The 72,089-nt window shown below is 40.2% G+C and overlaps 2 protein-coding genes across 3 annotated transcripts; both read left to right on the top strand.

The window, feature by feature from the left end:
* Positions 1 to 9,678: 9,678 nt before the first annotated feature.
* Positions 9,679 to 12,579, top strand: LOC145798845 (26S proteasome non-ATPase regulatory subunit 4 homolog). Of its 2 annotated transcripts, XR_014340610.1 has the most exons (4): positions 9,679 to 10,423; positions 10,869 to 10,983; positions 11,085 to 11,140; positions 12,162 to 12,579. XR_014340610.1 is itself a non-coding variant. In XM_082887998.1 (3 exons), the coding sequence occupies exons 1-3, from the start codon at positions 10,805 to 10,807 to the stop codon at positions 12,224 to 12,226; spliced, it is 300 nt and encodes a 99-aa protein (XP_082744124.1). In that variant the 5' UTR covers positions 10,649 to 10,804; the 3' UTR covers positions 12,227 to 12,579. The 2 variants fall into 2 exon arrangements, 1 of the variants encoding a protein (XP_082744124.1); XM_082887998.1 differs by lacking the exon at positions 9,679 to 10,423 and having other exon boundaries at positions 10,649 to 10,983.
* Positions 12,580 to 18,300: 5,721 nt separating this feature from the next.
* LOC145798844 (G-type lectin S-receptor-like serine/threonine-protein kinase RKS1) lies at positions 18,301 to 25,194 on the top strand. The gene is made up of 7 exons (XM_082887997.1): positions 18,301 to 19,694; positions 23,167 to 23,295; positions 23,447 to 23,646; positions 23,737 to 23,947; positions 24,060 to 24,297; positions 24,388 to 24,535; positions 24,659 to 25,194. The coding sequence occupies exons 1-7, from the start codon at positions 18,404 to 18,406 to the stop codon at positions 24,959 to 24,961; spliced, it is 2,520 nt and encodes an 839-aa protein (XP_082744123.1). The 5' UTR covers positions 18,301 to 18,403; the 3' UTR covers positions 24,962 to 25,194.
* Positions 25,195 to 72,089: the final 46,895 nt, after the last annotated feature.

Raw genomic sequence — 72,089 nt, forward strand, 5'->3', positions numbered from 1 at the left:
TATGCATGACTACTCTTCAGGGAGTATAGTCCTCGATCCTCGTGCCACCAATCACGCATCTCGATGCATGATGGCCGAGGAGTCAAATTGCACGACTCAATGTGAAATGAATGCACATAAAAACACAACAAGACCTAAACTCCATCATGGGTAATCCGGAGTGTCGGTGACAGGGAATTGAGACACGTTCCGTCACTCGAAGTACGAAACGTCCCTCGTTTCCCGTGCTCGAGCTAACTCCTATCCCAAACACAATGCAAATGAGATGGCATACACAATGCGACTAACATACAACCTAGCATACGCAATGCTATGAAATGGCATACACAATGCTCGATGTAACATGGCATACACAAAGCTCTAACAGGCAACCTAGCATACGCAATGCTATGAATTGAAAAGGCATACACAATGCATAATGGACTTACACCAACATGAGTGGACCTCAGTCACACTCGCATCAGTAGCCATTAGATGAAAATGAGACAACCGAAATGCGCGCACACATGCACGCAAACCGAGGACCGAACCTAAGGCATTGAATGCCACTCTACCAAAACATGGCAAGGATGAAGCATGGCTTTCAAGCATGTAATTTTCAACACTGAAACATAATGCTAAATAGTCCCGAAACATGGAAATATGACACCCAATGCATAGAATAAGCCCCGAAACCCGAAACTAGTCCAATGCATTGAACCACAAGTATACAAAGGAAGCATTATTTGATCATGAAGTCTAAAGACAGAGCCAAGGTAGTCCCAAAACATGCACATTTCTAGTTTAGAGTATGGCCAAAAGATGCTAACATGATGGACTAAAATAGCATGCAACATTGGCTAGTAAGCATGGTTTACATGGCACGTATATGAAGCAAATGAGAACTCATCAAACCAGCCAAAAACAGTGAATAAAACATGTTAAAATATACCCAAATAATCACTGAAATGCAGCCAATGCATGCAAAAAGGAGGGGCTTCTTTGGAAGGCCATTCAAGGGGTTGTTAAGCACATATAAGATAAACACTTAGCATGACCAAACCAACTCTGGAAATGAGTTATGACAACCCTAAAACTCACAAAATAAGCCCTAAAATCAGTCTAGGAAACATGCAAAGAAAGGCCCCCTCAAAAGGCCTTGAATGGAATTGTTCTACACATGCATTGTAGGTATAAAATATGGCCAAAAGGGCCTTGGACAGAGCCAAGGCAGACCCCAAGACTCACAGAATGAGGCCTGAAATAAGACCTCGATGCATGAAAAATAGGGTCCCTTTGGAAGGCCCAAAAGACCCCCAAACAAGACAAGGAGAGAGGGGGTCACCCCCCTCTAATTTTGGCCTTCAAAAATGCATCAAAATCACTGAAAATCCATTGGATTTCAGTGACTAAGAGGCCAAACCATGGCCAATGCAAGTGCTCTAATGCATAGCCTTAATCATGAAAAGATGAAGCATGCATAGGGGGAAGATGACCCCAAACAGAAATGGGACCTTAACAAAATTTGAAGACGATGTCAAAACAAGACTTTTTCCAGTTTATAGCAAATCTCAAAAATGCTCACAAGTAAGGCTAAAATAGGATGCAAAAATAGCCCTAAAAGAGAGATAGAGGATAAGGGGAAGTAAATGACTTCAAACAGCAAAGTGCCCTTAAACAAAGTTGAAGAGGGGATCAAAATAAGACACTTTCTAGTTTGGGTCAAAGCCCAGAAATGCTTGCAAATAAGGCTAACCAATCATGCAAAAAAATGCAATATTAAGGGAAATGGACAGTTACCCTTGAAGAGCCGACCTCCAGCAGCTTTTAGACCAAGTTGGTGAGCTTTCAACCTCTGCAAATGACTTCCAAGGTGCTGGAATGGATGATGGAGGTGTGGTGCTAAGGGTTGTAGTGCAAATGGACCAAGAAAGTTAGGGTTTTGGAGCTTTGGGTGGTGACAATGGAGGAGGGAGGTAATTTTCCTTAAGCAAAAATGTCTAACCCTTCAACAAGAAGCCAAGCCTCTCCTTTATAGAGGAGAAGCTTCAAAATATCTTCAAGAGACCCCAAGTATCCTCCATACACGTGTATGGAGGATGCACCAAATGGCCTCCAGCTGGCACAGCTGGATTACACTTAGAAAAAGCAAAAGCAAGAAGCAGGCCGGCCAGTTCAAGTGGCCGGCCGGCCACTCCCCCTGGTCGGCCGACCAGGGGTCAAAAGGTTCAAGCAAAATTGATGGTCGGCCTACCCAGAAAGGTGGCCTTCCAGATGAGTAGAATACAACTGTGTAGAGAAGAGCCAGAAAATATGACCTAGGGGAGAGAAAAGCTAGCTTTTAAGCAAGGTTCAAAAGGGTCAAGATGAAATTCTGGCCGGCCTATCCATATTGGTGGCCTCCCAGATGAGCACAACACAATGGTGGTATGAAAAGCCAGAAAATGTGGCTCAAAAGTAAGAAAAACCAGCTTTCTGTTAGAAAAACCGGCTTTTGGAGAGAGAAAATGAGAAAACTGGCTTTTCAGGGGAATAGGTGGCCGGCCGCCATCCTACCACCTCTCTACCAAAAATGGACCAAAACGGATGCAAAACGAAGGTTCGGGGGCCAAAACGCGCGGTTCGGAGCCCTAAAAATAGGCTGTTAGGCACCGAAAGTGGCGTATGACCATGAAGGTGGTCTCTTGGGCCACAGTGTCCCTCTAAAGGGAGAAAATAAGGTGTGTGCCAAAAACCGAAGCAATCGGAGGTAGTTAAGCGGTCCCGAACCGAGGCACACGGCTGACGGATTCGAAAATCGGAAACCGGGCTCCAAACGGACAAAATGGCCTACTACCACGAAACGTAGCCTACGGCCACTGAGAGATGGTCTATGAGACCTCTCCCTCCCTTCGGGAAGAGAAAACGGAGAAAACAGGACCCGGTTTGCAAACCGATGCAAGGCACAAAAAGAGCTCCGAAGTCTAGAGGCAAGGCTCGCAGCCGAGACTCCGCAACCTCAGAACGAGCACAATATCCAACATCACCGAGCGCTCAACTGGTGACGTCTGAGTCTTAAGGTCGGTTAAAAATGGGGTGTCTACACATAGTACACAGGATAGATCCACATTACCCCTCAACACCCCTATTCTACTTAGGAATGAAGATGAGATCTGTTTCCAGTTCAATTTGTTGTTTATTTGACCCTAGATGCGCAAGGCAAGGTTTGTTTGAACTTGGTTAGTTGTTTGTTTCCCTAAAGATAGCAAGACAAGAAATGATATTAAAATGGGCTAGACATATATTGTTGATGAATGGTGTTACGATAGCTAGATATATATTTTCGCACCAATTTTCTAATAGCTTAAGCTTTTGTGACAATTGATAATCTAGCACTTTACTTTGAATAGAAAAATAACAAGGGTTTGTGTATATTCCTTTACTAACTTCTTTATGTTGATTGATATAGGAGGAGCAATTAAAAAGTGAATGTTTCAGTTATGTCCCTTTTTGCCCCCTCTAGATTTAGTGTAATAAAGGTAATTTACCATGCCTTTTTTTTTCCCCCTATACTTTAAATACCAAATTCCCTTGTAAAACTTATGCATCAAGGTATTGTCGAATTCAATGCCATTGTGGACACAAATATTACCGTGTTTCAAGTTTGTTTGTTTCCTGATCTTCTTGTCTGTTGTGATCGATAGGTTCACGGCCAAACATTCCATTCAAAGATTATGAAAACATAGACTTACCCATTTTCAATAGTCACAATTGCAAACGCTACAAACAATTTTTCTAGTTTTAATAAGATTGGAGAAGGTGGGTTCTGACCAGTTTGCATGGCAATTTCTATTTGTACTTACTATACCCATTTTCAATAGTCACAATTGCAAATGCTACAAACAAATTTTCTATTTCTAAGAAGATTAGAGAAGGTGGGTTCGGACCAGTTTACAAGGTAATTTCAACTGGACTAACTAAAGTCATATAAATTTCCGTGTTATGCATTTGTGAGTGTGCCTCAAAAGAGTGTAAATTCAAATCTTTGGCATGAAGATTAAAACAATCTTGTTTTTCTTGTTTCTTACATTGCTTTTCTATACAATGTTGATTTGCCTTAGGTGGCCCCATGTCTAGGTGGCTTTCACCTTGGACGTTTTGTTTGGCTAATGCCCGTCTGTGATGTTTTTATTTTCAATCTTTATTTGCTTTCTTAGTTTCCAAAAACAAAAAACAAAAAAAAAATCCTGTGTATTTCCATAGGGTTAGTTATCAACTGGACAAGAGATAGCAGTAAAGAGGCTCTCGAAGAATTCTAAACAAGGGCTTGGTGAATTTAAAAATGAGGCTATCTTGATTGCCAAGCTTCAGTGCCGAAATGTTGTTAGGCTTTTGGGATGTTGCAATCAAGGAGAAGAGAGGTTGTTGATCAACGAGTATTTGCCCAACGGCAGCGTGAGCTCCTTTATTTTTGGTTTGATCTTTCAACCTTTCTTCTAACTTCTTCAATTGAATGTCGAAAACAAACTACACACTACTTGAAGTTGTATATCATTAAGTCAATTATTGAACCCAAAACTAATATTCTATACAAATGCCTCTCTTGATCTATGTCATAGATACTACAAAAAGCAACTATCTTGAATGGCGGAAATGGTTTGATATTATTGTGGGGATTGCTCAAGGGCTTTTCTACCTTCATCGAGATTCAAGACTGAGAATTATTCACAGGGATCTCAAAGCTAGCAATGTGCTACTAGACAATGAGATGAATTCCAAAATTTCAGACTTTGGCATTGCTAGAGCTTTTGAAGGAGATCAAATATCAAAGAAAACAAGAAGGGTGATTGGAACTTAGTAAGTACCCAAAAGATTTATTGCATGTACTTACCCAACTTCAAGTTTCACCAGCTTATTTCTTGATTTATTAATTGGATTATGGCGTACAGTGGTTATATGTCCTAAGAGTATATATTATGTGGGCTCTTTTCAATGAAAATGTCTTTAGTTTCGCAATACTTGTTTTAGATAGTTCTGACATCCTAACTATACTCACAACCTTCTTGGACATGTAAGTTTTTACTTGGGTTTGTTCTCTTTCATTTTTGGAATTTTCTTCCATTATTGATCTCTAATATAAATGAGCTCTCTTAGGCATGGAATTTATGGATTGAAGGGAATGCCACCGAGCTAGTTGAAGAAAAGTTGGAAACTTCAACAATGCTGATGTCAGAAGTAATAAAATGTATACAAATCTATTGTGTGTGCAACAATGCCTTGAAGACAGGCCAATAATGTCATCTGTGGTGTCAATGTCGGATAATAAGGGTGTTGTAAATACTCCATTTTGATGGATCCTAGACTTGGGCACTTTCTTTTGATTACTTGATGATGAAAACAAGAATATGCTATTTCACAAAATTCTCAATGGAAATATGGAATTTAAATTTTAATCTCAACCTTTATCCATTTTGGCCAAATTGTTTTAAATCAGTTTTAGCCTAAATTTTACATATTTGGCTCGCTAAAATTTATTTTATTCATTTATTTTATATTAAAATTTAAATATTTTTGTGTATTTTTATATATTTTTTTGGGCATTTGTGCGTATATTGATGCTATATATTATTATATTGTAAAGTGCACAGTCACCCTTTGACAAACCTCCCTCTTCCACTTTTTTTTTTTTTTTTCCTCTAGGCTTGTTTTGGCCAAATTATGTTATATATTCAGCCTGTTAAAATATATTTTATTAGTCTATTTATTTTTATTATTTTATAATTTTACATGTTTTGATGTGTTTTTATAATATTTTGAGTATTTGTACATATATTAATGTAATTAATGTATTTTAGATATTCTAAATATTATTATATTATAAAGTTACTATCCCCCCTTTGAAAACTCTCACCCAACCGCGTTGATTGCATATCAATTTTACAGTGCATTAATTGAATTCAGCTATCGAATTTGTTTTTGTTTTTTTCCTCTTTTCTTTTTTCTATAAATACTGCCATATGGAGGGAGAGGTGGGGAGAGAAAATTGAAAGAGAGTTGAGGGGATGAAATTTTTTTTCTTTGAACCAAAATTTTCAATTGATCTTTCTTTTCATTCTTTTTATTGCCTTTTCATCAATACACCATCCAAAAACCAACTATTAAAGCTAAAATTTTGAATTTTGGATTGAGAATTAAGAACACATTCCACAATTTTGAGGGTGTTCAAAAGAGAATTTGGAAATAAGAAAATTCACCACTTTCCTAAAAGGTGCATTTTTGTAAACTTTTACTTAATAAAATGTGATATAAACTGTGATAAACCATTTTATTTCTTTGAATGATCGGTGTTTCACCACGTACATAAACTGTTGTAATCAACTTTACATAAAACTATTGTAATTTATCATTTTTAAATGGTTGGTGTTTCATCACCTACATAAACTGTTAGAATTTACTACTTATATATAAATTGATGAAATTTACCGCTTTAAATGATCGGCCGAAATCACCTAATTTGTTAAAAATGTGACCCCGTCGGTGAATAGTAACCTTCGACGGTGAATAGTAACTCCGATAGTAAATAGTACCTCCGGTGATGACTAGTAACCGCAGACGAAAAATATTCGGCAAGATAAAGAATGGCCAAGGAGGGTGAATAGTAACTGCCGCGGTGACTAGTACTGCCGGTGGTGAATAGTGCCCTCGGATGAATAGTACTCCCGCAAAAATGAGTTTTTCCAAGCAAAATAGAGCAATCTTCTAGCAACAAACATAATCATTTTTGGCGGTCGATCTCCGAGGCCTCTTTCCATTTTCTTTCATTTAGAGAGAGTTGTGAGATTTTTATTTTGTTGTAATATTTTTCTTTTCCTCCTCCCTTATTCGGATATGTAATTATTTAAGTGATGAAATAATTTCCCGCCCCACTTGTTTCTATCCCGTTCCCTTATTTACTTTCCATAATCTGTAAATATGCATATTATATAATGCTTGTCATCATATCCATACCTTGCTTCCATGTTTTATGCCTTAAGATCCGACTAAATTTTCACCTGTGAGTTTAATTGATTATTATGTGGTTTTGTGCGCGACCTCATATTTTGAGATGATTCACATGTCATTTACTAAAAGTCGGATTTGCAATTGCATTTCATGAGTGAATCACATTAGGATCTTGTATATAGGATCATGTATATATTTTAATAACTTTGTTTTGTACCTGTTTGCGGGACGTCGGTAAATATGTAAGCTTTTATGTTTTAGCATCCCGCTTGTGTGTGTTTTCCTACTATGTTTAGCATTCTATCATGTGGCTATTTGCTATTTGATAAAACTCTATGCATACCAGTGGGTGAAGGTTGTATTGTTTAATTTTGAATGAAATTGATTTTCATGATTGCACTATTCAAAATATTTTCAAGATAATGAAATCAAGTTATTCCAAAATAGATGATACAGTCTATATTTGTTTGCTTCACGTAGTAAATTTTAGGATTTATTATTAATAATCAGAATATGAACACATAATGGAAATAAAAATCATATCATGGTATGTAAAGGCCAATCTTTTGATCGGGTGAGTGAGGGTGCTCAATTAATGACCTTCCCCCTTCATACTTTAGGTTCTGAGACAAGTATCCTTGGTTACGGCGAACAGTGGCCTTGACACGAATCATGGGTTTTCTAATTTTTCTAAAATATTAGATGGCGACTTTGAGATCTGATGATACAGACCATTTCTGGCAAATGTTTTAGCAATAAAATAAATTTTCTATTAAGTCGCCAAATCTAGACTTTAATTTACGTTTCACATTATACTCGTGAGACTAGATTGAAGAAAATCGAGTGTCCGAACTGTTTAATACGCACAGGTAACTCCCGAGCAGTGTTATAGGTGCAATGTTGCCTCATCCTAAACAACCCGGATTCTATATGGAAGGGAGGTGAGGAGACAGAACTTGCATTGATTGCGGAATAAAATGTTCCACAAATACTACGACTCTTACAATTCTAATGGGTCGACTCTTCCAATTGAAGCACATTGGCTAATGATTATTATTATAATAAGAGAGTTGATACCATATTTGATAACAGCCTTACTGATTATTGATGATAGATGATAGATGAGCTTCCTTGTTTGATAGCGAGCGAGCTAGAATGGATGGTCTTTTGTTGGCCAAAGACTCTCCGATACAAGTCAGTAAACTTGCGAGAGTTATGCAATCAAGGTGAGAATGTGTAAGAGAGTTGCATACTTGCTTTGGCGTTTGGTGGGATGGATTTTGGATTGTGATCCTTTTTCTTCTTACTGTGATGTTAATGTCAATTACTCTGTTGTCAAATTTTTTTTCAAGATTTATAATCGTTCTTTGGAATCTAAAATGAATGAAGGGTTTTTCATGGTTTACTTCTATGATTTGAGCAATTAATTATTTTGTGGAGTATGTGAAAAATCAAGTTGATTGGATATCGATATTCGATAGTTATATAATCGGATCATATTATCTTATTTTTTTGGGCAAATTATTTTAATGGTCCTTATATTTTATTTCTTATGTCATTTTAGTCCCTACACTTTCAATTGACTCAATTTTGACCTTTAATTTTGGATTTTGTTTCAATTTGGTCTAATTAATAATATCGTGAGTGTTTTTTAAGAAAAATTATCACTAAGTTGGTTGAGATTAACTAATTGAGTTGAGTAAGTCTATAATTTTGCCCTTAAAAATATGACATGTAACACTTTTGTGTGAAATTTACATGAAAAAAAAAAAATAGAGTTATAATCAATTGAACCAAATTGAGACAAAATCATAAATTTAAGCAAATTGAAAGTGTATAAACTAAAATGCCATAAAGGATAAAATACGAGGACTATCGTCGTATTTTGTCCTAATTTTTTTTCCCCAACATGTTACGAATATCCAACCAATTTGAAACAATAAGTCTAATTACCATGATATGTTAACCATAAATTTACCTAAAAATTGATGGATAGGGTGTAGATTTAACGTTAGTACGTTGTGGTTCATATGTACAATGAATCTTATTTACATATTCATTCAAGGGTGATTATTTGGTAGTATAGGAGTATAGTCATGTGGTGCCACTACAAGAAAACACATTTTTGGCGACCATTTTTGGCTACCAAAACAAATTTAGTCGCCAAAAGTGTGGGAATTGGCTACCAAAATTAATTTTAGTTGGCAAAAGTCAACTTTTTAGCTACTAATTTTTTTTGTAGGGGAATGTTCATTATTGGGGACTAAAAAAATTTAGTAGCTAAAAATATTACAATTGGCGACTAAAAAAAATTTTAGTAGCTAAAAATATCACAACTGGCGACTAAAAGAAATTTAGTCGGCAAAAATGCCAGAAATTGGCGACAAAAAATAATTTTAGTCGCCGTAGGTATAGATTTGGCTACTAAAACCTTTAGTCGGCATATGTAAAATAAAAAATTAATTTTTGTCTTTGACGACTAAAAAGTTGATTTTCAGCGACCAAAAATACTTTCAGTCGCCGTAGGTATAGATTTGGCTACTAAAACCTTTAGTCAGAAAATGTAAAATAAAAAACTTAATTTTTATTAATTTTTCTCCTTTTCCTTACATTTGCCCTAGCCCTTTACAGATGTTCTCTCTCTCTCTCTCTCTCTCTCTCTCTCTCTCTCTCTCTCTCTCTCGCGGTTTGAATCTCTCAATCCCTTCTCCTACATGTTCTTCTCAATCCCAATCTGGTGATTCCGGCAAACTTTGCAAATGGAGTCTCACGGCGCCGGACTACAGCATGTTTTGGTGCTCGCCTTTTGCGTCGCCGGCATTTGGTCAGGTTGTATTTGCCAAGGGGTCCTTCAAGAGACCGTGTAAGTCCTCTCTCTCTCAACTCTAATTTGATCTCTGGTATCTCTCTCTTTCGATGTGGTTGAGAATCTGCATCAGGTGCGTAGATATTTGTGGGGTAGGAGAGTGTATCATTGATCTGGTCTGTCTTTGGGTTGGGTTTTGCTGCAGTGGGCTCCTGTTGTATGCTGATATGGGATTGGGGCAGTTGGCTGGTTTAATCTAGTCTGTCTTTGGGTAGGAGAGTGTATCATTGATCTGGTTTTGCTGCAGTGGGCTCCTGGTAAATCCGGGTGGTCTAGCTTAGGATAGCAGTTTAGCTCTGCTTTTGCTCTTGGTAATCAATCAAACTTAACTTAACTAAAAAGTAGTGAAAGTTTATTGAGTCACCTAAGTTGATTTTTATTTTTTGTTTTTTGATTTCCTCTTCTGATGAATCTAAGATGATACATTTAATCATATTAGTTCTATTATTTCATATTTGAAATGTTTGCTTCAAAGACCATGACAACTGGATCTCTGGGTTTAATTACAATACTTGTTTGTTCCCTGCAGAGTTCGAAGATAATCCTCACCTTTATGTATTGAAGCCAATAAAATATGTAGGCATTGAAGTTTGGCAAGTAAGACTCTTGACTCTCTATTATTAAAGTATTGTTATTTCTTCTAATTAGGTCTATAATCTTGCACTTTCTGATCCAAGTTGAGTCTGTGAACCTCTGTTGTTATGAAGTAAAAAGGTTGCAATGCTTCATTATCAGTTTCAGGACTTTGGCCAATTTTATTGATTTTTTTGTTTTTTTTGAAAAAGTTGTTCTTGTCATCGGTCTGAAACCCTTTTTTTTTTTTCTTTTTTTCCAAAAAGGAAGAAGAAAATGCTGACCCTATTTGTTTTGAACTTTTCTAATCTCGATTGTGTTAATCTTTACCCATTATGTTGTTGTGAAATGTATCAATGCAACATTTTTGCATAATTTAGCAAAGCAACATTTTTCCATTTTTGCATGATTGGAAGGAAGTTAAAAAAGAACAGTGCAGCCCTTGATATTGTTAATTTTGGTGAAGAAGATGAGGGGAAAGCAGAAAAGCTCGAAGCCCTTCTTGCTGTTGTAAACAATAATGACAGCAGTCACATTGTTCATGTTCCTGTTGGTCCAAATGCTCTCTCTGATGTTCTGATAAGGTTGCTTGTCACTCTTTCATCTATGTTTGCTTGCATTGATATCAAACTTAATTAACATGAGTTGCTTCTTTTCTTTTCTTTTCTTTTCTTTTTTTTGGCAGTACTCCTATCTTTACCCAGCTTCTCATCAATGGACAATTCGTGGATTCAGCATCAGGTGTGTTATCATCCTTTGATTCAAAAAACTAAGTAGATATTTCGGTTATGATACCTTTTACAATATATTGTAGGCCTTCAAGTTTGTATCTTGATGTTTCTTCAATTCAAGAATGTGTAGTGAAACTGAATTTTTTATTACTTAACTTGATGTTCCTTCAATTCAATTCAAGAATGTGGAGAGGAGGGTTGGCAGGGGCCATTCCCCCAAAGATCATGAGAGTTCCTCTGTATAATTGTTGATAAACAACTGCAGTTGTTGGTACATAACACTGGCCCCTAGCTGATTATTAGTTGGCTTTAGGCACTTGCTTATACCATGATTCTCAAGCCACTGTTCATATGCTTCAAAATTGTGTGTTACAATTGATTTTAAGTAATTATTTTATTGATTAACTCTTGTAGAAAAAGAAAGGAAAAAAAGAGAGTAAAGAATAATTTACTGTAATCTCAAATGAAAAAAAATGGACAATAGAATGCATTCATGTTTACACATGTGCACAAGGTTGCTTTCTATAGAAGTGAAGCAATACCAACCCTTTATGATGAAGCATTGCAAGCCAAAGCGATGAAATGTCAAGAAAATGATTGGATGACAATATCAATCTCAACTGGAAAAATATGACAATCATGGAAATAACATTATCAATACTGCATTGCATTTCTCCAGTTTCAAAATTAACATATTTATATTTTGCACATACTTTTCAATTAGTTTGAAAATTTCAATGTATAATACAAGGTGTTAACAGAATACAGTATACAATGCAACACATGTTTTGAGATATAAAGTCTGCTCAAACACAATACATGATTGGATGACAACCGATGCTTACAGACCAGTCACGTGACTATGAGATGCATGTGGACTTTTTTTAAGCTGTTGTTCCTAACTTTACTGGCTATGTTAGTAACTCCTTATGGTCAAACAAGATTATTATATTGCCCTTATTTATTTATTTATTGTTATTGTTCAATTATTTATTTATTTATTAATAGTTAGTTCCAATTTTGTGTGGCAGGAAGCCAGTTTGCTCGCACTAAAAGATTTGAGAGAGAATTGCAAGACAGAGTTGGAGATGGTTAATGGGATGCCTTTGGAGAAACAATAATTGCTTCTGATGCTTGTAAGATTGGACGAGGTGGGATTGTGGTGGTTTGTTGATCTCATGCTCAGCGGTAAGGGTATGCTGGACAGTATGAACAAGGGCAAAGAAAATGGGTTCTTGGGTTTCAGGAACTCGAAATCTTCGTTCGTTTATTTACTAATTTTAGGATTGATTATCAGGTTGATATTTTGTATTACATATGTCGAATGGAGGGAATATATTTTGTATTACTAATTTTGTATTACTAAATTATTGAGGTTGGAATATACTTGGGTCGTATGGAATTTGTATTACATATGTCGAATGGAATGGAATTGGATGTCGAATGGAATTTTTGGCATGCACATTGTTGAATGGTTGATAATATATATTTAGTATTGATGGATTTAATTGTTTATACATTGTATAGGTTGTACTAATAATGGATATAGGTGGTTCAGAAATTTTTTAAAAAAAAAAAATTCTAATATAGTATTTGGCTATTAACTATTTTGGTAACCAAAAACTATTTTCAAATGTTTTGGCCACTAATAATGTAGTAGCAAAATGAATAAAAGTTGGCATCATTTGGCGACTAAATTCCATGGTCGGGAAATAGTTCAATTAGCGACTAAAAGTTTAGTCTCTAAATAGTTCAAATTAGTTTTGTTATACCTTTCGGCGACTAATATTTTGGTCGCCAAAAATATCACTTTTGCCGACTAACCCAACTTTAGTAGCCAAATGTTGACGTTTGGTGACCAATAATTTAGTAGCTAAAAATTACCTTTTCGGCGACTATTTTTTTAGTCGCCAAAAGGTAACATTTGCCGACTAAAAAAATTAGTAGCCAAATATTGCATTTTCAACGACTAAACACGCGTTTAGTCACTAAAACATTCGCCGACAGGGTTTAGGCGACTAAGTTGGCGACAAAAAAAATTAGTCGCTAATTGGTTTTGGCGACTAAAAAAGTGACCTTTGGCGACTAATTTTTTGGTCGGTGAAACTATCTTTTCTTGTAGTGTGCTCTATGGTAGTATGATTGGCAAAGAATGAAGAGTAATAATTATTTGTGTTGGGTAATTGAAAAATATAAGGAGACATAATGAATGGTGATTGGTGAGAGAGTATAACCATGTGATACTTTGCGACTATAGTATAATTTTCCTTCATTCAAAATAAATTTTGAGTAATTTTTGTAGTTATGTTGGTAAAGTTCTAATTAATTTTTCATTTTCTTTTCATGATTCCATCACCTTTTCCGCAACCTTATAAATGAATAATAAAATGTTAGGCAACAAATATATTGATATATGTATGAAGTATATAAAAATGTTTGTAAATTATATTAAGATTTATGAAAAATACAATAAGTCTCTTACTTTTGAGATAATTACATTAATCTTCCTTTTTGTAAAGAAAAAGAGTCTATGATTGATACAGATGATATGAAACATGAGAATTAAGATAAAATACATATTTCAGTATAAAGAATATAATAACATCATCTTCTATTCATATGACTAACAAATTTAATGATGAAAATGATGTCAAAATGTTATGTGAATTAAAATTTATGAAAAATTAATATAATTATGTTAAACTTGTAGGATTTATTGTATATATTTTTTAAACTCAAGAAAAATCAATAGAATTTACTAAAAAAATATATATATCATATGCATCAAAATTGTAAATTTTTTAAACATTATTTGAATATTATACAACGTTTTTTTAACAGTACTTAGACTAACGAGTAATGGTATACAAAAAAAAAAGTATACAAAATTTTATGCACAATGATATAATTTAATGTGCACCTTTAATTTTAAAACAAAATAACCATAAAAATAGTTTATTTGAAACAATAACATTTTCACATTATTCTTTATAAAGTTTTTTTTGTATGACTTCTATGTATGAATAGAGCTTCCTTTTTTTTTTAAAACATTATTCAACAATCTTCAGACATGGTTTGGTAATTAGTTTAGGGGAATTATGATTAATGGAAGAGTTGAGACTCATAATTTTGTGTCAAGATATAAAAAATAAGAAAAATATATTATTTGATAATTGATGAATGACAGGACCACCTAATATCAAGGATGCTGAGTTTTATGGAGAGCAGGCTGGATGGTTGATTCTCAGCCAATTTTTTCACAAACAAAGCAGCCCATTTATTGGAACTTTGATTTTTCATATCTACACCTACTTATTCGGCAAGTCTTTAGATGATGGACCCTTAAAATTATGAAAAATGATATATAAATTTATTTTTTAAGTTTATTTTTAAATTTAATAATGTGTAAATGAAATAATTGATTAATGATTAAAGAAAATATGAAAAAAATAAAATTGCCAGTACATATTCCTAATAGACTGTCACATCACTAAACTTAAAAAATAGATTTAATTTTTAAATTAGAGTGTCACTACTCCAAAATTATATGCTACAATGAGAGCAACACTTCATGTGTCCACTTGAAGATGTTGATTGAAAAGTTAAGAGTGACTAAATTATGACATATGGACCTGGGATGCTGAAAATTTTAAAAAGTCTTATATATGAGATGGTAGATTAGTTGACAATATGTCTAAATTATATAAGTTCATCACGAACTTTTTGAAAAATTTGAGACTCATCCCCTCTAAGATATTTTCATATCTGTAGTTGAAAATTCAAAGTTGCTTATATGAAGAAAATTATTTAGAGTGAATATTTGATAGACAGAAGACTGGTGAAACTACACTATCAACTTGAATTCAATTCAAATCTCATTTTCAAGTTATAATTTTCATACTCCAACTCTACACGTATTTATTCTCTCTCTTTCAAAGTTGCTTATATGAAGAAAATTATTTAGAGCGAATATTTGACAAACAGAAGACTAGTGAAACTACTCTATCAACTTGAATTCAATTCAAATCTCATTTTCAAGTTTTAATTTTCATACTCCAACTCTACACATATTTATTCTCTCTCTCTCTCTCTCTCCTATTTTTCTTATTTCTAAGCGTTCTTCAGTCTTTTCTTATCTCCTTTTATTTGACTTTTTCTTTTTTTGATGTTGTTTTGATTGTCTCTTCATTTTTTTCTTTAAAAATTTCTTTTTCATCTTTTCAACATTACAGTGTAGAGTTTAAAGTTTAGGCACAAAGATAGAACACATTTTTATGTATTTTTATTAGCAAAATGGTTGTTAGTGTTAGAGCTCTACAAGAAATGACACTTTTAGCAAAATGTCCACTCGAGTTACTCTTGAAATTGTGAAAAACAGTACCCTAGAGCCAAGATTTCTATTTATGAAGGACTATTACTGCCACATCTATAACCAGTTACCCAAATCTCAGGTTACCTTAACCAAATCAATCAATGGTATTATGTAGTACGAAAACAATAAATATTTCCAACATTGGCAACCAACTTGTTTGCCTTTCCAATACTTCCATATTTTATACCTACTCACACATGGATCTCTCGTTTATAAATATGAAAGGGCTATAGATTTTCTTTGGTCCATTATGTACATTAAATGTTGTTGTCTAAGTTCAAGTCTGTTGCGCTCATCATAATTTTTTTTTTCTTTCCATAATTCGATTCATATATTTGTCATTCAATTTTGAAAAATAAATATGTAAAATTATGTTGTTATGATTATTAAATTAATTTTTTTGTAAAAAAAAAAATTTGATTTACCCATAAGAACATAAAACTAAATGAATTCAATGTTATCTCATTTGGGAATATACTATTTTACTAACATTTTAATTTTTTACGAAAAAATATGTAGAAAAATAGAGAGAATGATGTAACAATTTTTTATTTTTTTTTTTTGATCGGCAAAGAAAAAAATTTCATTAAAAACATGAAATTTAAAGGTACAAGGAAAAAAAACGCTATGAGAGAGATTCGAAGAGTAAAAACTCACTCTCCTATTACTGCTACTCACGTCTTTACAACCAACCCCTTAGCCTCACGGTTTTATATTTTAAAAAACAAATAAAAACAACACTACAAACTCTTGAGCCCCACACAACACTGAAGCACAACCACCGAAACACTGCACGCCCAATGCCGAACCCTGATACACAAACTCTTGAGCCCCACGCCGGACCTAAGCACCCTGCATGCCAAACACCCTGCACGCCTGACCCAAACACCCTGCACCAAAGCCGGACACTCAGGCTTCATTGCTGCAGAGAACCACCTGTGGCTTCAACCTCCGTCGGGACTGCTACAGGTGCCTCCTCTATTGCTGCTGCCGCCTCCTCCTTAGGGTCTTCTTCAACAAGCACTGTCTCTGCCTCCGGGAATGAAGCTACTGGTGCTGTCACCACGCTTTACCCCTGAAAACCCAGTTTTCCAACTTAACCTTCTCCCATGGTTTCCCTCTCCCAAACAACTCCCTCAGTTGATTCTCACCACCAACGCTAAGCAATCCCCTCTTTGTAGACCCGGCGCCATTCTCCTCTTAACCGAACACAAACACCGACCACCAAGGTTTGAACGGAATACACCCCTCAAAACTCCCACTCGCACGAAGCGCTCGAATGAAGATCCTAAACAACTCTGAATCCTCCACCCCTCAAACTCCCACTCGTAGAGAAATGCCCGAATGAAGTTCCTGAACCAACCCACCCAAGAACAACGCAAACCACCCTAAACCGAAACCTATGGCCGAAGCACCACTTCCACCGGACCTCTTCATTCGAGAAAGAACCCACCAAAACCACCTATCAAAGCACCACTGCCGCCTGAACCAACCCCCTAAGCTTTCAGACTGCCGGAAAAGATAGATCTGAAACCACCCAAAGAATGCTCAGCCAGAAACCCCAAAGAAAACCTGTGAAAACACGCAATCTAACAAAAAACGAAAGGACTTAAACATCATCCTAAGCAAATCTAGAGATTAGATCTGAAAAGGAGAAAAACGGAAAGCAAATGGGGGCTCAAGATTATTAGGAGAAAAAAACAACGAAACAAGAAAAGCTAGGCCAGCCAACCGCCATGGCCAAAGGCGGCGGCCGGCTGGCCAGCGGTGAGGCCCGAGCTGGAGGTTTTAGAGAGAGAGTTTTTTTTTTTTTAAATACTCAAGACGTAAACAGTAAAATATTAATTTACGCTTTCAGGCTAATGTTTGGTGTTTGTGTGTTTTTGCGTTTTTTTCGATGTAACAATTTATAATGACTTTTTTACTTTTTAGCTAAAATTGAAAGTTGTCAAATGATAATTTGTTACATCCATTCTATATAAAGTCAATACTGAAATTGGTATGAAGATAATTTTTTAAGTTTTCTCAAAACAACCCTAAGACATTATAACTACTTAGATCTAAATCTATGTATTGCTTCAATTTTTTATTTATTTTTTTTATTTTTCAATTTAAACCTGTGTCATACTTTTAAATTTTGAATTCAAATAAGACTTCTCAAAATCCTATCTGGCACACACTACTTCTAGTATAAGGTAATGTTGTGGTACACACCGTTCAAAATGTGTGTATTATATGCATTCTTATTATACATTGTTGTGACCAAGTATTTTTTAGAGGTGACAAACCCAACCCAAATCCATAAATCCGCCCAATTATACTTATTTAAATTCCATATTAACTAGCATAAATTAATAAATAGGCTTAAATGAGTTACTCATTATCAATCCAATTAAAATTGGGTTTACATGGGTTGGACATTAATACTCATTTAAACTCGTCTAAATAGGCACCAATTCTATCATAAATTCTAAAATTTTTTAAATAATTTTTTTTAAAAATTAAATAAAAAAATAAGAAATTTTTATATAAAAAAAAAGAAGATGAAGTAAATGGGTTGATTGGGTTCATTTGTCTAATCTGTATCTAATTCAACACCATCTGTTTAAGTCCATTTATTAAATGGGTGGATTTGAATTAAATTGTTTTAAATGTATAATCCATTTTAAGATGCCTATTTGCCATCTCTAATATTTTTCTTAGTAAAATTATCATAATTTATAATTTAAAAATAAAATTACGTCATTTGAAGGATGTGTACGGTAAAATAAAATTACGTCATTTGGTGAGACAGAAATGAAACTATAAGAATAAGACCCAGTTGTGGAATACCAACAAACAAAAATCTTAGGAAAACTAATCATTAACCAGACCACCACGTCTCGTGAAACCAACCTCCTCATGTGTTCTTTTACTATTCTTCTTCTTCTTCTTCTTCTTCTTCTTCTTCTTCTTCTCCAATTTTGCACAGCCAGAGACACCATAACCACAATCCAATCTCTCAAGGATGGTCAATTGTTAGTCTCCGGCAACAAGGCCTTCGCACTTGGGTTCTTCAGCCCCGGCAAGTCCACCAACCGGTACCTCGGAATACGGTACAACAATGTTTCAGAACAAACTGTGGTGTGGGTTGCAAACAGAGATAGGCCAATCAATGACACATCCGGAGTTCTTTCCTTGGACAACACCGGAAACCTCGTCATTCATGGTCCGGACAAGAAAATTCCGGTCTGGTCAACCAACGTGTCGGCCTCGGGGAATGTCTTTTCAGCTCAATTGTTGGATTCAGGGAATTTGGTAGTGTTTCAAGGTGATAGCAAGGGGGCCGTCGTGTGGCAGAGTTTTGATTATCCTACAGACACCCTGCTTCCTTCAATGAAACTTGGGGTGGACCGGAGAACCGGTCTGAGCTGGTTTCTGACATCTTGGAAGTCGCGTGATGATCCGGGAATCGGAGAGTACTCGTTCAAAATGGACCTTATTGGGTATCCGGAGTTTTTTTTGTATAATGGTTTGGTCCGGTTCTGGAGAACCGGACCATGGAATGGGGTTAGATGGAGTGGGGTACCAGCTATGACACCCAAGTTCATATTCAATGTCCATTACGTCGACAATCAAAATGAGGTTTCCATGTCGTACCTCATCAACGACACCTCGATTTTCTCAAGAATGGTTGTGAATGAATCGGGGACAATAGATAGGCTGACGTGGCATACGGACCACCAACAATGGATCGGGTTCTGGTCGGTCCCCAGGGATGAATGCGACTACTACAGTCATTGTGGTGCAAATGGCAACTGTGACTCATCCGTGAATGCAAGTGAGTTCGAGTGCATGTGTTTACCAGGGTTCGAGCCCAAGTTGGCACGTGACTGGTACTTAAGGGACGGATCAAGTGGGTGTAAAAGAAAACGTAGAGGAGGCACGTGTCAAAATCAAGAGGGTTTCATCAAAATGATACGTGCTAAGTTACCAGACACTTCGACAGCACTTGTCAATAAAACTATTGGATTAAAAGAATGTGAAACAGAGTGCTTGAAGAACTGTTCATGCCAAGGGTATAGCAGTGCAGAGATCTCACTGGGGGGAATTGAGAGTGGATGTGTGACGTGGCATGGGGACTTGATGGACACAAGAGAGTTTTCGAGTGGGGGCCAAGATTTATACGTACGTGTTGATGCTGTCGAATTAGGTATGCATTCAATGTCTTGTTGATAGTTTTGTGTTTGTGGCTGGATCTTAATTTTGCCTTATAGTTGAAAGCACCTGTGAATTTTGCTGTAAGCTTTCCTTCATATCTATCTCTTCGTATCATTAATTTATATAGTTTTTTTGGATTTTAATTCAACGCACACTGTTAACACTACAAAAACTTAAGATTTTAGAGATCAAAATTTAATGGTGAAATTATTTTTTAGGAACCAAATATTTTTGTTACGAAAAATGTCGTTATTATATTTTTAGCAACAAAAATTAGATATTAGTGGTGAATTATTTTCTTTTTGGGACCAAATTTTTTGTGTCAAAAAATAAACTATTTTGAGACTAAATTATTTTGTCTCTACAAGTTTATTTATTAGTGACATTTTCAAAATTTTGTCCCTAAAAGTCTTCTTTTGAATTTTTCGGGACGACCTTTTAGCGACTATCTTCATGATAATAGAAATTGATTCCTAAATATCTTTTACAACAAAATTTTCACTTTTAGAAACTAAATCATTTGTTGGTCTCTAAAACTCTTATTTATTGTAGTGTGATTTGAATTATTTATTTCATAGATCTCGTAATAAAAATTATCTATATAAACTATTAGTTTTATCAGACAACTATAAATATAAAAATAAATTACATTTTGTTTTATAAAATGAATGGTTTAAGTTAACAATCATATTTGTTATTTATTTTATAAAATAAAATATGATTTATTCTTGTGTTTCTAAATATCCGATAAAACTATTTTTTTTTTCCTACACAGATGCCTTTTTCTTTTTTTTTTGAACAGTAAAAGAAAATTTTTTATTGATGTAAAAATATGGAGGGCTTTTATTGCAAGAAGTGTATGAAATAGATGGCTCAGAAAATTGGTATAAGTCCGAATTAAAGTCCAAATATATATATATATATATATATATAAATGGAGACATGAAAATATGAAAGATAACTTATCCTGATTTTTTTGTAACAAGAATTTTGAACTTAAAAAATCATGTTGAAAAACTGTTGCTTAATTTATCTAGAATGAATGATTAAAGACAAACTCACGCAACACAACTACAAAACAAGATCCGAAAACAGGTATGTGTCTGCATGATAAGTTCTACTTAAACCATTTGTTACATGTATCCATGGTAGTAACATGTATATTTTTAAAACATTAATACAAAGCTCAAGAAAATTACTCAAAAAATTGATCAGATTTATTTTAGATGTAATTCATATGATACTTTAAGTTTAAACTTTTCTCACAATTTCATTTTGAAATAACTTTACAAATTTTTGAATCCTTTAGAACATCCAAAATGGAGTGGTTAAAAATATATACTAAAAAATTACAAAAGGTAATAAAAATAAGGTCCAACAATATATTTTAAGAGTTTGTTAATTTAGAAACTCAGTGATGCTACAATAAATGTGTTAAATTGTATGTGCTAAGTGATATATATATACACATATTATATACAAAAAAAAAAAAAAGAGAGAGTAAATTACACTCACCTCCGTTGATGTTTGAAAAAAATATAGTTGGTCCTATACTTTTGATATTATTACATTGATCTCCTTTAAAGTTTTAATTTAAGTACCTATTGGATCATATTTCATTAGTAATTAATTAGTCGTATAAATGAAAAAAAAATATTGTCACATCTTTTATACTAAAATATATAATTATCTTTATTTATATTAGTATCTACCCTCCATTTGCATTGTTTGAAGTCACTTTAGCTTTACTAACAGGGAGATTAGTATAATTATGTCAAAAGTATAGAGTTGTTTGTATTTTCTCCAAACTTCAAGGGAGGTGAGTGTAATTTATCACACACACACACACAAAAAAAAAAAAAAAATGCCATGTTTAGTTTGTATTTGTGAAACAATTTTGAAAAATAATTTTCTCACACCTACTACCACTCGCCTCTCTGCTTTCTCTTTCGAAATTCGGAAAGAGTGCTGTGACAACACCATTTTATGAGCTCAAAATAAAATAAAAAAAGTAAAAATTGAGAGTTGGTCTACGAAAGAATTAGGAGGATTGTGATTAATTGTGGTTATTAAGTAGGGTAAGAAATTTGTAAATTTTCAAATAAGTTGGTAAAAGTCCAAAAAAATTGGAAGTCTACATAAGAATTAGGGTGCTATTAGTAAGACCTTTAAGCAACTGTTAAAAAGTAAATTTTGCAATAATAAGAAAAAGAATTTAAAAAAAATAAAAATACACGTATGAATAATGATATACAAATAAAATATCTATACATGATTTTATAGTTTTGTAAACTTGTTATTCAAATCCAAACACTCACAGTTATTCTCATAATTTTAATTGCAGAGGACCTACCATGCTTGTTCATAAACCATCCTATTGTTTAGCCTTAGGTAAAGAATTTCAAACTCTTGTTGCCTTTATATTTTGATACTGTTTATTTTATTGGATACTACTTATAGCTTATCTGTAAAAAAAGGAAAAATCAAATTTATCCTCAAATTGTCTTACAGAGTGATTTTTGTAATCCCACTTTAATGATCGTGACTACATAAGTTTATTAGGTTTGTCTTTGAAACTAACAGTTTATTACAAAAGCAGACTTCTTGTCTATTTTTTTTTTTTTTTTGAAAGATAAATCTATTGAAATCATATATCTACAATTATTAGATCAAGTTTTTAAAATTTTTTTTTTTTATATATATTATGAATGGTGTACACACAAAAAACTTATAAAATGAATAACTCAAATTACTAGAATGGAACATGTTGAAGACACCATGAGCTCAAATGTACTACATTAGACTTCTCTCCAACGAGCGAGAAACCAAATCTTTTTTTTTTTTTCTGTTATTTTAATTATTTTTTATTGTAAAGATCGCATAAGGAGAGGTAGATGCCATGCCATGGGGTTGAAACACTAGTTGTAGAGTAATGCTATAGTGATCATTTATTTTTATCATCTTATATTATTATTGGATGTGTTAGTCTAATAGTCAGTACTATATTGGATATATACATAAGTGGTTAAACTTATTACACCAATATTATGTTGACAAAAAGATAATGAACATATCAGTGGTGCTACATGCACCAATTTGTATACACACTAGTGTACTAACTAGTGTTGTGATATTATTATTGACCACATTTATTATACAAGTTACAAATACCCAAAACTATACAAATAATGCCATGTCATTTGTTAGTACACTAGTGTATACATTAATTAGTACATATAGTATTATTCTAAACATATTATTATGTTCATTGCTTATTCCATGAACTTAATGTGCTATGATTTCCAAATTGAGAAACATGCAAACTTGAACTTATTTTTGCTATGAAAGCATTTTCTCTTTCTTTATTCCTTGTTTTTGTAGTAAAAAATAAAAGAACAGATATGAAAAAGCTTTTTATTTACAATAAATTAATAAATGGAGTGGCTATTTTATCCTCTTTTCAGCCCAATATTTGAAGTCACAACAATCTCATTCCAAGAAGGGTATGGTGGTGGCAATTGTAGTGTCCTCTGTTGCAGCTTTGTTTTTTGTAATCTGCGTACTTTCTTGGTTGGTGATGAGGAAGAGAAAAGGTAATAAAAACAACATTAATCTTCTATCATTATTCGTTTTCAAATTTTGTAACATGAAAAATCATATGTGGTCATCAAATCTAATGTCAATGATTTAAGACTATACTTGAATTTTGATTTTTGATAAGATTTTAGTTGTGTTGTGTGACAGGAAAAAGACGACAGAACAACTTGTTATTTAGTCCCAACAGTTCAACATCCTTTAAAACCACCCAAATGGAAAATCAGTTTGATGAAAGTCGAACAAATGCTGAATTACCACTTTTTAATCTAACCACCATTGTCGCCGCCACTGACAATTTTTCTTCCTTGAACAAGCTGGGTCGAGGTGGCTTTGGAACAGTGTATAAGGTAAGACGTCCTTTAGAGATGAAAATTTTCTCAAAATTGTGATTTATTTGTATTTGGCGAGTAAATAAGTTAATTGTGCATTGATTTCAGGGTCAGTTACATAATGGACAAGAAATAGCTGTCAAAAGGCTAGCGAAAAATTCGGGCCAAGGGGTGGAGGAATTCAAGAATGAAGTTACACTTATTGCTAAACTCCAACATAGAAATCTAGTGAGACTATTGGGATGTTGCATTGAACAAGACGAGAAAATGTTGATCTATGAATACCTGCCAAACAAAGGCTTAGACTCTTTTATATTTGGTATGCTTAATTTTTTGATTTGAGTTCATTTGTTTATTAGCACTGAAATTTATGTAAAAATATAGGAGTACCTTCGAGTTTTTGGTAGAATTGACTTTTAACTTTGGCCCAGATAAAACAAAAGGCTCATCTCTAGAGTGGAGAAAGCGCTTCGAGATCATTTTGGGAATCGCTCGAGGGATGGTATACCTTCACCAAGACTCTAGACTAAGAATAATCCATAGGGATCTAAAAGCAAGTAATGTTTTACTCGACGCTTCAATGAACCCCAAAATATCAGACTTTGGTGTGGCTAAAATATTTGGAGTGGACCAGATTGAAGCTAACACAAATAGGGTGGTTGGAACATAGTAAGTATCACTTATACATTCATGTGTGGAGAGAGAGAAATGTGCAAGAAAGGCATATATTCTAATTATTGTTTCATGTTGTAATTGCAGTGGTTATATGTCACCAGAGTATGCAATGGAAGGGTTATTTTCAATAAAATCAGATGTTTTTAGTTTCGGAGTTTTATTACTGGAGATCATTAGTGGCAGAAAGAACAACAGTTATAATCAAGACAATTTTGTGAATTTAATTGGACATGTAAGTAAATCAATGTATTATTAATGGAAAATCCTATAGCTGCAATAGAATGGAGGATTTTCCCTTACCTAGAAAATTGTTGTTTGATTAATCACCCAAAGATGATTTTATACATTGTTTCAGGTTTGGAAGGTATGGGGAGAAGAAAAAGCACTAGATATAGTTGATTCATCGTTACCCGAGTCGTGTTCAAGTCAAGAAGTATTGAGATGCATTCACATCGGTCTCTTGTGCGTACAAGAATTTACCACCGATCGGCCAACTATGTCAGATGTTGCTTTCATGTTGTGTAACGAAACGACCTTGCCTCCTCCTAAACAACCGGCATTCATTGTTAACAGACCTGGCGGTCCATACTCGTCTTCAACAAGTGGTGGAGATCTATCTAGAAATGATATTACGCTTACCACAATTCAAGCTCGATGAATGCTCTTACTATACATTAATATTTTGTACTTAATACACAGTATTCTTGTTTCCTCTTGCAACATAATTAAATGTATCTAACTTATATGCTATCATCATTTTTTCAGAGTAATTGTAATTATTTTAGTAGTTACACCATCTATTTTCTCTTGGAGGCCACAGATAATATTAACAGTGATCACTAGAACAAATTATTATTGATTGTGAAGTCATTGTTATTTTACTTCCTTTAAGGCTTTGTTTGGATTTTAGATTTGAGCAGTGATTTTGGTTGGTTAGGTAGGTGGGTGGGTGGGTGGTGGGGAGAAAGGGAAAAGTGGGGGAAATAATTAGAGGTGGCAAACTTAACTCAAACTTATGAATCCATCCAATTATACCAATTTAAAACTCATATTAATTTGTCCAAATCAATAAATGTTGCTCAATGTCAACTCACTTAAAATTAAGTTTACACCCATTTAAAACCTATATTAATCCGCCCAAATTAGTAAATGGACTTAATTGGGTTGCTCAATGTCAGCTCACTTAAAATTAAGTTTACATAGGCTGGACATGGGGACTCATTTAAGCCCATCTATATGGCACCACTTTTACCACTACGACCAATTTTTGAATTTTTGAAAAAAAAAATTAATTCATTTTTTTTTAAAAATAGAAAATAATTTGGGATAAATTACACTTACCTTTCCTGAAGTTTTTAACAAATACAAGGACCTCACCTGTAATTTTAATAATTACAAAAACTTCTTTTATTTTTGCTGACAATATCATGATTCCCTCAATCCATTAATTTAGCACAAATGATGTTACTTGGCTATCTAAAATAACCATATTACCCCTTTGAATTGAGCGGGAAGAGATGAAAACTATCAAATCAACCAATAAACTATTTCAATGAAATTTTTCACTCACCTCTTCTCAGGTTTTGCATATATGTTGTTAAAGACTCATGAATATTTTGACATAACACCCTAATAGTTTAATATAAAACCACAATAATTAATATAAGACTTATTTCGCATTATATAAGCAAAGAAAAAATTATCAAATTTAATTAATGAATTTATTATTTAAATTTCTTTTTTCTATTCTTTTTTGAAGTTGAAACAAATCGATTAATTTTTTTTCAGCAATTTGTCCTACTTATTTATTCATATGTAAAAAAATTATTTATCTCTAAATTGTTATGATATTATTAAAATATTTAATGAAAAAAATTTAATTTTTATTGATAAAATATTTAAAAAGAAATAATCTATTTAAATTTTTTCTCCAAATACATATCGGTTCTACTTCTCTTTGTCTCATAATTGTGTAGCCAAAAGTAGATTTATTCCTGTTTGTCATCATTGTGGGCTTAAGGGTCACATTAGACCTCATTGTTGTGAATTGCTTGACACCAAACATAAAGCGAGGTTGAGTTTGGCTAGACTTTTAAATTAGAGGGTTGTATCCAAGTCAAGACGAGTTCCCATTGAAGGGGAATGGTACCACAATGTCAAGACACCTCCCAAGAGCAGCAATTTGAATAACATTGTCCATACTAAAGAGGTTTAGGTAAAGAAGCTTGATTTGGGTTGACTTACTGATTATCTGTTTATTTGTTTTTGTTTTCTTTCTTGTTTTTCGGTCTTTTAGGCTTAGTTCTTTTGGTTCTTTCTTGTTTTGTTTATCAAAAATTCAAAAAGATTTTCCAAGTATGGTTTTGCAAGTTTGAATTTTAGAGGAGTCCTTGGTGCATATTGGAATTGATGAGAAATCCATTACTTGATAATGTGTGTTTGCCATCTGCGGTTATTTCTCATTTCGGATATGTATTTTGATTTGTAACGTCCTGAAATAAATACAATATGTCTATCTCATAACAACCAATAAATAGAAACATAAATAAATTTATAAGCTTTCATTAATCAGAGTTTGATATACAAAAGGTGACACGTGTGATAAACATTCATAAACAATATATCCTGAATCTATAGCATGTGTTACAACATAGTGAAAAGAAATGAAAGCTAAACAGATAATCATATGTCCTAAAGGGTTACATCTTTTCAAGTCAATATTTGGGTACATCAAAAGTGAGTCTTAAGCTCAATACAGATAAAGCCCTAGACTTGTACAAAATTAAATACAAATAACAATACTGAGCCTTCAGCTCCACAATCCTCCCAAGCTAAGTCTTGGCGGAAGCATAGCACCAGCACTTGAAAATGGCTATTCCCACATAGGGTGAGCCAAAGCCCGGTAGAATTACTACAACACAATGTATAAATTTTAACGAAGCCATAAGGTTTTATCCATATGCATATGCAATGCCAGTGTCAAAACATTTATATCCTTTTTCAAAAGTTGTGCTATACTAGGTTTATATCACAATTCTCAAAACCATGCCCTTTACAATAGAAAACAGAGGGAAATCTCAAACCAGTACAACCTTTCACGGATATTTCGTCTGCGAGAAACTGTTAAACGACACCTATGTAAACGTAACCTATACAAGCGCTACTATTACCATTTTATGGATATTTCGTCCGTGGAAACCGACACCCATGTATACGCGCATTTTTTAGACTTTCACCCTGGACACACATGCCAACTTGATTTGGTGATACACAACTCTTTCCCACGTTCACCTATTTTTCTCAAAATCATATACATTTTCAATGTATTAAATGAGCAACAATGTTCAATACACATGAATGAGAAATTACTTTTAATACACCTAATTCCCATGCAATTTTAACAATACTCATAGCTATCCTCCACCGATAGCCCAAAACAGATATCTCTAAACAGATAAATAAATTTCACTAAAGATACACTTTTCCAAAATTTCAAGATAAGAGTGCTAATAATGCATATCCAATTCTTCCATCAACATCAACATTACTTTAATTTCATAATTTTCAACATTAATTCCATTTTCTCTTTACAATATCAAACATTCATATTTTAAGGCAAAATTCATTTCTCTTTGAGAATCAATTTCAATGTAGGAAATACCTCATTTCAACATATATCAACTCCAATTTCATGCCCACAAGCTTTTCTAAGAAACCATTTGAAAACCCCTCTTTTTTCATTTTCATTTCAAACCCTAGGTTTTACCAAAAAACCCCAAACCACTAAAGTCTTTTGAAATAGCAAATAGCTAAGGTAAAGCTCATACAAAAGTATAAAGAATCCTTGCCTCGAAGCTAGAAGACCAAGGAGAGAGTGGAGAAACCTCAAAGACGTTGAAATCCACTTTTGTTCAGATGAAAAGAGAGCCTTCAGGGAGTAGGGTGAAGAAATCACTAGATCTTGGTGTTTTTATGGAGAGAAGGTAAGTTTTAGAGAGAGAGAGAGAGATAGAGAGAGAGATTCTAGATCTAGGGTTTTTGCAATGTTTAGAGAGAGAGTGAAATATAAAAGTGATCTAAAAAGGTGATTCTGCGATCTGATATACGCACAGACTACTCGAGCGCAAGAAGTGACGCTCGAGCGTAAGACACAAAAGAAATGACCGCTCGAGCGTAAGAAGTTGTCACTCAAGCATGAAATACAAACTTCCAATAGTTTTACAAACAAAAGGCTAACACTCAAGCGGCAATAAGGGCCACTCGAGCAAGTACCGCTCAAGCACAAGAATCTTCGCTCGAGTGACGAATACCACTTCTACAAAAGTACTAAGAGTTTACAAAGACCGTTCGTACGCAAGAAGTGACGTTCAAGCATAGAAGCAAAATTTTGGATAGTGACAATTTGAAAAACAAGCTACTAACCTGCTCCAAACACGACCAACCCAATCAAAAGCCAAACTCAAGGAGATATGAGATGAAACAAGACATGGATAACTATATATAACAATAAAACCCAGATCCAAAACATCAAATGGGTTGGGTTCAAACAAGAATCGCTGTAATCTTCCCCTCTTTGGGAATTTCGTCCTCGAAATTTGAATTAGACATTAAAACCAAGTTTAAACCAATTACAACAATGATAGTAATTTTAATTCATCGCCATGACCTACCCACCGGTCATCCATTCTTATCATCATGATAAACAAGTTCTCAATACTAAATATACAATTCACATTTCCAAAACATATATAATGTTTATATTACATTAATAGAACAAAACTCTTAAAACATGCTCAAGTACGAACAAATAGGTGCGAATACTTCTTACAGACTTCCAACTCACGTACTTCCAACTCACACAAGACTTGGTCTCAAGTATCCAAGACTCTCACTGTTCTTTCCTCATACGAAGCATCCTCATCTATCTCTAACTCAGTCCAATCTAACACGTGTAATGGATCCAGTTCATACTTCTGGAGCATACAAATATGAAACATGTCATGAACCTCAGAAAGCTGTGATGGCAAGGCCAAACGATAAGCTACCTCTCCAATTCGCTCTAGGCTCTCAAAAAAGCCGATAAAGCTATAAGATAAATTCTCACTCTTCCCAGACCTTATCAAACCTCGTCTAGGTGATATCTTCAAGAAGAAATGATCTCCTACCTCAAAGGATAACGGTCTCCTCCTACGGTCAACATAGCTCTTTTGACGACTCTGAGTCGTGACCAATCTCTTACGAATAAGTGCAAGTTTGTCCGTCGTTTCCCGAACTAACTCTAGACCCAACATAGGTGCATCACCGACCTCGCCCTAACACAGAGGAGATCTACACGGTTGGCCATACAAGGCCTCAAATGGTGCCATGTCAATACTTGACTAGAAGCTATTGTTATTGGCAAACTCCACTAAGGGCAAGTGTTTCTCCCACAACCCCTTAAAGTCAAGAACACAACACCGAAGCATATCTTCTAGAATCTGAATAGTGCATTCTAACTGCCCGTCAATCTAAGGATGATACGCGATTGTAAAAGTCAATCTCGTGCCCAAGGTATTCTGTAGGCTCTACCACAAACGAGCCATAAAATGTGAATCTCTATCTGAAACAATCGTTACAGGGACCCCATGCAACCTCACTATGTCCCTAATGTAAAGGTCGGCTATATAATCTACTAAGTCACTCGTTCCCATACGTAAAAAGTGTGCTGATTTGGTCAATCAATCAACTACCACCCAAATGGTGTCATTACCCCACTGAGTCCTCAGAAGACCCATAACAAAATCCATTGTAATATGCTCCCACTTCTACTCAGCTATAGGCAAAGGTTGTCACGAACCCGCAGGCCTCTGATGCTCGACCTTCACTTGTTGACAAGTAAGGCACTTCGACACAAACACAGCTACATCCTTCTTCATCTCCTTCTACCCAAACTGGGGACTAAGGTTATGATACATCTTTGTGCCTCCCAGGTGCACCGCAAGGCTTGAATGGTGAAACTCTTGGAGTACTTCTTCTCGACAAGACTCCGGCCTGAAAAGACGGTCAAGGTATCTAACACTCAAGTCAAAGTACATGTTCAAGCCTCTTTCTACTTTCCCATTGAAGATCTTTTCCCAGAGGGATTCTACCTCAAGGTCACCCCTCTGTGCTTCTATAACTCGGCTCACAAGTGTAGGTTGTGCAACTACTGAAAACAAAGGTGCAGACTCAACGAACTTGCCAAGATGCAAGTCAAACTCACTAATAGAACCCAACATCTCCCATTTTTGAATGACAATAAAAGCTACACTACTAATGGATTTCCTACTTAAGGCATCAACCATTACATTGGCCTTTTCCAGATGATAGTATAACTCAAAATCGTAATCCTTCATAAACTCCATCCACCTCATTTGTCTCAAATTCAGATCTTTTTGTGAAAATAGGTACTTCAGACTCTTATAATCAGAAAACACCTCAAACTTCTCACCATACAGGTAATGCCTCCAAATCTTCAAGGCAAAGATCATAGCTGCTAGTTCTAAGTCATGGTTCGGATAGTCCCTCTCATGCGTTTTTAACTGACATGAGCTATAGGTTGCTACCTTTGCCTCTTACATCAAAACACAACCCAAACCTTCCTGTGAAACATCACAATACATAGAATAGCCCAATCCCCTCTCCGGAATAATCAATACTAGAGCAGTGGTAACTCTAACCTTAAGCTCTTGAAATAACTTCTCACAAATCTCACTCCACACAAACTTGATTCCCTTCCTTGTCAGTCTAGTCAATGGCGAGGCTAATTTAGAGAAATCCTTCACAAACCGATGGTAATACCCGGCCAATCCCAAGAAACTACGGATCTCAAAGGCATTCTAAGATTGTTTCCAATCTTGTATTGCTTCTATCTTGGATGAATCTACAGTCACCTATAGTCACTTTTTCTCCAGATACCACATGGCCTAAGAACTTCACTTCTCTCAACCAGAATTCACACTTCTCGAACTTAGCATATAATTTGTGGGCTCTAAGTGACTCAAGCATAACTCGTAAGTGTTCCTTGTGTTCCTCCTCGGAGGGTGAGTAAATCAAAATGTCATCGACAAAGACAATTACAAAGCGATCTAAGAACTCACGGAATATTCGATTCATTAGATCTATAAACATGGCTGGTGCATTGGTTAGCCCAAAAGGCATCACTACAAACTCATAATGGCCATACTGTGTACGAAATGCTGTTTTCTAGATATTTTCCTCACTTACCCTCAACTGGTGGTAACCCAACCTCAAGTCTATCTTAAAGAAGCAACAAGACCATTTCAACTAGTCAAACAAATCATCTAGGTGTGGCATTGGGTACTTGTTCTTACTAGTTACCTGGTTCAACTTCTGGTAATCAATACAAATTCGTAATGCACTGTCTTTTTTCTTGGCAAAGAGAGCCGGTGCTCCCCAATGCGAAGTACTAGGGCGAATAAAACTCTTATCTAATAATTCCTGGAGTTGAATCTTCAACTCACTCAACTCAGTAGGTGCAAATCTATAAGGTGCCACAGAAAGCGGTGTCGTACCAGGCACTAAATCAATAGAGAACTTAATCTCACAGTGAGGTGGTAAACTAGTGAGATCCTTGAGAAAAATGTATGGATATTCACCAACTGCCTTGGGAAAATCAACTCGGACTTCATCATACTCACTACCTAGGAAATTTGCAAGAAGACAACTAAGCTCACTCTGACCACGTGGATCATACACTGGTGACAAAACTCTATTGGCTCTGTTTCCTACGAAACAAAAACAATCACCGCTCAAGGTAGATACAGTAACCCTCTGACAGTAACAATCTATGACCGCTCGATACGATGACAACTAGTCCATACCCAATATAGCATCAAAACTCGACATTTCAATTAACACAAATGCAAAAGGAAGCCGGCGGTTGGTGACCGGCAATCGTTATGTTACAAATCCGACACCCTTGTTCCAAAACAATCTCACCACCAATAAGTGACTCTACACTAAATGGAGATGATAATCGCGCCAATTCTAATCCCAATGCCGATGCAAATGTAGACGAAATAAAAAAGTAGGATGCACCAATATCAATTAACACATTGGCAATAGAATTGCATAGCAAGAAAGTACCTCTCACAACTGAAGGCACCGACACCAAGTTTGGTGTGGTAACAGCATACACACGTCCTAAAGGTCTCTGTTCCACCTGCTCACCCCTCAGAGCATAAGTCTGATGGACTGACTGAGCTGAAGAGGCTCCCTGATTGGTCCTCAAGGCTTGCGCTGACTGTCCAGGCTGAGGGCTCTATGTCTACCTCAAACCAGACGCACCAGATATGCCATCGAACCGAGGGAAAAATCTCTTCAAGTGCCCTACCTGCCCACACTAATAACAAGTGAGGGATGCCCTCTCTCTTGACTCTGGCTCTAAGAATGAGCCATAGATAAAATAGACCATTGCCCTCCTCCCATTTGCTAGCAAGCAGGAGAATTGTGGCCTAACTGGCCACACTTAAAGCAAGTGAAATCTCCCTGACCACTGCTCCTAGAACCCGAACTCGGTACTAGAAAAGTGAACCTCAACTGCTCCCTGGGATTGCTGTGAAGTAGAACCCCTCTGCGTCTTACTGTCCCCCTAAGCATCTTGACTCCTTCTGAAGCCCCTCACCCACTCCTCTTCAATTTGCATCAAGGTCTCAAGATGAGCCGTCAACTTTACAAGTCGCCCGCATTCTCTAATCATTAAATCGACTACCTTGAAAAGAAGTCTGGTCCTTAACCTTTTCTCGAACTCCACATAATGGTGTTCCTCTGTTGCCATTAACTCTGGTGGAAACCTAGAGAGGCTAGTAAAGGCTGCCTTAAACTCGACGACAAGCATGTTGAGCTGCTTGAGCTTAGAAAACTGGTATCGCAACTTCTTCCTAATAGTGAGAGGTAAGAACTTGTCCTGGAATGCGTCGATGAAAGCCTCCCAAGTTAGTCCAATGCGCCTGCACACATAGTTCCACCATTGACCCGCATCTCCCTATAGCTAGAAGGATACCAACGTCACTCTCAAACCACCATCTTCAATACCAAGTATCTCAAACGTCTTCACCATTTGTTCGAGCCATTCATCTGCTTTCTAAGGCTCTTTAGGATTGCCCAAAAACTTGACCGGATTAAACCAGAAGAACTCCCTCTTCAAGAATGAAAGTCTTGCCTCAACTATTTGGGCTTGGACTTGACTCTCAGCCTTGAGAATGGTCATGGATTCCCGCAAAGCTCTGGCCATTTCTCGGGCCAAGGTGCCCATAGCCTGCTAACCAATTGGTTCAGCCACATTGGCCTAACTAACCCTTTCCTTTTGCACCGAAATGTCATCCGATAAAGGCACTTCATGCTTTCTAGGCCTACCACGCCTACCACCGCCACCATCACGTCTTGACATCCTAATAAAGGAAACAAAAGAGATTTTCACATTTACAAATGTGCCGAAGCTAACTCACGCGCGTCCAAATGCGATAGATAATAGTAATTCACTCCACATAAGCACGTAATTACATAAACACATACAAATTCCTTCCTAGATAATGATCATCCCGCGACATTACCAGAGTTCCAATTAGAAATAGCAGTGATCAAGTACTTTTCTAATAGGACTTCTTTAAACCCACAAACCCTATCAATATCTTAGAAATTAAATCTCATACCTATATAATCACATAAGCATGTTATCACATGGCGTACCATACATACAAATGTCTCTATCAAGTGAGACAAACCCATTGTGGTAATAACCATTTCCCACGTACCTAAAATGTTCAAACCCGGTACCCTCTAATACCAAGTTGTAACACTCCGAAATAAACATAATATTTCCATCACATAACAACCAATAAATAACAACATAAATGAATTTACAAGCTTTCATTAATCAGAGTTTGATATACAAAAGGTGACACATGTAATATACATTCATAAACAATACATCCTGAATCTACAACATATATATAACAACCCCGACCTATAATTAATTACTAATATGTAATTAAGGATGTTAATTAAGCGGTTAAAAAGATTCTGTGTTTATTATGTATTTTGTTTGTTATTTGGCTTTCAATCTGTTACTCGTAGTAATATCTGTCTGGAATTCTGCTTTGATCTGAAAATTAAAAGCCTTATCGATATCCGAAACTGAAATTGGTTACATCAACATGTTATTTGGAATTTTTAGAACACTTTGGCAAATTTAATCAAAAATTGATCTGCATTAATTAATTAAGTCGTGTTTGGTTAACCTAATGTTCTAATTAATATATTAAGCCACCCTAACTATATAAGAGTGATACAAGCTTATTCTTGAGCTCATTCTTGCTCAACCTTAGTGAAAAAATCTGAAAATCAAGTTTTAGAGAGAGAAAGCTCACTTGTAGAGAGAGAAAGTGCAGATTTTGAAGGAGAACTCGAAAATCATTGATTGAAAACTCAAGATTATGTAAGAACAAGTGTATTTGAAGACTCTAGGTAAAAATTCAACTCCTAATTTATGAATTTAAGTAATTGAGCATGTGTAACATGCCCGGGGAGGGGGGTACTCGTGTGTAGACACCCCATTTTTGACCGACCTTAAGACTCAGATGTCACCGATTGAGCGCTTGGTGATGTTGCATATCGTGCTCGTTCAGAAGTTTCAGTGTCTCGGCTGCGAGCCTTGCCTCCGGACTTCCGGACTCTTTCATGCTTTGCCTCGGTTTACGAACCAAGCTTTGTTTTCTTTGTTTTCTCTTCCCAAAGGGAGGGAGAGGTCTCGTAGATCATCTCTCAGTGGCCGTAGGCTACGTTTTGTGGTCGTAGGCCATTTTGCCCATTTGGAGTCCGGTTTTTGATTTTTCGGAGCCGTTGGTCGTGTGCCTCGGTTCGGGATCGCTTAACCACCTCTATTTGCTTCGGTTTTTGGCATACTTCTTATTTGCTCCCTTTTGAGGGACACTGTGGTCCGGGAAACCGACTTCGTGGTTGAACATCACTCCCGGTGCCTAACAGTCAGTTTTCGGGGCCTCGAGCTGCGCGTTTCGGCCCCCGAACCTTCGTTTTGCATTGGTTTTGGTTCATTTTTGGCAGGGACCTCTGTTTCATTGGTAGGAAGGCCGTAGAAGGGTGGGAGGCCAGTAATTGTTCTGTCAGCCAACTTTATCCCTTCATCGCCCTCCGTCGCCCGATTTTCCTCACTTCAAAGCCAATGTTGACCACCCTTGGGCCATTTTCTTGAACCTTTAATCCCATATTTGTGATGTACACATCTGGGAGGCCACCAATATTTGGTGGCCGACCAGTAATTGTTGTTGACCCTTTTGAACCCCTTTGAAAATTGGGTTGTTCTCTCTCCTGGTTCATTGTCTCCAGTTTTTAACCACTTGGTTGTGTTGTGCACACATCAGAGGCTCCCTTTTTGGGGTGGCCGGCCACTAATGTTTCTTGAACCTTTTGACCCTTGGCTGGCCGGCCATGGGAGGTAGCCAGCTGGCCAGAATCCTTACATCATCTACAGTGCAGATACAGCCTCTTTTCCCCCCTAGATTCTGTATCCGGGGGGCTATTTTTTGGAGGGAAACTTGGTTGTTTTCCCTCCATTTTCCCCCCTTTTTTTTCCCTCCTTCTTGTCTATATAACAGCAGCCCCAGCTCTGATTTTAGGGTTACAAAAATCCCCCCTAAACGCCTTGCATTATATCTCTCTCCCTCTCTATTTCCAAGCAAAAAAAACCCTTAAGTCCTACACTCATTTCTTCACCAACCCATAGCCCCACCCTTCCATCCTCCATTCCAGAAGCTGGAGGTTGTTCTTCAAGGCCTAGGAGCCACCAAACTCAAGCCATGAGTTGCCAAAAGATTGGTCTTCAAGGGTAAGTTCTATTTCCCTCCTTTTGGTCCATATTTTGCATGCTATTCTAGCTCCTTGTGCTTGCTGTTTTGGGCTCCGACCCTAACTGGAACTAGGCTTATTTTGAGCCATTTTTCATGTTTGTTTCAGGGCCTCTCACTGTTTGAGGCCTCCTTGTTGCACTTGCTTCATTACCCCTCTTGTATACATATTCATTGTGTAGTATTTTTGGCCTACGTGTAGACTGTTTTGAGGCATGTCATAAACTGTAAAGTTGCTTATTTTGAGTCCTTCTTCAACATTGTTGAAGGGCTCATCACTGTTTGAGGCTTATATCTTCCACTTGCCTTTGTATCTCTCTTTTGGCTCCATTTTTGCATGGTTTGTAAGCCTCTTATACTTCTGTTTTTGGACCCTGGTCCGAACAACAAATGGCCTTATTTTGACCCCATATTCATGTTTCATTAAGGGTCTTTCACCGTTTAAGGCACCCTTTATACACTTTATGTTATATCTCTCTTTTTTGGCCTTATTTTGCATAGCATTTTGAGCATTCTTGCATACTGTTTTGGGTCCGGCCATCAACTGTAAAGTGCAATATTTTGGGCCCCTCTTCAACATTGTTGAAGGGCCCCTTTGTGTTTGAGGCCATAAACCACCACTTGCTTCTTTGTCCCTCTTTTGGCCCATTTCTTGCATGAGAGCTTAGCCATACCTGTGTTGGTTTTTGTGGTTTGTGGTATACTTAAAAATATCATATTTCGGGCCCCTCTTCAACTTTGTTGAAGGGCCCTCTCTTGTTTGGGGTCAGCAGCTGTGAGTTGCTTCTTTATCTCACATTTAGGGCCATTTTTGCATGCTAGTTTTGCCCTATTTGTGTTTGCTGTTTGGCCTTACTTAAAACTGTAAACATGCTTTTTTTGGGACTGCCTTGAATCTGTCTTCACATGTCATAGCAAATAATGCATGCTTGATGTAGCTACAAGTCATTGCATAGGCCTAGTTTTGCATTTCGGTTTCATTTCATGCATCGGCAGCCATGCTTTTATGATTCGGGACTGTTTTGGGGCATATTTTAGTGCTGAAATTTTCATTCTTGTATGCCATATTCCATGCCCTGCCATGCTTTGGTAGAGTGGCATTCGTGCCTTAGGTTCGGTCCTCGGTTTGCGTGCATGCGTGCACGCATCTCGAGTGTCTCATTTTCATCTATATGGCCTCCTATGTGAGTGTGGCTGAGGTCCACTTGTGTTGGCGTAAGTCCATTGTGCATTGTGTATGCCATTTCATTTCATAGCATTGCATATGCTAGGTTGTATGTTAGAGCATTGTGTACGCCATGTTACCTCGTGCATCGTGTATGCCATTTCATAGCATTGTGCATGCTAGGTTGCATCTTGGTTGCATTTCATGCATATCATGCATATCATGCATATTGCATCGTGTTTGGGGTAGGAGTTAGCCCGGGCACGGGAAACAAGGTACGTTTCGTACTCCGAGTGACGAAACGTGTCTCAATCCCCAGTCACCGACACTCCAGATTATCCATGATGGAGTTAGGTTTTAGTTGTGTTTATACGTGCATTCATTCTACATTGAGTTGCACAATTCGACTCCGCGGCCATCATGCATCGATATGCGTGATTGGTGGCACGAGGATCGAGGCATGCATACATTTGTGAAAATACATTGCTATGCCCCTTTCCTGCTCTCTGTTGCAGCAAATTAAGAATCAGCAACTTTCTGGAGCTTGGCGCGCTTTCCAAGGATAATTACAAAACATAGGCTAATTGGGGCATCCCAGTGGATTTCCGCGCAAGGCAGCCCAGACATGCATCATCCATCATCTGAAGAGAAGTCAAGGCAGTCCCTGGCTTGCATGCCAGTTTATTACTTTTCGTAGTTAATTTGTAAATTAATTAGGAATTTGTTTATATTCAGACTGTATTATTTGGACTGTATTATTTGGACTGTACTATTTATTCGGACCCTCTGCGCGAGGGCACAACTGTAATAAGTGTGCGTGTGTGTGTTGTATGTCTTCCAACCCCACGTCTTTCTCCCTTTTATTTATCTGCTTATGATGGTTAGATTAGGGGATATTTCAATTAGCATACAGTATGATAGCATGTTTGCATTCATTCATCTGTTTTGCATGCACCGGGCTCGGCGCATCATACTAACTGCATTGTATTTTCAATTCCAAGTTGAATACATGTTAGCTGTAGCATTTCATATGCCATGTTTAGAATAGCCGAGCCTGCTATAGTTGCATTTTTGCATGTGTTGCATTAGGCACTTTTGTATAATTAGGATCATGCATGAATTTCTAATTAGCTTCTTTTTTGGCTTGGAGTACTCTGTAAGTTTTATGTTTTAGCATCCTTGCATGCGTGTGAGTGACTGCCATGAATAGCATGCTTACCATGAGGCTATGTGCTTATATGATATAACTGTCTGAATGCCTGTGGATGAAGGTTGGGTTATTTAGATTGGGACAAATCATCAACTGTGAGTTTTAAGCCCACTGGATAGTGGCAAAACCATCTTTTCTAAGCCCACCCGAGGGTGGTAAAATCTGCATTTTAAGCCTACTTGCGAGTAGCAAACCCCCTTTTAAAAACAAACATGAAATGTCTTGTTCCAATTCAGGCGACCCAGTCTATACTTGTATGCTGTGCCCATCACATAGTAATCTAGGCTAATAACCGGAATAAGAACACATAAAGTTTTCAAAACTAGATATCATGGTTAGTAGAGGCCGATCTTTGATCGGGCGAGCGGGGGTGCTCATGAAGTGACCTTCCCCAATCGTACCCAAGTTCCCGAGCCGAGGCAACTTTGGTAATGACGGACACGTGGCCTTAGACAAACGAGTCAGGGTTTCCTAAATTTTCCCAAAATAAAATATTTAGGTGACGACTCTGTATCTGGCAAAGCAGTCCATGTTTGTCACTTCTTTCAAAAATCTGTTTTCTCAAAACGATTTGCTGGATTTGGACTCTTTAGTTCAGACTTAGAACCGTGACACTAGAGTCCTGAGCTGTAGTGACCCATATTGAACAGAACGGGACTCACCCTCCCGCGGCGTTCGGGGACGTCTACAGTTTCTGGCGACTCTGCTGGGGATTTAGAGAACTTGACTCGAACTCATGATATCTGTTTTTGACTACACTTGTGTGTTTCTTTGCATTGCATTTGCATTGGTGCGCCTAGGACACCGTGTTTGCCATCTGCTATTCCTGAACGGTTTGCCGGAGGCTTGTCTTGTCAAGGCATGACCATAAGGCTGACCGATTGTGGGCTCTGCCAGTGTGGGAACACAAACCCCGATTTTACCGGGGCACCCTTTTTGACCATTCGACCTAGTGCATATTCAGATCCATAGTGACCATTCCAAACTAGGACAGGTTGCTTACCCATTTATAGGTTGTTTGAAACCGCTGCGTGCGTAGTGAAACCCTAGCTCCTGACAAAATAGGACAGGGAAACCCTACCCCAACATAGGGGTGTTTTGGCTCTCACTTATCTGTTATGTGCTTTTAGAGTGCGTCTCTACAGGGAATGCATGTATCAGTGTATGAGTTTGGGCATCAGGCCTGCGGGCATCAGTCAGTATTTGAGAATCAGTTATCTGCGGGTATCAGAGAATTCAGTTTTGGGGGCAGTGATTCAGGGATAATAATCAGTGATTGAGGACAGTGTGTATTCAGCTTATCGACTGTGTGTTGTTATGTCCGGCTGTGTGTCATGCATTTATTTTAAGCTGTTATGCTGTCCGTTTATCTGTTTATTTGTTTCCTTATTGCTTTATTTATCTTTTTACTAGGGCAGTTCTAGCACAATTGCTTCCAACCCAGTAGATATTCCCCAAGCACTTTGGACACAAGGTCATCGACTCAATCGATCTGAGGATCTAATTGACGGACAGCCAGTGTTCCATTCTCTACTCCTCGTTGTCAGAAGAAAGCCAAGAAAGCGCAGTGTGTCAGAATAGAGGTTGCCAGAACAGTGGGTTACTCCATCAAAGGACAATAGAACTGAGGTCTCGATTGTTGCTATAGAAATAGACATACCAGTTAGTCGGATGGATCAGCAAAATACATCAAGGATGGAGGCTCTAATGCGCTAGATGCAGGAGAGCATGAGACAAATGCAGGAGGACGCTGCCCGCCAAGCAGAGTTCTCTAAACAGCAGGCCGCGATCATGGCCTAGCAGGCCGAACTAATCACCAGACTGCAACAGCAGAATACGGCATCTGCTTCACATCAAGTTCCTCCTCCGCCAGGGGCTCCATTACCCGAGCAGACACCTATTGTCCAGAATGCTCTGCCAAACACCCAGAACACCGCGCCAAATATCCAGAACATACAAGAGGACACGAACCTTCCAACGGGGCCAGCTCCGCCCCCGCTTCCGCCTCAACTGTCCAAGACCCATACACCCAACCACCCGGACTCCCCCTTCGAGTTTGAAATAGATCATACAGCTCTGAAACTGAGCAAGCTTGAGAAGCTCTTCAAGAAATCACAAGGGGTAAAGGTTATTCCGGATATCGAGGATGGATATACCGATGTGGTCGTGACATTGCCCGATAGGTTCAAAATGCCGCAAATTGACCGCTTCGACGGGTCCGGGGACCCCATGGTCCATCTTCGGCTATTCTCAGACATCCTGCGGCCAATGGGCCTGACCCGACCACAAAAGCTTTCGCTGTTCGGCCGAACCCTGTCGGGTGTGGTCGCCATCTGGTACGCGATGTTAGAGGATGAGGTAAAAAGAAGCTGGGATGAAATGGCTGAGGCCTTTGTCGCGCAATACTCGTACAACACCCAGATCGAGATTACAACTCGTGATCTCGAAACGACAAGGCAGGAGCCTAAGGAAACTTTCTCAGATTTTGTAACTTGGTGGAGGGCAAAGGCGTCGATGATGACTTTGAGGCCCACTGATAAGGACCAAATCCGGATGATTGTGTGCAATCTCCAACCAAAGTTGATGTAGAAAATGATTGTACTCCCCTTTCCCACCTTCTCAAATTTACACGAGATGGGGGTACAAATCGAAGACGCGATGAAACAAGGTCTGATTGACCAGGACAGGGAGTAACCCCGGAGAACATTCAACCGTAACAACAATGCAGGCCCGAGTGGCGCTGCAACCGCAAGAGCTTCGGAGGTCAGCATGGTCACCACCATTCCCCCTCCCCTGCCAAGGCCCATGGCAGCCACACCCTTCTCCGGTGCATCCGGAAGCAATACTCAAACCTCTAAATACCAGCCCAGAGGCCAAAGAACCTTCACCCCACTATACATGCCTTTGTCTAAGGCTCTGGGGGTCTTGATCAGAAAGGGACATCTAAAACCCCTAGAGCCGAGGCCATTACCAAATCCACTTCCACCCTCTTACAACCCAGCCAAGTACTGTGCATATCACCAGCAGCATGGCCATGATACTGACCAATGTTTCAGGCTGCTTCACGAGATTCAAGACCTCGTTGACAAAAATGTGATTTTGCCACCAGAAAAACCCAACGTCACAACCAACCCCCTCCCTACACACAACGAAACTCCACCTCCCAAAAGAGTCAATCTTATCCAGACTGGGGTCGTGTCTTACGATCCTAGCATCTATATTACTCCTATCCATCTACCTAAGCCGGAGGTGTTCCTTCCCGACTGCACTGACTTCTTGTGTATGTTGGACATCTCCACAACCCAACTAGAGCCGACGGTGGTGACCATCGAAGATGGGGCAGGGCAGACTTCGGGAAAGAATGGGATTATTGAGTCTGGGATTGAACAGAGTTTTGCTGGGGGAGCCTACGATCCAAGTGAGTACATCTTGTTAACAAGCCAGATTGGGCTGGGTATATAATTGCCAGAGAAGGAAGAGCTATGTGTGATCCAGGGGGATGGATTCAAGCAAGGGGCAAATGATCTGACAGCTGTGGAGGAGGACTTTGCCAACCTACATTTTTTCGATGACCAAGAATCAGGGAACCCGGCAGTCAACTGGTTTGACTATGAGGAATTGGCAGAGGCCACTGGATGGCTCGATGATCAACCAGATGTGGTGGGAGAACCCCAACCAGAACAGGGCCCGACAGGGGCGTGAGTATCAGCTGTGGTCGGAAGGGCCGGAAGTCATGTTACATTGCCGGAGAGCGCCGGTACGAAGAATTTCGCTCGGGACGGAAGCATTGTGAATGCAGGGAAAGTTGAACAACAAACTGCACTGACGCAGGTAGAACAACAGAGTTCTGAGAGAATCGGGAAAGCCAAAATCCATGAGGGGATCGGAAGTGCTGCGGGCACAAGAACAGAGGATGCTGTGGGCATACAGGCTGAAAGTGCTGTGAGTACAAACCTGTCCGAACCAGACAGGTGCCTTTTGAATGCCAGCGGAATGTGGTGGGAAGACGATGACTTATGTCTTGCCCACACAGACGAAGACTGGGGAAGCAATCAACCGGATGACACTTGGTACCTCGATGAGGTTGATCACATGACAAGAAGTGGGCGGTACTTCAAGCCCCCGCACCTAGACCAACCCGAGACATCTGGGAAGGATAAAGAAGCTGAGAAACAGAAGGAGAAGCAGATCGAAGATAAAGCTGTGCTGAAACAGCTAAAGAAGATACCAACAGACATCTCCATCTGGGGACTGCTTATGGTATCGCGAGTACATAAACAAGCTGTCTTATATGCTATGGACAAATCCAAACTCTCCATAGATACTACACCAGAACAGCTGGTTGGGCTAGTTTTTCCGGGAGGAGGTTCCTCGGCATTAACCTTTTCAGACAAAAAACTACCGCCTGAGGGGACAAATCATCACAAACCCCTCTACGTTTCCGTGGAATGTAGAGACAAGTGGATACCGGTGGTACTTGTTGATACCGGGTCCGCCATCAATGTCTGCCCAACCAGAACAGCGTATGCAATCGGGTTGAAGCCCGCGGACTTCGTGCCAACTACTCAAGTGATCAGAGCATACGATAATACTAGCAGGGAAGTGATGGGGACTGTCAAAATTCAGACTTAGGTTGGTCCAGGACAACACAACATTGAATTCCATGTCTTGGACGTTCCTGCAACCTTCAACCTACTCTTGGGGCGGCAGTGGTTGCACCAAGTAAAAGCAGTCTCTTCCACTTTACATCAGATGTTGAAGTACCCTCACGGGAAGGGGGTGGCTATTGTCTTCGGGAATTCATCAATCCATCCGCCACCGGAAGTGTCCACACCAGTCTTGAAATCGAGCATGGCACTGAGGATGTGTTCTTATCAGGGTTCACTTTGGCTGAGGCTCGAGTGGTACAGAATGTTATGGCTGTGAATGAGGAGGTGTACGTCAGTGCTCAATCCGTCTACCTCATGAACAAGTTACAACACATCCTCGGAATGGGATTGGGAAAAAGCGACCGGAAAGGCGTCGCAGCATTGGCCGAAGTGCCACACAACCCTCACACCTTTGGCCTGGGTTATCTGCCCACCAAAGAGGACTGGGTGAGGAAGGGTAAAGAGATGGCCGGAAGAACCAGAGCAAAGAAGGCTGGGAAGCCTTTTGAGTTAATGCATCGGCCTATTCAGGGTACCCTAAACGGACGCTTCGTCCGGGAGGGGGAGGACTTTCCGTTTTGCGGCTTCCCAGAACCATGGCTGAACGCGGAGAGGAAGCGCGTGCCTGGTTTCGAGATCTTCTTCGACCTGCAACTACCCGGGGATGACGTCACCGAAGAGCGGACAGACCCATCAGCTGAGGTTGGGCAGTGTAAGGCAGTGGATTCTGAGAGCACCGAACTTGAGATGGGGGTAGCACTGGCGTGTCTACTTTCAGATCCTTCGATCGACCAAAAGTGCTTGGGGGATAACTCCTCGGTTTCCATGATTGGGGATGAAATAGCTGCGGGCCTTCCAGCGACTATTTTGGATGCATCTATCGCACCCTCTCTCACTTGGCAGTACGAGGAGGGATTTTTGTCCAGCAACACCGGATCAGGTAGTGAGCCGGAATCTGATTCCACCGAGTCCTATGAGTCGGAATCAGGTTCCAGCTCGACTGAGTCTGAGTCTGGTAATCCTGGGGATGATAACCCGGATGCCACAGTTATGTCCAGGTCGTCTTTTTCTTTCTCGTTTGAGTCTGTTGTAACCGAGAATTCGGACGATTTGGATGAGCTTAATGAGAATCAAGTGACTGTGGTTTCTGAGTACTTTTCTGTGCCCTTAATTTATTACATAAATTCAGACTTTCAAAATTTTGATGAAAACGACGAGGAAGAAATTCCTCCGGTTTTACAACGTCTAATTGAGCAGGAGCAGGAGAGATTTGTCAAACCCTTGACAGATGAAATCATTACCGTGAACATTGGTACTGAGGAGGACCCGCGGCTGGTCCAGATCGGGTCCACGTTGTCTTCGGAGGAACGCGAGCACTTAGTCGCTTTACTAAAAGATTTCAAAGATGTTTTCGCGTGGTCCTACGAAGGCATGCCTGGGATCGATCCTGAGATTGTACAGCACCGGATCCCCCTTGACCGCGAAGCCCAACCTGTCAAGCAGAAACTCAGAAGGATCCGCCCCGACTGGACTCTCAAGATTAAAGAAGAGGTCACCAAGCAGATTGATGCAGGCTTCCTGCTGGTATCCGAATACCCGACTTGGTTGGCCAACATCGTTCCAGTGCCAAAGAAGGATGGCAGGATCCGGGTATGCGTAGATTTCAGGGATTTGAACAGAGCTAGTCCGAAGGATGACTTTCCCTTACCGCATATTGATGAGTTGGTAGATTTTACAGCAGGGCATGCTTTACTTTCATTCATGGATGGCTTCTCAGGGTATAATCAGATAGTGATGGCACCAGAAGACAGAGAAAAGACTGCATTCACCACCCCGTGGGGAACATACTGCTACAGAGTAATGCCGTTTGGGTTGAAGAATGCCGAAGCTACTTATCAACGGGCCGCGACCACAATATTGCACGACATGATCCACAAAGAGGTGGAGGTGTACGTGGACGACATGATTGTCAAGTCCAAGGAAAGAGAGGGCCACTACACCGCCTTGCAAAAATTCTTTCAAAGGATCAGGGAATTTCGGTTGCGGCTAAATCCTCAGAAGTGCACGTTCGGTGTTACAGCGGGAAAAATGCTAGGGTTTCTGATTACACAAAGGGGCATCGAGGTCGACCCTTCAAAAATCAAGGCCATCTTAGAAATGCCACCACCAAGGACTGAAAAGGAGGTGCGAGGCTTTCTGGGTAAAGTGCAATTCATAAGACGGTTTATCTCAAAATTAACCTTGACTTGTGAACCACTTTTTGGTCTCCTGAAGAAAGGCAAGAAATTCCAATGGGACGGTTGATGCCAAGCTGCTTTTGAACAGATCAAGAAATATTTACAGAACCCGCCCGTGTTGTCGCCACCAAAGCCGGGGAAACCGTTGATATTGTACCTTTCAGTGACTGAGACTACAATGGGCTGCATGCTCGCACAAGAATCAGAGGATAAGGTGGAGAGGGCCATCTACTATCTGAGCAAGAAGATGTTGGATTACGAGACCCACTACACTCCACTTGAGAAGGCTTGCTTAGCTTTGGTATGGGCTACCAGGAAGCTGCGGCACTACTTGTTAGCTCACTCCGTAATGTTGGTTTCACGACTAGATCCCATCAAATACCTTTTCGAGAAACCGGCACTTACGGGTAGGCTAGCTCGTTGGCTGCTGTTGCTCTCCGAATTCGATCTGAAATATGTGACACGCAAGTCAGTCAAAGGAAGAGCAGTGGCAGAGTTCTTGGCCGATCATCCAGTCGAAGGAGATGAAGCAGTTGAGTAATTATTCCCAAATGAAGCCATTTTGCACATCGACGACGAATATTGGACGATGTACTTTGACGGAGCATCAAATCAATACGGGTATGGGATAGGAGTGTTGCTGATAGCACCCGACAATTCCCGTATCCCTCTAGCCTTCAAACTCCGGTTCAAAGTCTCGAACAACGAAGCAGAATATGAGGCGTGCATTGCCGGTCTAGAAGCGGCCCTGGAACTAGGGGCAAGACGTTTGGACGTTATCGGGGATTCAAACCTTGTTGTATCTCAAGCAAACGGAGACTGGAAAGTCAAAGAAGAAAAGATGATGATGTACCACCAGACCTTGGACTTGTTAATTCCTTGGTTTGAAAAGCTAAACTTTGCTCATCTTCCAAGAGAGAACAACAGGTTCGCAGATTCTTTAGCAATTCTATCTTCCATAATAGACATCCGGTTTGGAATCCGGATGCATCTAGTTGTCATTGACCAGAAATTCGCGCCAGCCTATGAGTCGATCGCCGCTATAGATGAGGTTCAGGACCCAAACCCCTGGTATTATGACATTTGGAATTTCTTGGAAAAGAAAGCATACCCGCCAGGGGTAAATGCCAAGGATAAAAGGGCAATCAGAAGAATGGCCATTCAGTTCATCATCTGTGGGGGTAAGCTGTATAAGAGAGGTCATCTGGGAATGCACAAGCTGTGTGTTGAAAACGAGGAATCGAAGCGCCTGATGGAGGCCATCCATGGAGGAGAATGCGGTGCACATATGAACGGAGTAATGCTAGCACGGAAGATCCTCAGACAGGGTTACTACTGGTCCACCATGGAGGAGGATTGTATTAGTTTTGTTCGGCGATGCCACAAGTGTCAGATTCATGCGAACCGCATGAACATCCCGCCGTCAAAGCTGTACAACATGACTTCGCCATGGCCTTTTTCAGTATGGGGAATCGATGTGATCGGGGCTATTACTCCGAAGGGGTCGAATGGGCATGAGTTCATCCAGGTTGCGATAGATTATTTCACAAAGTGGGTCGAGGCCCAATCGTATGCGGTGTTGAAGGCGTCACACGTTGCAAAGTTTATCAGAAACAACGTCATTTGTCGCTATGGGGTCCCAAACGAGATAATTTCAGATAACGGTTCCCACTTCAAGAAGGAAGTGATAGACTTGTTGGAGAAATACAACGTGGCTTTCCATAAGTCATCTACATACCGGCCGCAAACCAACGGAGCGGTCGAGGCCGCCAACAAGAATATCAAACACATACTGCAGAAGATGGTGGAAACCTACCAGGATTGGCCAGATAAGCTGCCATTTGCTCTGTGGGGCTACAGGACTTCAATCAGAACTTCTACCGAAGCGACTCCGTATTCATTGGTTTATGGGATGGAGGTCGTTCTACCTATCGAGATTGAGGTTCCATCATTGCGAGTATTGGCTGAGTGTCAAATAGCCGAAGTAGATTGGCAGCAGAGCAGATTTGAGGAACTCATGCTTTTTGACGAGAGAAGACTGAAAGCACTGTACCATGTTCAAGGCTATCAGCGCAGAATTGCCCGGGCTTTCAACAAGAAAGTTAAGTCCAGGAATCTAAAGGAAGGAGATTTGGTGCTCAAGGACAACCGAGCTCCCATCCACGACCCAAGGGGCAAGTTCAAACCCAATTGGACTGGTCCCTACATCATCAAAGCTATCTGGTCAGGTGGCGCTGTGGTTCTGATGGATCTAGATGGCCTAGAGTTCTCCCAACCGATCAACATGGATAAGTTGAAGAAATATTACCCCTGAGAGGCTCGCTAGGCCGAAAACCCGAAAGGGCGACCTAGGCAAAAGTTAGAGCACAAAAAATTGGAAAATATAAAAACTGAGCTCGCAAGGTTGAAAACCCGCAAAGGGCGACCTTGGCAAAAGTTAGAGCGTAAAAGGAGAGTGAAAATACCCGAGTGAACCTAAGCCTGAACTACGTAAGGCTTGATTCCCATCCTTGGGATACGTAGGCAACTTCACCCTGAAGTTCAACCATAAACTTTTCCCCGATCAACTTTGTCCATTTTGATCATCTCGGTCATCTCTATCCATCAGCATTTATCGTGATCTCCGGTGCAGTGCTATTCAGACTAGGGGCAACTTTCCGTTGCCACGACGATGCAGCGCTATTCAGATTAGGGGCAACTTTCCGTTGCCATGCAGTGCCGCGGTACTCTTCAAACTAGGGGCAACTTTCCAGTTGTAGGGATCTGGGGTTGTGCATCTCAGTGACAGATCTTAGGCGTGTCCAGTTCTAATCCATATCGAAAATGGTTTTGAAAAGTTTTAATAAAAGTTAACTTTGTTCAAATCAATCTCTTTACAACTAAGACTATTTTTGGACCAAAGCGGAAAATGTTCAGTACCACAACCTTTAATTTCATTGATTTCAAAACAGAGTTCTCCTGCTCTTGTATACAATCGAAGTTGCTTTTTATTACATTCATAAAGAAAACTTGAAAGTACTAATAAAGCAATAAATCCGGGGCATAGTCAAGTCAAGTGTCCCCGCGCCCCCTCCCAGAGCTGGTCGAAGCCTCTGACGCCAAGCTAGGCCCAACCTGTGCCTCCTCGTTGAGCCAATCCAAGCACTCGTCAGACAAAGTGCAACTGAAAGTGGGAGCTGGAGCCAGGAGCTCTCTAGTCCTCCATGCTGTGGCATATCGGGCAAGCTGTGCACCTCGGACCGGGAAAGCAGCCGGGTACACAATCCCCTCTGGTGGGCAAATCTGATCATGACCGAACTGGCGCAGGAACCAAAACGGGAAGCAGAACACACAGTGGGTCAGACCAATCAACTGGATCCCGATCAGCTGGGACATGCTATAGCTCATTGCCGGGAGATTGAGCCAGGGACAACGCCGAGCAATGCGATCTGCGGACAGATTGCACATCCAGTCAAACCACCATCTTTCATCAGGGGCATCGACTAGGCGCTGTCGAAAGAAATAGCCTCGAGCCGAGTAGGCCGGGCAAGAGTCCACAACCTGCAATTTGTCCATTAACCATACCTGGGGAGGGACGAAAAATGAGAGAATAAAGAATAGATAGATGTACGCTGAGAGAAAAGTGAGAAAAGGGTTCTTGTGAGAAAAATTGAGCCTGAGGGTCGAGTGATGTGAGCAAATACATATGTAAGATTGGGTGGGAAACATTACCTGCAGCAGCAGTGGACTCCCAGCAAATCTAGTCGTCTCCCGGCAATAGACAGAATCCAAGCCCATCAGCGTCTCGACCAAGGTCATAGCGATGCAGCTCTTTCCTTCTCTCAAGCCTTGAGTAACTTCAATCAGACGAATGCTGGATCCACCAAAGCCCGGGGAAAGCAGAAAGTGAGACAGCAAGCACAAGCAAAGGGCGTGTTGCCGGAAACCTTGCCAATAATGGTTGTTGCGGTCACCAGCGTCAGAAAAGCGATGAATCAAACCAAGGATATCCAGTTCCCCATTACAGATCAGAGACCGAGCATCATGCGCGGTGAATCCACACATCCGCCCTAAGGCTTGGGCGTGGCCAAAGCAGAACTGGGGCAAGATCCCTTCATGACATTCAGACTCCATCAAAACTTGAAAATCTTCAAAAGTTGGACATACCTCTTGACCGCCGAAGCTAAAGACATGCGTCACCGGGTTCCAAAACCTCGCTGCGGCATGAAGGAAAGGGAGATGTAGCGGAGTGCGGCTCAGCATGAATAGTGCATTCAAGCCGAAACCCCGGAAGTTCAACTTTTCCGAGCCATCTAGAGAAGCGATCCAAGCTGTGAGATTTTCAACGAGAAACGCCTCTATTTTTGTGCAAAACTAAGATGAATTGAATCAAAACACGGAGCTAAGGCTTTTAAAGAGGGAAAAACACTATTCAGAGGGACAAGTGTCAAAAATTGGGCGGCTGCAGAGTTAAGTGGCCGGCCGGCCATCTTTTCTAGCAGGCCGGCCATTTCTTGTTTCAAAACTGGCCGGTGGCCCTCTCTCTGTAACAAACCTGGCCGTCCGGCTCCCAAAAGTGGCCGGCCATGCTCCAATGTATGTCTTTGGCCCTGTTTTACCCTCTGAGAGAAAGTTTCAAACATTTCCGTGCAACGGATGTGTCAAAGGTCTCTATTTCCCTCTGTTTTGGATGCGCTCCGTTGCCCAGATCGTCCGAAGTACACTTCGTTTTGTTAAGTTTTGTTTATCGAGTTTTTGTTTTGTTTATCGAGTTGTCGTTTTGTTTATCGAGTTGTTTGTCGAGCTGTCATGTTTCGTGTTTTGAGTTGTTATTCCTTGTTTAAGCTTTTGTTTGAGTCTTGTTTATCGAGTTGTCAACATTATTGTATTCTGTTTTTCGAGTTGTAAACTTGCTAAGGTTTTGTTATATCTTAGAAAGTTAAGTTGTTGCATCGGTTCACTACCTGACTGGGCAAAATGCACCATACACATTTCCATTCAATCTCATTATGATGCAGAATGATGCGATATGATGCTAAATGTTTAAAATACAATACTTTTTTTAAAAGCTGTTTCATCCCATCATGCCTCGCTTGTTACAACATTTTACAGACTAAGGCACAGGTTTTACAGAGAATAAAACTGCCCGATAATGTACAATGTGCTACAACTACTAGCAAAAAGATAAATAAATCAGGAAACAGCCGCATCTATGCTCTCAAGAGCAGTGATAAGAGGCCCTCTTCGTCCTCTTCTACGGAATAGGCTCACCGCCACCATCACCATCATCTGAGTCGGAGCCGTCATCCTCGGGATCCCCCTCAGCCTCGCTTCCACTCCCCGAACCAAGACCGGAGCCATCCTCTCCATCAGCAGATGTCTCCGACTGACGGTCTGCAATCTCCTCCTCCTCATCCTCACCAGGCTCCTCCTCCACAAAATGTGCTCTGCGCCTGCGAGACGACCCCTCCCCTCGGAAAGGCCTGGACGGCCCAGCTCCCCGAGAAGGCCCAGGTGGCCCGGCCTGCGGCTGATCATATATCGGGAGCATCTGAAAATAAAGAGTTCAATTCAAATACATCAGTCCAAATATGTACATCAGATGCAGATGCGAGAAAACTACATGAAGTGGGTACATGTAAACACAGTGTATAAATGAGGTGTGTGTCAGATGTGCTCTACACAAGTAGCCTATCAATGCAGTAGAAATCAGTATGTCATTAGAAGTATGATAAATGCCAGAAAACTAAAGAATACCTAGAAACCCATGACGGACAGCTGCGCCTCTCTCCGCAAGACTATGCCCTCAAGTGAGGCCACCAATCCGATCACCCCCTCCATGTACTCTCTGGGTGGCTGCAGATACGAGCTCATAATCATCAGTGAATAAAGGAATGTTTAAGTGTTTGAATGATAGATGAAAAACAGTGGGGCATACCGGCGGTGAGTCGGGATCAATGACGTATCGATGGTCAGGCAAGGGAGGCTCTATCGGAATCGTGTAGGAGGTCCCGTACTGCCATCCCATCAGCTCGGTCGGCATGTCCGGCCATCCAGGATGAGGATAAGTCGGAGGAATCGGGGGAACCGATCCACCCCCACCTCGAGAGGTACCAGCCCTGCTGGTGGAAGGGGCGTCTGCAGCCCGAGCCCGGGCCTGGCTCGAAGATGGCATACTAGCAGGCCTCATCATCGGAGTGCGAACTCCCGTCAATGGGGGCATGAGGTATGTATGGCGGTAAGTGGCGTAATCCCCCTCCTCAATATATAGCAAAGCATCAGTACCCAACATAGCATTAACGACATCCCGGGAAATGAGTACATCAGCAATCCGCATGTCGGCTGGAGGTGCTGAGGGAGGCTCCTGAGAAGTATACCCCCAGACCTGACGCAAGAAACGCTCCCCCAAAAAGAAGGCCCTACCAACCGGCCCTTCGAACAGGAGCCTGTACCGGGAGGCACCCCACCCTCCGGCAAACTGAAATCGGAGACCCTCACCTAAGGGCGCCCAGGGCTGCCATGTAATCTGCAGATAACCGGTGTATAAACCAAGCAGAAATCGAAGATGTACAGGACAAATCAAAGATGAAAACAGAAAGAACTGAGAGTTTTGAAGTACCTCCGATGGGCGCACTGTGTCGAAATACTGTTGCAGGTAAAGGAGAGACTCCCGAGGTCTTGGCCGGTGCCGGCCTTCAAACACAAGTGAGTACGGGGTCATGAGAGGCGCAGCTACCATCAACTCCGAGGCCAATGTCGGGAAATATGCATAGACCCACAACTATAGAAAACAAAGCAGAATGTGAAATGCTGAGGGCAAAATGCACGATACAAAGTATAAAGTGCGCCGTGTGTGCGATGTGCAAGTAATGAGGAGCAGAAATGTAAATCAAGAGGGCAGAAAGTACCTCCCAGGCTCTCCAGTAGCCACCAAGTAGGTCCCCCCGTCCGCGGGAGGTCGCGCTCATATAGCAATAAAGGGTAGCCAAGCTGGCGCCACCCCAGTCGTATCGTCTAACCTGTGATAGGTCCACCAAAGCACTCAGCAGATAGAGCCCTACAGTGTTCCCTCTATCAGCAAACAGGGTGGTCTCGAAGAGGAACATCAAAAAGCCGCGCGCATACTGTGCCGCCTCATCAGGAGTCTCAGGCTCCATCTCCACCCGCCGAAAATGGGAAGAGAACCAGGTATATCGGACTCTCCCCAAAGCTCTGTCAACAGGCGGGAGAGCCCCCAGCAGATATATCCAAGCGGCCTCCCACTCGCCCATGTCCTCATCATATGGGATCGCCCAGCCTCCCACATCAAGGCCGGTCAATACAGCGAAGTCAAAAGGGGTCATAGTCATGTCCCCAGTGGCGGAGAAATGGAAAGAGTTGGTGGTGTCCCACCATCTCTCCACCAGGGTGGCCATCAGCGTTCTCCTAGCAGGACAACGAGATAGCCCAGCACAGAAGGGCCCAAACCCCGTCAAGTCGACCAAATCCCGAACGGCCTCCAGGTGCTCAGCATACCAGTCTCTCGCCGCAATAGAACCGTACCCCCGCACGGTGCGAGAAGTCACCTGCATTCAGAATGAACACATGTTTCAGCATGAAATGAATAAAGCTGCGTGCGAATAAAATGAATAGGCTGCGTGCAAAGTAAAGTAAGTGTGTGCCATGTGTTCACCATCAATTTGGGCTGTGTGCTCAGAAAATCAATGTTTTGGGCTGCGTGTTCAATTCTCAATCAGTCTGGGCTGTGTGTTCAGAAAAAAATCAACTTGGGCTGTGTGTTCAGAAAATTAGTGATTTGGGCTGTGTGTTCAGAAAATCGATCTGGGCTGTGTGTTCAGAAAATCAGTGTTTGGGCTGCGTGTTCAACTCTCAATCAGTGTGTGCCGCGTGTTCACCTTCAAATTGGGCTGTGTGTTCAGAAAATCAATTTGGGCTGCGTGTTCAACTTTCAATCAGTCTGGGCTGTGTGTTCAGAAAATCAATTTGGGCTGTGTGTTCAGAAAATCAATTTGGGCTGCGTGTTCCAATCTCAATCAGTGTGTGCTGCGTGTTCACCTTCAAATTGGACTATGTGTTCAGAAAATCAGTGTTTGGGCTGCGTGTTCAACTCTCAATCAGTGTGTGCTGCGTGTTCACCTTCAAATTGGACTGTGTGTTCAGAAAATCAGTGTTTGGGCTGCGTGTTCAACTCTCAATCAGTGTGTGCTGCGTGTTTACCTTCAAATTGGGTTGTGTGTTCAAAAAATCAGTGTTTGAGCTGCGTGTTCAACTCTCAATCAGTGTGTGCTGCGTGTTCACCTTCAAATTGGACTGTGCGTTCAGAAAATCAGTGTGTGAGCTGCGTGTTCAACCCTCAACCTGCGTGTGCTGTGTGTTCACAATTAATTTATGGACTGAGTGTTCAGAAATTCGAGTAATTGAATCGTGTGTTCAGAGTGCAAACAGAATGCAAGAAAAATTTGTAATACGTTACGGAAAAGGTAGGAATGAAGTAAATACCTCTCGTGCCTCATGGGAGAGACGATACTCAGGCTCCCGCAAGAGGAGATCCCCGGGTGCTCGCGCGTCGAACTCAGTGAAATGATGAAAAACCGCCCGCGGGAGAACATGTACTGGTGGATCATACCTCTCGGGTATGAAGAGACGAACCCTCGGAGGCAGAGACATGATGTCAGGCTTGCCTTCGACACCTGGAGAACCTCTGCCGTGGGGAAATTGACCCGCCATTTCAAGAAATCTGCAAAAAGGGGCAAAAATGGGCAAAAATGAGCCAAAATTGGAAAAAGTCAACAAAAGTCAACTCTCAGGAAATGAAAAAGTAAACAAAAGTCAACTCTCGAGAAAATCTTCCAAATATTGAGACAAACTCACCTCAAGTGGCGAAAATGAGAAAAGAAGCCCCGAAACCAAAATTTAATCGGTTCAAAGTGCTTGAAACTGAAAGATTTCGCGAAAACAACTTGCGTGGGGCATTGGAAAACACGTATAGAGCCCAGATCTGAGGGAGAAAATGGTTTGGGAAGCTAGAGAGGAGGATTTCGAAGCTACACTTATGAGCCCGAAGTGTTTGGGTGAATGTATTTAAAGAAAAGAGGCCGAAAAGACAAAACTGCCCCCGGATTAGGCAAAGTGGCCGGCCGGCCACTTTTTCTGGCAGGCCGGCCATTTACTTTTCAAAAAATGGCCGGTGGCCTCCCTCTCTCAATAAAACTGGCCGGTGGTGTTCCCCACATGCCCCCCAAGGTCCCTGCAAATTTTGAGGAGGATTGGAGTCCCCGAGACCTGAAAAAGTACAAAAGAAGTGCACTTTCTGTCGCGAAATCACTCCGCCGGAACTTCAGCTTCAACTTCCAATGCATGTCTCATCATTTACTCATCGAAAGTGAGGTGTATCGTTCTAAACATGTTGTGACCTCTTCGAGAGGTGGACCGGAGGTCGCAATCGAGTCGCCCTCGCCGAAACGCGCGTTTCTTCCCGTATTGCGATGCACTTTTCTATCAACACCATGATTGTCTGCATTCGATATCACATTGAACGTATGCTGTTAGATATGTTGTGCTTGTTGAGTTTCTTTATTTTGCAGGCACGATATTGAATGTACGGTTCATTTGAAGCTGGTGCGACTAGACAAATCACGCAGGTATCGTATCTTCTCCGTGTGAGACGTGGCGAGGATTGAATAATTCTCCGCATTCTTAACTGCATGAAATGTAGTTGTTGCTTTGCATTCTTGCTTAAAACTGTTGCATCGATTGTGAATACTTGCTTCATTACAGCTTGCTGCATTTGCACGATCATTGAGTTACCTTTGGCTTCTTGCATTTTCGGTTGCATTTTGCCCCTGCCTGCGGGCACATCTGTGTTATTTTGTATGTTTGTCTAAGTCTTCGGCCTTGTCAAAAATGGGTTGTCTCTGGGCTTTGACATTCACTCCCGTCACTTATGACTTTCGAGTTCTGTCAAAGAGGGGCAACTGTAAACACCCCATTTTTGACCGACCTTAAGACTCAGACGTCACCGATTGAGCGCTTGGTGATGTTGCATATCGTGCTCGTTCAGAAGTTTCAGAGTCTCGGCTGCGAGCCTTGCCTCCGGACTTCCGGACTCTTTCATGCTTTGCCTCGGTTTGCGAACCAAGCTTTGTTTTCTCTGTTTTCTCTTTCCGAAGGGAGGGAGAGGTCTCGTAGATCATCTCTCAGTGGCCGTAGGCTACGTTTTGTGGTCGTAGGCCATTTTGCCCATTTGGAGTCCGGTTTCCGATTTTTCGGAGCCGTTGGCCGTGTACCTCGGTTCGGGACCGCTTAACCACCTCCATTTGCTTCGGTTTTCGGCATACTTCTTATGTGCTCCCTTTTGAGGGACACTGTGGTCCGGAAAACCGACTTCGTGGTCGAACATCACTTCCGGTGCCTAACAGTCAGTTTTCGGGGCCTTGGGCTGCGCATTTCGGCCCCCGAACCTTCGTTTTGCATTGGTTTTGGTTCATTTTTGGCAGGGACCTCTGTTTCATTGGTAGGAAGGCCGTAGAAGGGTGGGAGGCCAGTAATTGTTCTGTCAGCCAACTTATCCCTTCATCGCCCTCCCTCGCCCGATTTTCCTCACTTCAAAGCCAATGTTGACCACCCTTGGGCCATTTTCTTGAACCTTTAATCCCATATTTGTGATATACACATTTGGGAGGCCACCAATATTTGGTGGCCGACCAGTAATTGTTGTTGACCCTTTTGAACCCCTTTGAAAATTGGGTTGTTCTCTCTCCTAGTTCATTGTCTCCAGTTTTTAACCACTTGGTTGTGTTGTGCACACATCAAAGGCTCCATTTTTGGGGTGGCCGGCCACTAATGTTTCTTGAACCTTTTGACCCTTGGCCAGCCGGCCATGGGAGGTAGCTGGCCGGCCACCTGCAACCTAGATAACTGGCCGGCCAGAATCCTTACATCATCAACAGTGCAGATACAACCTCTTTTTCCCCCCAGATTCTGTATCCGGGGGGCTGTTTTTTGGAGGGAAAATTGGTTGTTTTCCCTCCATTTTCCCCCCCTTTTTTTCCCCTCCTTCTTGTCTATATAACAGCAGCCCCAGCTCTGATTTTAGGGTTACAAAAATCCCCCCTAAACCCCTTGCATTATATCTCTCTCCCTCTCTATTTCCAAGCAAAAAAACCCTTAAGTCCTACACTCATTTCTTCACCAACCCATAGCCCCACCCTTCCATCCTCTATTCCAACAGCTGGAGGTTGTTCTTCAAGGCCTAGGAGCCACCAAACTCAAGCCAAGAGTTGCCAAAAGATTGGTCTTCAAGGGTAAGTTCTATTTCCCTCCTTTTGGTCCATGTTTTGCATGCTATTCTAGCTCCTTGTGCTTGCTGTTTTGGGCTCTGACCCTAACTGGAACTAGGCTTATTTTGATCCATTTTTCATGTTTGTTTAAGGGCCTCTCACTGTTTGAGGCCTCCTTGTTGCACTTGCTTAATTATCCCTCTTGTATGCATATTCCTTGTGTAGTATTTTTGGCCTATTTTTAGACTGATTTGAGGCATGTCATAAACTTTAAAGTTGCTTATTTTGAGCCCTTCTTCAACATTGTTGAAGGGCACATCACTGTTTGAGGCTTATATCTTCCACTTGCCTTTGTATCTCTCTTTTGGCTCCATTTTTGCATGGTTTGTTAGCCTCTTATGCTTCTGTTTTTGGACCCTGGTCCGAACTACAAATGGCCTTATTTTGACCCCATATTCATGTTTCATTAAGGGTCTTTCACCGTTTAAGGCACCCTTTATACACTTTGTGTTATATCTCTCTTTTTGGCCTTATTTTGCATAGCATTTTGAGCATTCTTGAGTACTGTTTTGGATCCGGCCATCAACTGTAAAGTGCAATATTTTGGGCCCCTCTTCAACATTGTTGAAGGGCCCCTTTGTGTTTGAGGCCAGAAACCACCACTTGCTTCTTTGTCCCTCTTTTGGCCCATTTCTTGCATGAGAGCGCCATACCTGTGTTGGTTTTTGTGATTTGTGGTATACTGAAAAATATCATATTTTGGGATCCTCATCAACTTTGTTGAAGGGTCCTCTCTTGTTTGGGGTCAGAAGCTGTGAGTTGCTTCTTTATCTCACATTTAGGGTCATTTTTGCATGCTAGTTTTGCCCTATTTGTGTTTGCTGTTTGGCCTTGCTTAAAACTGTAAACATACTTGTTTTGGGACTTCCTTGAATCTGTCTTCACATGTCATAAGCAAATAATGCATGCTTGATGTAGCTACAAGTCATTGCATAGGCCTAGTTTTGCATTTCGGTTTCATTTCATGCATCGGGAGCCATGCTTTTATGATTCGGGACTGTTTTGGGGCATATTTTAGTGCTGAAATTTTCATTCTTGTATGCCATATTCCATGCCCTGCCATGCTTTGGTAGAGTGGCATTCGTGCCTTAGGTTCGGTCCTTGGTTTGCGTGCATGCGTGCACGCATCTCGAGTGTCTCATTTTCATCTATATGGCCTCCTATGTGAGTGTGGCTGAGGTCCACTTGTGTTGGTGTAAGTCCATTGCGCATTGTGTATGCCATTTCATTTCATAGCATTGCGTATGCTAGGTTGTATGTTAGAGCATTCTGTATGCTATGTCACCTCGTGCATCGTGTATGCCATTTCATAGAATTGTGCATGCTAGGTTGCATCTTGGTTGCATTTCATGCATATCATGCATATCATGCATATTGCATCGTGTTTGGGGTAGGAGTTAGCCCGGGCACGGGAAACGAGGTACGTTTCGTACTCCGAGTGACGAAACGTGTCTCAATCCCCAGTCACCGACACTCCGGATTATCCATGCTGGAGTTAGGTTTTAGTTGTGCTTATACGTGCATTCATTCTATATTGAGTTGCACAATTCGACTCCGCGGCCATCATGCATCGATATGCGTGATTGGTGGCACGAGGATCGAGACATGCATACATTTGTGAAAATACATTGCTATGCCCATTTCCTGCTCTCTGTTGCAGCAAATTAAGAATCAGTAACTTTCTGGAGCTTGGCGCGCTTTCCAAGGATAATTGCAAAACAGAGGCTAATTGGGTCATCCCAGTGGATTTCCGCGCAAGGCAGCCCAGACATGCATCATCCATCATCTGAAGAGGAGTCAAGGCAGTCCCTGGCTTGCATGCCAGTTTATTACTTTTCTTAGTTAATTTGTAAATTAATTAGGAATTTGTATTATTTGGACTGTATTATTTGGACTGTACTATTTATTCGGACCCTCTGCGCGAGGGCACAACTGTAATAAGTGTGCGTGTGTGTGTTGTATGTCTTCCAACCCCACGTCTTTCTCCCTTTTATTTATCCGCTTATGATGGTTAGATTAGGGGATATTTCAATTAGCATATAGTATGATAGCATGTTTGCATTCATTCATCTGTTTTGCATGCACCGGGCTCGGCGCATCATACTAACTGCATTGTATTTTCAATTCCAAGTTGAATACATGTTAGCTGTAGCATTTCATATGCCATGTTTAGAATAGCCGAGCCTGCTATAGTTGCATTTTTGCATGTGTTGCATTAGGCACTTTTGTATAATTAGGATCATGCATGAATTTCTAATTAGCTTCTTTTTTGGCTTGGAGTACTCAGTAAGTTTTATGCTTTAGCATCCTTGTATGCGTGTGAGTGACTGCCATGAATAGCATGCTTACCATGAGGCTATGTGCTTATATGATATAACTGTCTGAATGCCTGTGGGTGAAGGTTGGGTTATTTGGATTGGGACAAATCATCAACTGTGAGTTTTAAGCCCACTGAATAGTGGCAAAACCATCTTTTCTAAGCCCACCCGAGGGTGGTAAAATCTGCATTTTAAGCCTACTTGCGAGTAGCAAATCCCCGTTTAAAAACAAATATGAAATGTCTTGTTCCAATTCAGGCGACCCAGTCTATACTTGTATGTTGTACGTATCACATAGTAATCTAGGCTAATAACCGGAATAAGAACACATAAAGTTTTCAAAACTAGATATCATGGTTAGTAGAGGCTGATCTTTGATCGGGCGAGCGGGGGTGCTCACAAAGTGACCTTCCCCAATCGTATCCAAGTTCCTGAGCCGAGGAAACTTTGGTAATGACGGACACGTGGCCTTAGGCAAACGAGTCAGGGTTTCCTAAATTTTCCCAAAATAAAATATTTAGGTGGCGACTCTGTATCTGGCAAAGAAGTCCATGTTTGGCACTTCTTTCAAAAATCTGTTTTCTCAAAACGATTTGCTAGATTTGGACTCTTTAGTTCAGACTTAGAACCGTGACACTAGAGTCTTGAGCTGTAGTGACCCATATCGAACAGAACGGGACTCACCCTCTCGGGGCGTTCGGGGACGTCTACACCGTGCACGTTAAACAGTTCAGACTCCCGAAATCTTTTTGATCTAGTGTCACGAGTGCAATGTGAAACGTAGATGAGAGTGCAGATTTGGCAACTTTTATTGAAAATCCATTTTATTGTAATTTTGTCAAAAATAGACTGCGTCATCAGATCTCAGAGTCGCCACCTAATATTTTGGAAAATTAGGAAACCCATGACTCAGTGCCAAGGCCACTATTCGTCGTAACCAAGGATGCTTGGCTCGGAACCTTAGGTATGACAGGGGAAGGTCAATAATGAGCACCCCCGCTCACCCGATCAAAAGATCGGCCTCTACTAAACCATGAAATGAATTTTATTTTCTTTATATGTTCATGTTATGATTATTTTAGTAAATCCTAAAATTTACTATGTGAAGCGTACAAGTATGGACTAGTTTGCCCAGATTGGAACAATTCAACTTCATGTTTGTTTTTCGAAAAGGAGTTTGAATTTGCCACTTGACAAAGTGGGCTTAAAGTTTGTGAATTCGCCACTCGACAAAGTGGGCTTAAAGTTTGTGAATTTTCCACTACAAAGTGGGCTTAAAATGTACAATCATTGAATCATTCCAATTCAAGCAACAAGCCTTCATCCACAGGCATTCATACAGTTAAATCAAGTAAACAAGTAGCCTTATGGTAGAATGCTAACACATAATAAGAAAAACATACGCAAATGAGATGCTAAAGCATAAAACCTCACAGGTTGACCGACGTCCCTCGAACAACTACAAAACAAAGTTAGTGAAATATGCATGATCTTATATATAGAAATCCTAATGCAATTCACTCATGAGATGCAGCTAAAGATTCGGCTTTTAAGATGTGACATGTGAAATATGCAAAACATGTGATAGTGTGCATAATTACGTAGGAATTGATGAAATCCACAAATGTGAATTTAGCCAAATCTTAATGCATGAGACGTGGATGCAAAGCATAGATATGCATGGCATGTCAAATAGATGCATATGTACAGTTAGGGAAAGCGATAAAAGAATGGGATAGAAAGAAGCGAGGTGGGAGAATTATTACAATCATTTTAAATATTACAGATCCAAATGCGAGAGAGAGGAGTGAATAATAAAATAAAATCTCACAAAACACTCAAAATCAAAATAAAAGTTTTAAAACCCCCGGCCAATCATCTAGTAAAAGTCCATTTGTCTTCAATCCAGCAGGTCTGCACACCTCAACCCATGTACGTATCTTCGATGGAGGCCCCACTTCTTGATCAAACATGAATAGAATGATGAGATTCAGCCATCTTCAGGAGCAAATTGCAATGATGAAAGGGACTCGTCTCTTCTTCACATGTCTTCACTACCGGGAGTGCGTCTTTGTTCGACAACCATTCCGGTTCTTCCCTTTGACACTGCCTCCTCCTTTTACATGGCTACTAAGCAACCTGTGTGCTCTGCGAGAGGCAGAGAAGAGGAGAGCCCAGGTCTCTACCCTCTATCAGAGAGAGAGAGAAATATATATATATATATATATATATAGATGTATTGGGTGGTGCAGAGAAAAACCGAAGAGAGAGTTACCGAGAGAGAGAGAGGTTGGTCTCTTCATCTCAGAGAGAGTTTATGCATGTATGTCTGTGCGTGCTGCTCTCTCTCTCTAAAATCGTGTGCGTGTGAATGGTCTATTGGGTGTAATCCTCTCTCTCTAAACCGTGTGTGTATGAATGGTCTGTTGGGTGTAAGCCTCTCTCTCTCTCTCTAAACCGTGTGTATGAATGGTCTGTTGGGTCTGCCGTATGGTGGTCTGCCGTGTGGTGGTTATGCTAGGTGTGTGCCCGTGTGCATGGGTGTGCCTTTGTGTGTTGTGTGTGTGTAGCTACTGTGTGTGTGCCTGTGCTGTGTGTGTGCCTGAGTATGGATGGTGTCTGTGTATGAATGGTGTCCCCGTGTCAATGGTTGTGTATGGTGATGTGCGTGTGTGTTGTGATGGTGTGTTGTGTGAGTGTATCTATATGTGTCTATGGAAAGAGCCGAGAGGGAGAGGGAGCTCGGTCCGTGTGTGAGAGCTGGTGTGTGTTGTTCTGTGTGTGCATGGAGTGTGTGTTAATGGTGTGTTAGGTGTGGTGTGTGTTGTTGTGTGCCATTGTTCCACCAGAAAGAGAGAGAAAAGATGCCATGCAGCCTCTCAGAGAGAGAGAGGTGCCGAGAGGGAGAGAAATCAACCTCTTTGTGCATGTGTGACCTGGGTGTCTGTGTTTATGTGGTCTCTCTCTGCTGTGTAGTGTCTCCCCCCCTGAGAAAGTGTTGATGAATCATTTTTATTGATGAAGTCTTCTGTGAAATCAAGATGATGAGAGAGACCAAATTGGAGAGAGAGTGCATGTGTGTATTGTTTATTCACTAAAAAAAAAAAAGAGAGAGAGCACATGGAGTCTCCTCTTCTTTTTTCTCTCTTTGTTGGACATGTGTGTGTTTTTGTGGCCCTCCCCCCACCGAAAGTTGAGAGAGATGTATGTGTTTTATTTTCAAACTCCTCCACCACTTTTCAAACCCACTTCACCAAATTAAGCCCCACTCCACTGAATTATTTTTCACACAAAACTTATCATCACAATGTCCACTCTGTTCCCCTTTGAATCCAGCAAAAACAAAATCATTTTCCATCCCGAAACCCATTATCCTCATCTGACCCTCTCTTTTTCTTTTCTTTATTTTCATTTTCATTTTTTTTTTATTTTTTGTTTGTTTTTTATTTTTTTTTTGTTTTATATAAAAACACCTAAAAATGTGTACACACACATAAATTAGATAAAAATTATAAAAGACTACAAATTGATAAAATATTAGTGATATAAAATAATTTTACCAAAATAGGTGAGGTTTGGGATTAAAGCTTCAATTTGATTTTTCGGTTGAGAAATTCATAAAATGACATATTCCAATTTTTATTAGCGGGTGGTCAAAAGAAAGTACCCAAGTCTTAGGGTCGGTCAAAATAGGGTGTCTACAGTTGCCCCTCTTTGACAGAGCTCAAAGCCATTTCATGACGTGAGTGAATGTCAAAGCCCAAAGGGGACCCTTTTGACAAGGCCGTAAGACTTAGGCAAACAAACAAGATGTAATGCAAGTGGTTGAACGCAGAGGTTGCCTACGTATCTCTTTGCAAGGAATCAAACCAGCGTATTTCAGGGGTAGAATGCAAGTGATATGCTCAAAATGCAGTTTGAAAGTTGGACTTAAACGCTTCGCGAAGTCGGTTATTTGAAAATTCATGATGTATGCAATGCAATGCTATGTCATGGAGTGATGATAAAGATATGAAGATGGTAACATGGGAGGCAAGCCTCGTGCAAATGATAGGAAACATAACAGGGGGTGCATTGCATATAAAAATGAAAGGAAAGGGTGCATCGCATTCAAATGTGCATACCACACAAATGAGAGAGGGGGTGGCGTGAACAGACAAGCACACCTAACTGTATTTCATACACAACTTTCCCTATTCTCCAACGGGGTGATAGACTAGGTTGGTTCAGTATCCAGAATTGAGGCGCATACAAGCTACCTCAACTTATGGGGCTGCCATACAGATTTCAAGCCCGGGATACACCCCTGGGTATTTAAACCAGACTTTAGTCTCGGAAATCCTGAACCTTTTGCGTTCTAGGCATCGCCATTCGAACTCTAGTTTCCACCGTTGCAGTTGGTCTCCTAGGAACTCATTGCAAATACATGCAGGTGGTTATACCAGACAGCCTGAAGTTGTTCGGGCACGACAAACACCAAAGGAATTGCACCTTTAAAGGATTTAAGGTCTCCTAGACCATTAAAGCCGTTTGGGCACGACAAACACCAAAGAACTTGCACCTTCAGAGGATTTAAGGTCTCCTAGACCCAGGGAGTGCACAAGATGGTGTGATGCGCAAGATGGCGAGATTAAATTGAAATTGCAAAAGACAGTACGATGGAATCGAAATTGTGCGGTAGGTGCTTTATTGTGCGTTAGATGCACAGAATGTAAGGAGGAAAAATGGTGTAAACACTAGGCACACCTGCTGTTTTTAACCAATTTGCAATCCTAACGCGTCTCACGCGAGAGGATGAGGGGTGGTGTAAACAAACAGGCTCACCTGCTGTTTTTAACCGATTTGGGTGGTGTAAACAGACAGGTGCACCTGATATTTTTAACCGATTTACAATCCAAACGCGTTTCACGCAAGAAGAGGAAGGGTGGTGTAAACAAACAGGCGTACTTCCTGTTTTTAACCGATTTGGGTGGTGTAAACAGACAGGCTCACCTGCTGTTTTTAACCGATTTGGGCGGTGTAAACAGACAGGCGCACTCGCTGTTTTTAACCGAGGTGGTGTAAACAGATAGGCTCATCTGACTGTATTCTAACCGGGATGGTGTAAACAGACAAGCTCACCTGACTGTATTCTAACCGGGGTGGTGTAAACAGACAGGCTCACCTGAATGTATTCTAACTGGGGTGGTGTAAACAGACAGGCTCACCTGACTGTATTCTAACCGGGGTGGTGTAAACAGACAGGCTCACCTGACTGTATTTTAACCGGGGTAAATGCGCAAGATAGCGTAATGCAGCACAATGCAGGTGCACAAGACAGTGCGATATGAGTGAATGCACAAGATAGCACAATGCGGGTGCACAAGACAGTGCGAGTGGGGGGTGCACCAAATAGTGCGATGTAGGGATGCACAAGACAGTGCGATGTCCAAGATAGGGCGATTGAATTTGATGATGCACAAAACAGTGCGATGCCCAAGACAAGGCGATTAAATTTGATGATGCACAAGACAGCTCGATGCCCAAGACAGGGAGATTGAATTTGATGCACAGAATAGTGCGATGGGAAAAGATGCACCAGATAATGCGATGTAGGGATGAGCAAAATATCGCGATTGATTTGAGATGCACAAGACAGTGCGATGCGCAAGATAGCGCAATTGAATTTGAAATTGCATAAGGTAGTGCAATGCGCAAGATAACGCAATTGAATTTGAAATTGCACAAGATAATGCGATGGAATTGAAATTGAAATTTGTGTGGTAGGTGCACGAAGTGAGATTATTGTGCGATAGATGCACAGAATGAGATGCGATCATGCGATAGATGCACGAGGCGGATGCGACGTGCGATAGATGCACGAGGCGGGTGTGACGTGCGATAAATGCACGAGGCGGGGTGTGATCGATGCGATATACACATGGACATATACAAACATATATATAGACAGATACGAATATATACAATATACACACATATATATATATATACAGACAAATATACACAAATACGAACATATATACAAACATGTACATACGGTATACATATATAGACCCATGGAATATTCTGTTTGCGGCCATCAACGGGAAGATGCCATTACTGAGAAGGCATATTCCGTTTGCTGACATCAACGCACGTACGCAAAACATGCAAAAAAGAAAGAAAAAACGCAAAATGCATTGACACGGGGGTTCGACCCTCTGATTTCAAGTTTGGCCCTCGAGTCCTCAACCACTGAGCCATGCCACTCTTGTGACAAAATATTCAAACAAATATATATATATATAGGTATACGAGACGTATATATACATAAAACCAAAACAAAACAAAAGAAACATTTGTTGTGGGGTTCGAACCCCTGACCTCGGGCTCAGCCTTTCAATTCTTAACCACTGAGCTGAACCATTGAGCTCAAGCCACTCTCGTGACCAAATATTCAAACAAATATATATAATACATAGATGCACAATACATATACACACACACATATATATATACAACTCTCCCGCCCCTCCTATTTTGTCTCACTCTCTCTTCCTTCATCTTCTTCGAGCGTCATGTCTGTCGTGCGATTTTAACAATCGCGGTGCCTGACCAACAGGCTATCCAATCATGCCCCAATTGTCAATGATTGTCTCGAGCCTTCCTCACTCTTTGTCTTCTTCTTTGGCTTCATCATCTTCTTAAGTTGAGGCCTGCGAAAGAGAGAGACAGAGCAAAAGCCTGCAAACTTTCTCTGCCACCACTCTGCAACCTCTTTCTTTTGCATTACTCTCCTCTGTCATGGCCTCTTCTTATGGTTCTCTCACTCTTTTTCCAGACCTAAACGAATCCACGATAGAGATGACCAATTCTGACTCCCTTGAACCTCAACCACGGGCTCCTCCTCCTTCTCCTGTTTTCAACTTTCCAACGATGTCAGTTGAACAAATCATGGCAGCACAATCTGGCATCGATGCAAACTCATATACGTTGAGGTCATGTGTGGAGACCGTGACTGCGGTCTCCAACTTATCCCGTCGACTGCAGAACAGGACGTGTGAGGTGCATCGATTGAATGCACAACCTTCTTTACTTCAACGTATGTACAAAGATTCTCGAGGGGAAATTAGCGGATTGAAGAAACAAATCAAGGAGTTGAAATGGCAGGTGACCATCGCAGCTCGTTATGGGACTACCTTTGACGGCCAACGAGGGATAATCTCCTTTGGAAGCTCTGCCAAGGCCGAGACAGAGTCTTCAAGAGCTTCGAAGAAGTAAAGATGAAGTGAGGCAGCTGATCGTAAAGTCAGGCAACGAAGCTGTGTGCAAATGATGCCAGTTGTAATCTTCGCCATCGCCAGGCTGCTGCGGGAAAACTGAGAAAATGCTACTCTCTTTTATTTTTTTTTGTTTTTGTTTTTCTGGGTTTGTTGTTTTGTTTGTTTGTTTGTTTTTTTTTTTTTTTTTTTTTGTGTCTCTATAATCGGGGATGTCCTCCCCTGACTACAATAAAATCAGTTTAGTTTTTGCACATTAATGGCGTGACTGGCATATCATTTTGAACTTGAAAACATTTTTGTTTGATTGAATTTGAGAGTGATTGAATTTTGAACTCTGAATTGAACATTGATTTTATACTGACCTGAATCAAAGAATGACTTAACGAAAGAAGAACGAAGCAAAACGATCCAAACATATTTATATACACTGACTAGTATAAATACACCGACTGGTATAAATATACTGACTGGTATGAAAGGAATACACTTATATACACTGATTGGTATGAATACACTAACTGGTATGAATACACACTTATATACACTGACTGGTATGAATACCTTGACTGGTATGAATACATACTTATATACACTGACTGGTATGAATACCATGACTGGTATGAATAAATACTTATATACACTGAATAGTTGACTCAAGCGGTGGAGAAGACAGAATCTCTAACTCGACTATGCCCCTAGTTCATTGCCTTGACCCTTTTTTGTCTCTTGATTTTTTTTGTAAATTTTTTTTGATCAACATGAGAGTTAGATTAGCATACTTATTCCATTTTCTGTTTCAAATCATGCAAGCTAAACTGTTAGCACTGAAAATTTTCGCTTTTCAAATCCAAAGGACGGTCCAAGTTTTGCAAAAATAGAACAATTTTCGAGAAAAATTAGTCAGCTTCATTCAAATTAATCAAAACCTATTTTTGCAAATGGCCACTACTCAATTAACATGGAATCAACCATTGGGGTGCATAGTCCCAAACCAGATAATCAAAGGTGATATCCGAGCCAAGCCAACCGAACCAAGCCAATCCAAACCGAATGAAGCCAAGCAGAACTGGACCGGACAGAACCGAACCGCCAAACCGAACCAAGTTGAATTGAACCAACTGAACTGAGCAGAACGAAGATACACCAATCAAACACGGATAGGACAACCAAGTCGACTAAAGATACACCAATCAAACATGGACGAAATGAATGAGTTGAAAAATTATTAGGGCCGAACTTCAAGATGAAGCTACCTATGTATCCTAAAGATAGGAATCAAGCCAACGTAGTTCTGGCTGAGGGTCACTCAGGTATTGACACTCTCCTTTTGTGCTCTAACTTTTGCCAAAGCCGCCCTTTCAGGTTTTCAACCTTGCGAGCTTTTCATTTTTTTCATTTTTCTATTTTTTTTTTCTATTTTCTTTCATTTTGTTCATTTCATTTTTTTTTTGTTTTTCATTCATTTTTTTTGTTTTTTTTTATTTTTTATATTTTTTTTCTGCTCTAACTTTTGCCTGGGTCGCCCTTCCGAGTTTTCAGCCTAGCGAGCCTCTCAAGGATGGTACTTTTGGTTTTAACTTGTCCATGTTGATTGATTGTGAAATCTCTAGGCTATCTATGAACGACTGCTGCACTTGACCAGTAGATATTATGATGCAAAGGCTAGGCTAATTGGGTTTGAATTTGCCCCTAGTGTTGCCCCTAGTGTAGTGGATAGGAACTCGACTGTCCTTCAATAATAAAATTCATTCTCTCAAATTCTGGGTTTTGCCTTTTTGGGTGGTCTTCATTGGGAAAGGATTCAGTTTTAACTCATTGATCACGTCCAATCTTTTGTCCATAGTTCAACGGCTGCTTCAAATCTAAATCACATCTGACCTTCTTGTCCCTAATTCAAGGGCTATTTCCAATCTGACTCACAGGTTCTACATAGTTCTGGCTAAGGTTCACTCAGGTATTGACGTTCTCCTTTTACGCTCTAACTTTTGCCAAAGCCGCCCTTTCGGGTTTTAAACCTTGCGAGCTTTTCATTTTTCGTTATTTATTTATTTTATTTTATTTTTTGCTCTAACTTTTGCCCGGGTCGCCCTTTCGGGTTTTCGACCCAGCGAGCCTCTCAAGGGTGGTACCTTATTGCCCCTAGTTCAAGGGCTGCCTCCATTTCAACTATGCAAGCCTCACATTTTTGTCCCTAGTTCAAAGGTTGTTTCAAATCTGAATCACATTTGACCTTATTGCCCCTAGTTGAAGGGCTGCTTCTATTTGAATCACATCATGGCCCTCAATTCAAGGGATATTTCCAATTCGGCTACGCAAGCCTTACACTTTGAATGATCATTGAATACTTCGAATCAAGGTTTGAAAGCTAAGGAGCTAAGGAGCTAAGGAGGTCGGACCTCGAGTCAAGAGGGACCCTGTGCTGTATAATCAATTCCAGGCATGTCTTCATAGTATCACACAAAAATAGTTTTTGAAATCTTTTCACAAAGTGACTAATCACTCGTACTCTTACGAAGACAAGATAGAACCAATTTGGACCAAGGCAGGATCCTTCTCATTACCTACATTAACAAAAATGATTTTATTCGTCAAAGGCTTAGCACACCTCTCTTCCTCTCAGTTGATCAAATTTGTAAATCCCAAGGAAATTCTTTCTCTTTGTTTTTATCAAAGTTATGGAAAACGTTTTGAAAAACTTTGGTCAATGCAATGATTTAAAGGCACAGAAAAGTAGGCAGACTCTATGGCATTTTTGTTATTTGTTTTTTATTTATTTATTTTTGCTTATTGAAAGAGATTATGACTCAGCAATGACAACAGACTTTTGACAATAGAAAAAGAAAATGACAAAGAAGACCTAGACATGACAGAAATGTCTAGGTTAGCACTATCGAAATCAACAGACTCTAACTCTCTAGAATGACTCGAGTCTGATCCCAACTCTACAAACTTGGTGGAATCAAGCTTAGACTCAATACTCAGTTCAGAACTCAGAATAAAACCATTCTCAAATTGCCAGTCAACGTGTGGGCCATCCGCAATATTCAAAATAAAACCCGTCCAATCAACAGGTGGTCACTCCCCAATTACAGAGATGGTCAGATACCCTACAAGTTCTATTTATTTATAATGGTCGACTTTGTGGGATATCGGAGTGTTTTTTTTTTTTAATTTTTTTTTGATTTTATGTTTTTGTTATTATTTTTTTTTTTGTTTTTTGTTTTTGAAGTAATGGTGCTAAATTGAACAGCCTGAACCACTCATTCGAATGTGAGAACCCCTGTATAGATCCAATACATTACACATAAAGCAGGAAAGAGAACAAACACGCCTAAAGAGGGTAGGGTTATCCTGTCCTAGCTTGGAATGATCTAGGGTTTCACTATTCAAACAAGCGGTATCATACATCCTAGAAATGGGAAAGCATCATGTCCTAATTTGAAAGGTATTATAGCTCACTATATGTACAAGGTTGGCTTTACTTTAGGGGTTAAAGTCAATGTGACATTACCAAAGAGTCTTTTGGGCCATAACCAATGAAGATCTTAGGAAATCAGAAGAGTCAATATAGCCTCTCTTCAAAGTATGAAAACCTTTAGATCTCAAAAGATTATAACACAAGGCCTCCAAAGTAACGTAGTGATAGGTGCAACGTCACAAAAAGTGTGTCTGTGTTCCCACCAGCATCTGGGCAACACAGGGACGTTAAGTGCACCAATGCATGCAATGCAATAAATATATAATTGAAAATAAAAGTCATATCATAGAGTTTGAGTCAAGGTTTCATAAAATCCCCAGCAGAGTCGCCAAAAACTGTAACATGGCCCGGGGGGTACCCGCGCGCGTTAAACAGTTCAGACTCCCGAAATCTTTTTGATCTAGTCTCACGAGTGCAATATGAAACGTAGATAAGAGTCCAGATTTGGCAACTTTTATTGAAAATCCATTTTATTTTAATTTTGTCAAAAATAGACTGTGTCATCAGATCTCAGAGTCGCCACCTAATATTTTGGAAAATTAGGAAACCCATGACTTAGTGCCAAGGCCACTATTCGTCGTAACCAAGGATGCTTGGCTCGGAACCTTAGGTATGACAGGGGAAGGTCAATAATGAGTATCCCCGCTCACCTGATCAAAAGATCGGCCTCTACTAAACCATTTTATTTTCTTTATATGTTCATGTTATGATTATTTTAGTAAATCCTAAAATTTACTATGTGAAGCATACAAGTATAGACTAGTTTGCCCAAATTGGAACACTTCAACTTCATGTTTGTTTTTCGAAAAGGAGTTTGAATTTGCCACTTGACAAAGTGGGCTTAAAGTTTGTGAATTTGCCACTCGACAAAGTGGGCTTAAAGTTTGTGAATTTGCCACTACAAAGTGGGCTTAAAATGTACAATCGTTGAATCATTCCAATTCAAGCAACAAGCCTTCATCCACAGGCATTCATATAGTTATATCAAGTAAGCAAGTAGCCTCATGGTAGAATGCTAACACATAGTAAGAAAAACATACACAAATGAGATGCTAAAGCATAAAAACTCACAGGTTGACCGACGTCCCTCGAATAACTACAAAACAAAGTTAGTGAAATATGCATGATCTTATATACAGAAATCCTAATGCAATTCACTCATGAGATGCAGCTAAAGATTCGGCTTCTAAGATGTGACACGTGAAATATACAAAGCATGTTAGAGTGCACATAATCACGTACGAATTGATGAAATCCACAAATACGAATTTAGCCGAATCTTAATGCATGAGACGTGGATGCAAAGCATGGATATGCATAGCATGTCAAATAGATGCATATGTACAGTTAGGGAAAGCAATAAAAGAATGGGATAAAAAGAAGCGGGGTGGGGGAATTATTACATTCATTTTAAATATTATAGATCCAAATGTGAGAAAGAGGAGTGAATAATAAAATAAAATCTCACAAAAAACTCAAAATCAAAATAAAAGTTTTAAAACCCCCGGCCAATCATCTAGTAAAAGTCCATTTGTCTTCAATCCAGCAGGTCTGCACACCTCAGCCCATGTACGTATCTTCGATGGAGGCCCCACTTCTTGATCAAACATGAATAGAATGATGAGATCCAGCCATCTTCAGGAGCAAATTGAAATGATGAAAGGGACTCGTCTCTTCTTCACATGTCTCCACTACCGGGAGTGCGTCTTTGTTCGACAACCATTTCGTTTCTTCCCTTTGACACTACCTCCTCCTTTTGCATGGTTACTAAGCAACCTGTGTGTTCATCGAGAGGGAGAGAAGAGGAGAGCCCAGGTCTCTACCCTCTATCAGAGAGAGAGAGAAAGATATATATAGATGTATTGGGTGGTGCAGAGAGAAACCGAAGAGAGAGTTGCCAAGAGAGAGAGGTTGGTCTCTTCATCTCAGAGAGAGTTTATGCATGTATGTCTGTGCGTGCTGCTCTCTCTCTCTAAAACCGTGTGTGTGTGAATGGTCTGTTGGGTGTAATCCTCTCTCTCTCTCTAAATCGTGTGTGTATGAATGGTCTGTTGGGTGTAAGCCTCTCTCTCTCTAACCCGTGTGTATGAATGGTCTGTTGGGTCTACCGTATGGTGGTCTGCCGTGTGGTGGTTATGCTAGGTGTGTACCCGTGTGCATGGGTGTGCCTTTGTGTGTTGTGTGTGTGTGTGGCTACTGTGTGTCTGCCTGTGCTGTGTGTGTGCCTGAGTATGGATGGTGTCTGT

The sequence above is a fragment of the Camellia sinensis genome, chromosome 9, assembly GCF_055761805.1.
Source record: "Camellia sinensis isolate YWXY chromosome 9, ASM5576180v1, whole genome shotgun sequence".
Taxonomy (NCBI): Eukaryota; Viridiplantae; Streptophyta; class Magnoliopsida; order Ericales; family Theaceae; genus Camellia; species Camellia sinensis.

Excerpts from the sequence above, each read along its gene's own strand:
- LOC145798845 (XM_082887998.1), top strand. The coding sequence starts at position 10,805 with ATGATTGGAAGGAAGTTAAAAAAGAACAGTGCAGCCCTTGATATTGTT. Across the intron at positions 10,984-11,084 it reads CTCTCTGATGTTCTGATAAG|TACTCCTATCTTTACCCAGC; the intron begins GTTGCTTGTCAC and ends TTTTTTTGGCAG. Across the intron at positions 11,141-12,161 it reads ATTCGTGGATTCAGCATCAG|GAAGCCAGTTTGCTCGCACT; the intron begins GTGTGTTATCAT and ends TTTGTGTGGCAG.
- LOC145798844 (XM_082887997.1), top strand. The coding sequence starts at position 18,404 with ATGTGTTCTTTTACTATTCTTCTTCTTCTTCTTCTTCTTCTTCTTCTT. Across the intron at positions 23,647-23,736 it reads GCTTTGGAACAGTGTATAAG|GGTCAGTTACATAATGGACA; the intron begins GTAAGACGTCCT and ends CATTGATTTCAG. Across the intron at positions 24,536-24,658 it reads TTGTGAATTTAATTGGACAT|GTTTGGAAGGTATGGGGAGA; the intron begins GTAAGTAAATCA and ends ACATTGTTTCAG.